The sequence below is a fragment of the Arvicola amphibius genome, chromosome 14 (genome assembly GCF_903992535.2).
Source record: "Arvicola amphibius chromosome 14, mArvAmp1.2, whole genome shotgun sequence".
Taxonomy (NCBI): domain Eukaryota; kingdom Metazoa; phylum Chordata; class Mammalia; order Rodentia; family Cricetidae; genus Arvicola; species Arvicola amphibius.
Genome location: NC_052060.1, coordinates 30,737,377 through 30,809,465, shown reverse-complemented (window position 1 = coordinate 30,809,465; position 72,089 = coordinate 30,737,377). Strand labels below are relative to the sequence as shown.

Below are 72,089 nucleotides of genomic sequence, written 5' to 3'. Positions count from 1 at the left end.
CCGGTCACACCATCCACCCTCACCCCCTGACCGCTGTGTCGTCAGCAAGGATCAGCCACAACTGCCATCTACACGTGACTCTCGCAGGCTCTCGTCCTTGGCCTTACGCCTCCTCCCTCTTTCTATAATTAGTTCCTCACAGGAATAATACAATATTTTGGGGGATTACTTCGTATTTTTGGAAGGAGTTTATACAAATTCTTTAAGACTGTTAAGTCGTATGACTATAACACTGCCCGGTTCTATCTCTGGAAGGAAAACAAAGATAACAACCTACTTGGTGCTGATGCTGCTCTTTTTCCCCCTCTGGTTTTGGGGGCCTACATATGAGTGAAGTTTTCCCAGCCTAGAATGACATGTCTTTTGAGGTTCTTCCAGAGATTGGAGCATTAAGCTAACTGACAAAATAGCAACTTCTAATCTCACATGATTTGCAAGCTATGTTCCCAGGCTTTGTTGATCCTGAGATGGCGGCACAAGGCCAACGTCCCACGAATAAAGGGCACAATGGCCTCTATTTCTCTGTATTGTAATTTTTTCAGGTGTGTGTGTGTGTGTGTGTGTGTGTGTGTGTGTGTGTGTGCTAGTTTCTTACTTGGCTTCTGGATCCGAAGATAAGGCTCTTGGCCAGACATATTATTTTATTGGGACACTGAAGGCATTTGATTTTAGTTGTCTCTCCTGTTATTATTCATTTGAGACAGTCTTACTCCATAGCCCTGCTGGCATGGAACTTGTCATATAGACCAGGATGACCACAGACTCCTTGCCTCTGCCTCCCAAACACTGGAACTGCAGGAGTGTGCCACCCCGCCCAGCTTACTGAAGCCATTTTAAAACATCTTGCTATCGAGATTTTGAAACTCTTTTTTACATATGCAGACAAATTATAGAGACACTACAGAGAATTCTTGCATCTCTTTCACCTGGCTTCTGAAGATGTGACAATTGCACCAGATGTACTTGGGTTTATTAAACCCGGGAGGTTGACAGAGGCATCGTTGGGTGTCAGTGATACAAAACAACAATATTTAACTATCAAATTATTGTTGGAAATGCATCTCTTTATTCTATCTCTCTTTCTTTTTCTCTGTGTGTGTGTGTGCGTGTGTGTGTGTGTGTGTGTGTGTGTGTGTGTGCATGTAGCCTTCAAGCTCCACCTGCCTCTGACTCCCCAGCTCCAGGATTAAAGGCGTGTACCACCACACCCCTCTTGGAAAAGCCAATCTTGATCACTTGGTTAAAGCACTGTCTGCTAGATTCCTCAACTGTGAAATGACTACACGTTCTTCTTTTTTGTACTTTGTATTAGAAATGAGTTACTAAGGTTATTTAACATTCATGGTCTGGGTTGTGTGTTTTAGATGTGAAAGTGTCACAGAAAAAGCTTCATGTTGACCACCTGGTCCCTAGGTGGTGGTGTCTTTAAAAGGTGATTAGGTTATAAGGGTGGTAATTTCATTGGTGGGTTAATCCATAGATGAATTCACAGTGAATGGACTGTAGAAAAAACAGCCTGGTCAGAGGAAGTGAATCACCAGGCCTATACCTCCAAAGGTTATATTTTTGTCCCTGGACCCTTTCTCTTTAGCTACTTCTTTGTTTCCATAAAGCAAGCAACTTTCCCACCATGCCCTTAGGCCATGATATTTTTTTCTTGGAGCCAGATAACCATGGACTGTAACCTTTAAAACTGTAAGCCCAAATAAATCTTTCTTCTCATGTTGTTTTTGAAAGTATTCTTTCACGGTGACAAAAGGTGACAAACATGAACTGTTTTACCTTCTGATGGGAGGGTGTCAAAGAATGTGTAGACCTGGGTTAAAATCAGCAAACCTTTATAAAATTTTATTTATTTTTATTTTATGTGCATTGGTGTTTTGCCATGGGTGTCAGGTCCCCTGGAACTAGAGTTACAGACAGTTGTGAGCTGCCATGTGGAGGCTAGGAATTGAACCCAGGTCATCTGGAAGAGCAGTCAGTGCTCTTAACCACTGAGCCACCTCTCCAGCCCCCAAAACTTTTAATATAGACTTTGATGCTATGCAACTGTTTTATTCCGTGATAAAGTTTGACTCAATAATTTTAGCATTTATTCTTCTTTTTTAAGATTTTCTGGCTGGACAGTGATGGCGCACTCCTTTAATACCAGCACTTGGGAGGCAGAGGCAGGCAGATCTCTGTGAGTTTGAGGCCAGCCTGGTCTAGAAGAGCTAGTTCCAGGACAACTAGGGATGTTACACAGAGAAACCTGTCAAAAAAAGATTTGTTTGTTTGTTTATTATTAATAGTGTTCTGCCTGTATGAGAGAAGAGGGCATCAGATCTCATTACAGATGGTTGTGAACCACCATGTGGTTTCTGGGAATTGAACTCAGGACCTCTGGGAGAACAGTCAGTGCTCTTAACCTCTGACCCATCTCTCCAGTCCTAACATTTATTCTTAAGTCTTGTCCTTTATAGTGATTACCAATATGCTTAAATGCTGGTTTTTCTATTGCCCTAGTTAATTCTGCATTTATCAACTGGTGCTTTTTAAATTTCCTGTGACAAAGAAACTTGCGTTGTCTCTATTTATTTGTTCAATTGTTACATCATTACTTATGTGTACATCCATAACAATATGGATTGGTGGGTGTTTAGTTTATTCTTTATGTTTAATTCCATTTATGCTTGCTAATTTTGTTCCAGGCTTGGCTAATAAAGGCCCTTTAAGCTTCTGTATCTTCTAGCCAGCTCTCACTCCACCTGAATTCATGCAGATAGATATCTTTGACTCGTTTCCAGCCCTACAAGGCTCCTCCTGCCTTCTTATTTATTATAATTTATTTTCTCTGACAGTAAGAAGCCTGACTTCATGACTGACGGTTTTCCCTCACCTGTTTGTTTATATGTTCCGTCCTAGCACATTTGTAGTGAGGTATGGATGTTTAATTTTGAACTATATTTGTGTGTGATCACCTGTTTGTTTATATGTTCCGTCCTAGCACATTTGTAGCGAGGTATGGATGTTTAATTTTGAACTATATTTGTGTGCGAAACATGAGTAGAATGCAAATATTTTTTTGTCTTTAATCCTACAATTGAAAAAACAAAACAAAACAATCCACTGAACACTGTTTTCCAAAATTGCTTGTCAGCTCTTCCCTCACCCCATGCAGTCTGTGCAGTTAAGATGAAGCTGAAGAGTCTACATTCCCTCCTGAGGGTCCCAACAGCCTGGTTTAGTTTTGAAGTTGGCCTATGGTAAACGTTCCTGCTTGGAGTGCAACCATCAGCACATTGTACCAAAGCCGCGGTCCTTCTCTCCACCACTGGCATCAAACAGAGCCATCCCATCTTCCTAACGCCCCTAGTCGTCGTGGTCACTGTCCTATTGCTGTGAAGGGACACCATAACCATGGCAACTCCTATGAGAGAAAACAGTTCACTGGAGCTGGCTTACAGTTTCAGAGGCTAAGTCCATTATCAGCATGGAGACATGCAGACAGACACGGTGCTGGAGAAGGAGCTGAGAGTTCTCCATCAGGATCGGCAGGCAGCAGGAAAGAGAAAGAGAAACACTGGGCCTGGGTTGGGCCTTTGGACAGAAGCATTCTGACATTCGAGGTAGAGTTTCCACACAATTAGGCAGGATACCTGCCAGGGCCTGTCAGTTTTCAGCTTTTACAGCCTCTAGAGGAAGGCCTACTGTTTTCTATCAAGCTAGCCTACGGGAGATGGCCAAGGGTATTTGAAATATAGCACAGTTGATTTTTTTTAAATGATTGTGAGCCACCAGGTGGATACTGGGAACTGAATCTGGGTCCTCTAAAAGACCACCAGACCAGTTAACTTCGAAATCACCTCTCAAGCCCTGATAACACAGGTTTTAAACACACTGCCACTTATACAGTCTTGTTTCTCTGTATTAATCCTCCTATTGTTTGAGTAAAATAAACTCCTTTCTGTACTGTTAAGGAGCCATACTTGAATGGAGTGGAACTTGCTAATATATATAATCACAGCCCTGATGCCCAGCGTGGGTTGGCCCAGACAACACACCCAGCACACAATGGTGCCCAGACAGGCCCCAGCTCTAGGGAGAACTGCCACTCACTCCTTCTGTATAAAGCAATATCCCTGATTGTAGGCATCTCTTTGGATTAGAAAGTGTTTTGACATTACCTTTACTTCCCACGGGGCATTCTTAACTATTCTAAAGGTTGCTTCAAGGATATTTGAGCTAGATTGCTTTTGCTTCTCATTATTTCTCTTCCACAGACTTAAGTACTTCAGGTGTTTCACAGAGCACGAATGTATCAGCAAATGGTTTTTAACACATCTATTTTGGTTTACCCTAAGCTTTTTCCTTTTGAAAACCTGATTAGTGATCTCAGGTATGGTTTCCTTGGTAGAGCACTTGTCTAGCATGCTTGAGGCCCTGGCTTCAGTCCCCAACATCTTGACAGACATATAGTTAGTTATGAGTTATAAACAATTAGCAAAAAGAATGGCATGGGGGAAGCATAGTCAACTTGTGGCCGATGATGGAGGCTGACTGAGAAGCCAAGGACGAAGGCGCTGGGCTTTGATTCTTCTGCATGGACGGGCTCTGTGGGAGCCTTCTCAGCTTGGTTGATCACCTTCCTGGACCTGGGGGGAGTTGGGAGGACCTTGGTCTTAACATAGATTAGGGAACCCCGATGGCTCCTTGGCCTGGAGAGGGAGGGAGGGAGGGGGGGGTATGGGTGGAGGGGAGGGGAGGGAAGGGGGAGGAGAAGGGGAGGAGATGGAAATTTTTAAATATAAAAAAATAAACCATAAAAAAAGAAATTGCCAATTTTAGTAAATTTAGTATTGATGTAATAAGTCTCTGATCTATTAGTAGTATTTCAATTTTGTTTGTTATCAGCTCATTAATGTCCCCATGCTCATTTCAAATCAGGCTTTGATTTAGAGTCAATTATTACTTTTAGCTGTCACCTCTCTTTAGCCTTAATCTGAGACATTTCCACTCTTTGCCTTTTCTGACATTGGCAGTTTTGACAAGTATAGCATGGGCTTCCCTTATCAACAACATGTTCCCCATTTAAGTTCTGATAGTTTTTCACAAATAATTCCCAGTTTGTTTTCTAGCCTGGAACCCTGTATAGAAGCTCCAATCTCCAACTCCCCCACGCGATGCACTTAGAGGTCTGAGACAGCCACCTGCCCTACAGCGGTGACACTAACTTGAGTTGTATTTGCCTATGGATTGCCCACTTTCCTTTATTTTTCTTTCCATCCGTACCAACAATGTTTGAGAGGCATGCTAATAAGCTTTAGAATGTTTGCCAATGTTGTGGGTGCAAGATGAACCGTATTATGGGTGACTTTATTTTTTTTTACATATTTTACAAAGCTTACAAGTCTTTTTCATGAGTGAGGTTGAATATATTTCAACACGTGTAAAGACCATTTTAATATCCTTTTTGTAAATCGTCCTTGTCATTTGATCATTTTTTTCTGTAGACATTTTTGTCTTTTTACTTAAGTAAGTTCTTTTAAAATTAGGGATGCTAACCCTTTATCTGCACTCTGCGTTGGAAAAAGTTCCTTCCAGATAGTTGTTTGCTACATGGCATTGCTGAAGATAACTTTTCACAAAATAGAACACTGAGGTATTATATTTATCAGTTTTTATTGTATATAAGTTTATTCTGTTCTTGTTCTTTTTCGTTTTTCAGGCGGGATCTTGCTGTACAACTGTGGTTGGCCTGAACTGGCTCTGGAGACCAGGCTGGCCTTGAACATGTGGAGCTCTTCTTGCCTCCTGAGTGCTGAGATTACAGGCACGGCCAGCATGACTGGCTTGAGTTTTTAGTCATGATCTGAAAGTCATGGCTCACTGGACTTCTTCTAAAATTGCTTTAACTTTATAAATCAGTAAAATAGCACCTGAATCAAAATGTAACAAGACCATGAGCTGCTACCAGCTCTGCCACCACACTCATCCTCAGGTGTTCCTTGCCCTCTGATTCTGCTGTGGAGTTCTGTCTTTTCTCCCTCAAGACAGTAACCACTAATAGGTCTTTAACACATTTTATAACCTAGATAAAGCAGATAGTTTGGTATGAATTAATGTATATACATATTGCAATGTAAGACAATTTATATGTTTCTTATCTCATACATATTGCTATAACACATAATTATATTGGTAAAACTATAGTTTTACACTTTCAAAAAATTATAAAAGTGGAAATAATAAAGAGTGCTCTGGATTTTGTATGAACTTTACTTTAAAACTACCTTGCGTCATTATTTCTTTTTTCTAGGCTGGGGATGTAGCTAAGTGTTTTCTTAACATTCAAAAAGCCCTGATTAATCCTCAGCACTGCAATGAGCATGGTGTGCAAGCCTGTATTTCCAGTATTTAGAAGCAGGAGGGTCAGAGGTTCAAGGTCATCCCCAGCTACACAGTGAGTTAAAGGCCAGCCTAAACTATAATACGACTCTGTCTCCAATTATGCAGTTTTCCATCCTGGTGAGTAGTGGTGGAGAACGTGGCATCAGATGGTAGGCCCATGTCTAATGAAGACGGCAGAGCAGGATTTCAGCCTGTGGAGGGTACTGTGCCAGGTTCTGTTTCTAGGAAGAGACCTGACATAGCTCAGGGAAGAATTCAACCATAGGTGGGTTCACTCTAGCAATCTGGGCCTTCAGAAGAGGATGGCGGTGTTGAACTGAAGAGTTAGTCAAGCTGAGTGTTATCTGTCTATAAGGAGTGTTTGCTTGGGTCATACAGACAGGTGTCTGGACACTGGGTTGCTGGATTGAACACAAAGACTAACTTCAGCTTGCTCTGTGCTCGACCTAGATCACAAATAAAAGAAACTGAACGCAAGGGCAGGCAGGCATGGTGAAGAGAAAGTAAGGCAAAGATTACAGCGAACATCTGGCAGCGTGCACTTGTCTCTTTGCAAGTCCCTAGCCCGGATTAGTTTCTTCCTCTTGCAGATTCAGGTACAGTCTGACCCAGCACAGCTTTGGTTACATTTCCTTTGTAATTGTCGTTTTGTTCACATTGCTAATCACAATAGGGCAGGGCTGTTTTATTGACTTTTAGGTGTGTTCTCAATGCATGACTCACAAGATAACTTCTTGAGATATCAATTAAACATTTTCTTCTTCCCGTTCTCCTATTTGGAGAACAGGCTCTAGGCATCCTCATCTTCGTTGGTGGAGGGCTTCATGGCTTTTTGTCAAAACTTGAAATTGAAGCTTGGGATGACTGAAAGGATCCCACTGGAAGCTGGAAAAGGGCCCTTCATCTTGTGGGATGAACTGAGTTGGAAATAGGGATATCAGGGGAGGAAGTATCTGGTATCTAAGGCAGAGAGGATAGTGCGGTCCAGGACTCAAGGAGGAAGCAACTGGGGTGTCCTCTTACTTCCTGCAGTGGTGGGAGGTTGGGAAAAGTAGGCAGAGCTTCTCTTGCAACTGGTTTCATGTGGGTGTTGAGGATCCTGGAGTTTATCCTGGTGATGAGAAAACAGTAAGGGGTTTGCTCCTTTGCATCTCATTCTCCTGCATAACAAGTGTGCACCACTTCTGTGCCTAAGAGTAAATATTATCCTGTCAACCAGGAGATAGCACAGCCGATTAAAAAGCTTTCTTCCTTGCTAATTAATGGTATCACCTACCCCCAGACCAAAGAAAATACACAGAATCCTTCTCTTGCTATTTGCTTGGTGCTGCCTTGACTCAGTTCTCATTCCTTACCTTTTTACCTCGATGTGTTCAGCTAAGGGTGTAAACTGGTCTCTCAGCTTGTATGTCCTCCTTCAGTCTACCCTTCACACTCCATAAACATGTTCTTTACCCTAAAGCAAAGCCAAGGCACTACTCTTTCCCTAAATTTCCACATGAGGTACACAACACTCATCCTTGCATGCAGACTAAATCACACCTTTGAACTGGGCACTTATGTCTTCCACCAATCTATATTAACATTTCAACATTTCTCCTTGGTCCACACCCCTCCTTCAACTTAGCCTTCACAGTCTTTCCCGATCTGCTTTATTCTTGTTTCTGTGACTTTGATCCCATTATCTCTTCTAAATGTCCCAGTTTTTTTTTTTTCAAAAAAGGGTCGACCCAAATCAATCAGTTGCAAAAAGATCACACTCCAAATTTAGCGTCTTAAACACAGTAAGCATGAATAATTTCCCACAGCTTCTGTGAGTCAGGAGTTTAGGAGCATCTTAGTTGAGTTGTAGGATGAAATCATTCACGAGGTTGTAGTTTTCTGAAGGTTTGACTGCAGGGAGAGGTCTGTTTCTCAAGTGACTGTCACGCTGGTGCTGGCTTCTCTGGGGTTCCCAGAGAATTCTCCATGGCAGTTGGCTTCCGCTAGAACAGTGGTTTCAACCTTCCTAATGTTGCAACCCTTTAATACAGTTCCTCATGTTGTGGCAACCCCCAACCATAAAATTATTTCGTTTCTACTTCATAACTGTAATTTTACTACTGTTATGAATCATAATGTAAATATCTGATGTGGGACCCCGAGGGGTCACAACCCACAGGCTGAGAACCACTGCTCTATGGAAACCAGGATATCAAGGCAAAAGTCATAATGCTCACTGGGATCTCAGTCGAGAGTCACATACCATCAGGCTAGCCTTTGGACCAGCTCTGATGTAAAGGAGAGACAAAGGTGAGGACAGCACGAGGCAAAGCTCAGGAAACACTCGTGAGAGTTGGCTGCTGCATGTTTTTCAGGAGGCTTTCTTGATTCTCCAACTCTGTACGTCCCCTCTCTCCCATTTGCAGTAGCCCAAATTCTTTAAAGCTCAGGTCTCCGGGAGACTGCTTAATAAACTTCTATTTTCTCTTTCTTTTATTTATGGCCTAGTGAAATGTGAATCCGAAAAAGCATACCAAATGACATAGAGCTGAAGAATATTTCCCCTCTAAAGTCATAAACGTTGGGTTCTGAGATCGCATCACTAAGAGGAGAGAAACGCCTTCTTGCCTGGAAGATTTAAACGACCTGAGATTGACTTAGAGAAGTGGCCTTGTGCTGGATAATCTTATGTCAGTTTGACACAAGCTAAAGTCATTGAGGTGGGTAGCTTAATTGTCAAAATGCTTCCATAAGAACCATAAGGGCAGTCCTGTAGGGCATTTTTTAAATTAATGATTGACGGCAGAGGACCCAGCCCTTCACGGGTGGCGCCATCCCTGAACTGGTTTCCAGGGTTCTATAACGAAGTGGACTGAACAAACCAGGAGTGAGCAAGCCAGTAAGAAGCATTCCTCCATGGCCTCTACATCAGCTCCTGCTCCAGGTTCTTGCCTGTTTCAGGTCCTAGCCTGACTTCCTTCAATGAAGGATTACCGTGCAAACATAAAAGTCAAATAAACCCTTTCCTCAACTTGCTTTTCGGTCATGGTGTTTCATTGAAGCGATTGAAACCCAAACTAAAACTGTAGCATTTAGAGACAAGGGGTTGACTCTGTGCTGATGGGAAATGTACGCTTCCAAAGAAATGGGTGCTGCAGTCTACTTTTCAACCCAGGTTTTATACTGGAAGTAGATCTGGTTTGCTTCGAGCCTCTCAAGCATTACTTCATTTAGATTTTATACTAAGGGTAGAAATTGCTTCACCCTTTTTTGGGGGCATCAGGACCACAGTCCTCGGCTGTGCAGCGTTCCTTTTTTGCATCAGCTTGGTAAAGCTAACTTTGTTGGACTATCCCTCAGTGGTTTTTATCAGATGGGCACATCAACAACTAGAAAACAATGCAGCTTGTATAATTTTCCTGCTTCCGTCCCTTTCTCTCCCTCTTCCCCTCCCTCTCTCCTCTCCCTTCCTCCCTGCCTCCCTGCCTCCCTCCCTCCCCTCCCTCTTTGCCCCTTAAGACTCTTCTATGTTTCTTGAGCAAGGGTATTTTGTAGACTATCTTGTTTGTGGATTCTTATCTTTTTTGTTCTTTTTTTTTTTTTTTTTTTTTGGTTTTTTCGAGACAGGGTTTCTCTGTAGCTTTGGAGCCTGTCCTGGAACTAGCTCTTGTAGACCAGGCTGGTCTCGAACTCACAGAGATCCGCCTGCCTCTGCCTCCCGAGTGCTGGGATTAAAGGCGTGCGCCACCTCTGCCCGGCTTTTGTTCTTTTTTTAAAAAAAAAATGTTCTGAAATCTATTTTCTCATAGATGATGTTTTCAATTAGTTTTGGAAACACTTCTTTCATTATTACAAACTCATTTTTCTCCCAAGTTCCCCAAGTATATGCTTTCACACTATACTGCGCTTCGCTAGTGAACCAGCATGCCCCCTTCCCATCGGCTAGGAGGCTTCTCTGGCCTTAGGGCGTAACTTTGGAATCTTTTTTTTTTTTTTTTTTTTTTTTTTTTTTTGTCAAACCTTAATTAAAAGTTCTAGAGAAATTCTGAGTTTTCTTATTGGTATTCTCATAGCATCGAGTTCACTTTCCCAACGTGACCTTTAACTCATTCATATTTTCCTTCATGTTTTTCTTCTGTGCCAGCCTCTGGAGAATAAGGGATTGATTGTTCATACACGCTTTCTCTGCGCCGGGCATACCTAATTACTTAAATAATTCCCAAGGTAATGGGAAATACACGATGGCATAGGGAGGGTTTGGTAGAGGCTCTACTTTCGCGTAATTTAGATTTTGACTGATTGAGCACCTGTACACAGCACACGCCACGGTCTCTGGTCTTTGCCATTCTCATAACCTTTTAAACAACCACCCACTCACACAGAGAAAATACCTAGGGCACCACTGTTTCATTGGTTACTTTAACGTGTAGGCAACTTTTAAACGTGTATGTACTGTGTCAGGCTTTATAAGCTTCCTTTGTGGCCGACACTTGTTTCCTGGATTGAAAACAGCCATTCATTAAGTTATTGTGCATGGGATAGACTGAAGGCTAGGGATAACAATTCCTGCAAGATAGGGTTGGGGCAGGAGAAGAATGCTGTAGTCAGTGAAGCCCTTCTGCTTCTGGGAGTAAGGCCAGCATTAAGACAACGCACGATTGTTATTTCTGAATGTCCCTTCGCAAAGAACAGCGTTTCTTAAAACTTTCTTTGACCAGAACTAAGATAAATATACATTTTTTAATCGTCATTCCCTGACCATATCAACAAAAAATAATTTTTTTTCCTTAAAACTCCTTTTTGTCTTGAATGCTGAGATTTTTCTACTACATATTCTTTTTTTAAAAAAAAAAAAAGAACGATAGGCCCGTTCTCCTAAACTGATCTTATAGAACTCCGGGGATCATAACCCACGAAGGCTTGGAATAAGGTAGTTGATCTGTATAGTCTTTCTTCCCGGGTCTCCCCTCACTCGCTAAGTGGCAAATGATGACCACGCCTCCAGCCTTGCTAGTGCTCCGTGATGGTGCCGGTCCCCTCTTTCCCCGGCTTCTTTAAGAGGGTGGCACCGACTCATCTAGGGGATGGCGGAGGGGCCGGGCTCGCTGAGTCGGCGGCGCAGGCCTGGCCCGCTCTCCCAGGTCTTGTGAAAGGCAGGGTGTGTGCACGCGGAGCTCACAAGACCGAGGCGGTGGGAGCCCGGGACCAGTGCCGAGGACACTCAGCCGCTGCCCGCCGCGTTTCCGGCGAGTCCGCGGGGGTCCGCGCGTGCGCAGAGCGTGCCCCGGGGGCCGACCTCCCCGCGCCCGCCCGCCCGCGCGCGCGCGCCCGCCGGCGAAGGCAAAGTCCGCGGGGGGCTCGGCGCGGCGGCGCGCGCCAGGGGGCGTTCCCGCGCGGCCGGCCCCGCCCTCGCTCGGCGCCGAGCTAGCCTCCCAGTCTCCCCCGCGCTTCCTGCACTGAGGCAGTCGCCGGCGCGTCCCATATCCCGCGGCTCGCTCGCCCTGCCGGTGCCATGGCGGCCTTCAGCAAGTACTTGACGGCGCGGAACTCCTCGCTGGCGGGGGCCGCCTTCCTGCTGCTCTGCCTGCTCCACAAGCGGCGCCGCGCGCTCGGCCAGCACGGGTGAGGCTCGCGGCCGCGCCGCCTTCCCGGGCCCGAGCGGGGGCTCCGGGCGCGCGCCTTGCCCTTTCCTCCCGGTCCCGAGCGGCGCGGGTGTCCGCGGAGCGAGGCCAGCGGTTCCCGAGCCCTGCGGCCCTCGGCCCGGTGGCAACCGCGCTGTCGTCGGACTGTGGGAGGGAGGAGGGCGCGCCGTGTCCCCGCGCCCCCTCGCCGCCTCCCTCCTGTATGCCAACTTTCTGGGTGCGTCCTGGTTTTGCCATCTCATCGCCGCCGAGAGCGCTAAGGATTTGTTCGGTGGACGCTCTTGGCTATGTCCCTGGGACCAGTTTTGGCTGAACTCCGGAGTAGTGGAGGTGCAGAGTCGCCAGGGCGTTCCTAGGGGGTGTTCTGGGGCCACTTGGCACGATTTTCTTCCGAAGAGGTGCTCTGCTCTCCGAACTGGTCAGCGAACTCCCTGACATTTCTTTGGGAAAAGCTGAATTGGCTGCGGGGTGTGTGGAGGAGACAAAGTTTCCTCCCAAGGCTTTATAGGTGAAAGGTGAAAGTGTGTTTTAGGTGAAGATCACTTGTTAGTACCATACTGCTTCCTGCCTGCAGAGGACGTTCAGGTTTACTTTGAACTTTTGGGAGATGAGGAAAGAAGAAGAGAATTGGGTTCTGGCGGTGGGATTACAGGCACGATTTTATTTCTTGTCGCCCAAATGGATTTCAGCGAGTGATTGAGAAAAGGCGACTTCCTAAGCGTACTTGCTAGTCTTTGGATATTTAATATCCAATCTTAGAATAATGCTTCCATGCGTTTTATCTCATCAGCCCTCTGGGCAGGTACTATTATTGTCACCTGCTTTGGATTTGCTTGAACTATTTAGAATTTGGCCCAGAATACTAGAGCGGAGTTCCTAGTACCCTTTCCATAAAGTAGTTTTTGTCATTCTGTTTTGACTTGCCTGTTGCCTGCAGCATTGTGCTTCTTCTTTATAAATCAGCTTTACAAAATAATGACACACATCACTGTCATTCACTAATTATTCGCCTTTTAAAATTTTTGGAGGGGGGGGGAGAGGAGGAAAGGATTAAGTATTTTTTCCGCTAGATTGTGTCCTTTCTGAACTCCCATTTGCAATTAGAAGTTAGTGGCTATTTGGGGATATGGCGATAGAAAATATTAAATGCTTTAAAGTACTCTCTTTTTTGCAGAGAAGAGTTTCAGTGCATAGAACAGACAGATAGTAGGAAGGGAATTTGACTGCTAACCTCTCTATTTCAACACAGTTCTCTTTACTAGATAACATACAGGATAAGTGTCAGGCTTGTAAGACTTGTGCAAGTAGAACACACCTGTGTAACCAGTGCCCAGATCAAAAAGCAGTGTATTATCAGCACCCTCGAAACCCCTTCATGGCCCTTTCCAGTCACAGTCCCAGCCAATGCTCCGCTGATGTATAATGCTGTAGATTATTGAGTACAGGAAGTTTTAAACATAATCTAATGGGCAATAGTAGCAGTAGTGGTGACATAGTGTAGTACAATTTCTTTTACTAAATAATAGAAACTATGCATCTGCCATTTCCAAAAATCTTTTTGAGTAATTTTTTGTGAACTTTCTGATGATGGAATTATGCAACTGGTAATTTAATGAACAAAATGGAGTTGCCAATCTTTCATATTGGGGTGAGCAGTGAAATCTTTGTTTTAGGCATTAATGTTTTGACGGATGAGAATGCATATTATGAGCAGATAAATGTGAGACATAAACTGAGATAAAATGATTGAACTTAACAAAAACCACTAAGAATGACATATATACACCATTCACACACATATCATTCTTAGTGATATGTATATGTATCTGATCATATATATTAATATATAAATTAGATAATTGTGTGCTTCCATGATTTTATGTTTGTCTTTCAGTCTCTACTTTTGGCTTCACAGTTTGGAGGTCAGAATATTCTGTCCTTCTATTATACTGGCCTTTGGATGTGTTTGGTAACAGCTAATAATTTTAATATCTGGTGCTTAACTAAGGGATAAGTGGTTTCTAGTCCTTATTTTATCCATCTTGTGAATAGTAGGTTTCTCTTAGAATATATATTCTTTTGGATTTGGATAGGTAATAGAGCTAGTAAAACCACTTCAGGAGTTATATTGCAACATTATTCTGAATATTATAGTGGATAAAATTCTGTTAATGTAATTTTATCATCTTATTAAGTCACACATGCACACTCTTTTATTATGGAAATTTTTACATAATATACAGAGTAAGTAGAATAATGATCCCCTATTAACTTTACCCATATTGTTTCATCCATATCTATTTTCTCCCTGCCCTTTTTACAGATTTTAAGGTAAAACTTAAGTTCATTAAAACGTGCAATTCTTAGTTACACTTTTTCCAACCAAGTAGACACATTTGTGTTATATTCCTATCTTACAAATTAGAACATCTTCATCTCCCCAGAAAGTTCCTTTGTATTTCTTTCTAATTATTTCCTACCACTATTTGCTAACTTTCCCCTACTTTACTCTTCCTTAAACAATTTGCCAAACAATTGGCAAAGGTCACTTAATCATCAAAAAGGAATTGCTTGTTTAGAATGTTGTATTTCTGTGCTACATGCTATAGGAGACAGATATGTGTAACATTTAAAAAATGTCAGCCGTCTTAAGAAGCTTATATTCTTGTTGGGGAAAATAGACTTCACATAAAGTGTTAGAAGTGTCAGGTGACACACTGGCGTGTACGGCCACTGTACTATCCTGGCTTACCTGTGTTAGTGATTTGGTCCTTGCTTTCGTTTTGTACTTATTCAGCCATGTACAGTTAACTTGTAGTCTGATTATGATCTATGCTGTCTCAACCACTTCTCCCACTGTGTTAGATATTTTTCTTCAGAAGTTGGCTCAGTAAAAAAAATTTTCTGCTAGGTGTTTTCCGGCTTTCCTAATCCCAGGTAATAGAGCTGTCCTTCGCTTCTCTGACACTGTCCTGTTTCTCTTTGCTAGCACTCACTGCTTAGGTTTTGTTCTGGTCTCTTTTCTTGGCTTCTGCATAAGCAGAAACCAAGACTCTGAATTTCTTGAGACTTTGGACTGAGTCATGCTTGTTTTTCCAATTTACTTAACTCTTGTTTTCTGCTGTACTGGGGAGCATACCCAGGCCTTGCATGGTAGGCAATTGAGCTAGGGAGACTTTGAGTCATATTTAAATCCCTCATTTGAATACGTCCCAGGATAGACACTCAAGAAGTGTTATGGAGGGAATAAGTGATGCAGAACTGGGGAAGAACTTTTCAGAACAGTTGACAGGCGTTGGAGAAGGAAATAGAGGTCTTATCGTCATAGAAGTCATGAGTGTACCCAAAAGTCTGTAACATGGTCTGAACAGTGGGAAATAGGTAGGCTAGTTCCAGTGCAGGGAATGGGACCAGTCTACGTTGTCACAGTATTTTACTGTGCTAAATAATTAAACCATTAAAGCAAAAGAAAGCAATTTCCCTTCCCATCAGTGCTTGTGAAGTCAAGTTCAGATTTCTCATCCAAGGTTTCAGAGCTTTCCTCCGTCCAGTCTCATCTTACCTGGCTAATCTTGTTGTGGTCTCGCCTGCCAGTTGGTACTCTGGTCCAAATAGGCCAGTTTCTGCACTGTTCTGAGCAGGCTACCCTCATTCCTGCCTTTGGACCTTATCCCTGTGACCAGTCTTATTTGTGAGTTCTCTGTCTCTTTGTGCTGTAGTTCTTTAACACACTTAAAGAGCTAGAGAAGGGGCACCCTGACGTGAAGTATTTAGCTGCTCTTGATGAACTCAGTGCTGATCACCCTGCTTTTAACCTTGATTCAAGTGCCTTGCCCTGTGTACTCTGCTTCACTGGCTGTTACCTAGCTGGGTGTGTCAAGTACACCTTCATCTTTTGTCCCTTTAAAGTCTTAGTCTAGAAGTGGTGGGGCACAGCTTCCTCCCCAGGTATTTCTGCAGAGTTCTAGGCAATGTGTATTCCTCTTACTCCCATCTTCCTTGCTTCCACTCTTTTTTACACCCCACTCACTTGTCTTTTGAGGCTGTCTCATATCTATGTTGCTTTCTCTACACTAAGCAGGTCCCCACAGTGCTATTTATAGAAGAGTTCTGTTAGAAAATTGGAATTAGTAGCAACAAAGGTTGTATCTGAGCTTAGTTAACATCTTAAGATTCTTTTCCTTAAATTATTTCTTGTGTTTTCCCACTGCTAGAAATTTCTTTGCTGTTTTCCCAGTCTGAGTCTTAGGGCCCTGTTGCCAGGCCTTGGCTTTAGCACGAATGCACAGGATCCTGTCTCTAAGTCCTGGTAACTTTCCTGCAAACTTAATTTGTCCTTTCCTTATATCTGTCTGTCCTTCTCAAATCAAGCTAAGGGCTGCCTTCATGTTTCTTCGTTTCATAAGTTCTCTGAGGGTTTTGCATAAGCATGAGCCATGTGAGGAACTGGATCTAAACGACATCCTTAGAATTAACCCTGTTTGGCTTTCTGAACTAAAAGGAGGTACTTAAGGAAACTCATTAAGAAAAGGGTATGTCAGCAACAGCAGCAGCTGTGTACTGAACCCAGTTGGTGCAGTTCAGGCCAGAGCAGAGTTGTGAGAGGTGTGTCTGTGATCTTCTGGGGCCATTGGGTAAGGGTTGTCCAGTTCATTACAGCTCTCAGGCCTTGGTACCTTAGCTTATTCACTTGCTCTTCTCCCTGCCTGGGATGTTGTTTCCAACGATGTGACATTGTTTATATCTTCCCCTGTTTCAGTCATTGATCGTTTAGATGATAGACCTGTTGCCATGTGATTTAAATAACATCCTTTGTGTGTACATGTTCTGTGTCCCTTCCTAGCTGTACTTTCCTCCTTAGCACTTAACTCTTATCAAATGTGTGTATCTGTGCTGCTGGGATGTATGTAGTTAAGCTCCACAGAGGAAGAAGTTTTCGTCTGATTTGTTCGTTGGTATAGCCCTGGCAGGTAGAACTGTGCCTGACATGGTGTACTTGGAAAATATTGTTCAGTGGTTCTTACCTGTGAGATGCTGATTTCTTAGGGCATGGCTACTGCTAATTTAAATAACACTTTTCTTGTTATAAATGTGTATGTTGTCTTAAGCATGTTATCTCTTTTGGAACTAGACCTCTTATGCCTTCTATTTGTAGGTTCAGAAACAATATAAATGATAGCATTAATTTACGATTTTTAAAAACCAACTTTTGACAGTTAAAAAGTGGAAATGTTAAAGATAAACTAAAAATTACTCATATGACCATAAATATAATAAACATTTGTTTTATTTTTGCCTACTATGTACTTACATGCCTTTTTGCAGTTATAATGTTTTGCAGTTTCATTTAAGGCATAAATCCTGTTTTTTGTTATGGCCCTTTTGACTGTAGTTTACGTGACTTTATCCTATTTATTTTGACTGCCTGTGAAACATTTTTTTTTCTTGTAGTGCTGGAGATGGAATCTAGAGCCTTGCTTGTACTAACAGGGGTCCTATCACTGATCCATGCCTGTGGATTTTTATGGATAGTGTATATTTTTAGTGAATATTTATATCTCTGCTGAATAATTTCTTTGGGACTAAATTGCAGAAATTGGATTAATAAATGAAAGTCTATGGATGTCTTTATCATGATGGAAGGGCTGTGAACATTCTGAACTATGCAAATTGACATGACTTTTTAAAATGATTCATGCAAATGTAATGCTTTGAATTCATGTAATGCTATGAATGAGTGTTAGTTTAATTTATCATTATTGGGGGATATTTTTTTCTTCTAGAGGTTCAGAACAATGTTGAAAAGTTAGTTTACATGTGTTTTATAGATTGGCAAGAATGAGGTTTTGTTTATTTTCATTTAGCAGCAGCATCTTGATTGTGAAGTAGCTTGATGTAGTTAAAGGACATGGTCTTTGAGGTCAGGTAAGGGTTTGGAGGTTAGTTAGCCATGCCTTAGATCTATGGCTTCTTGTCAATTTCCCTACCCTTTCTGAGTCTTAGAAGAATAGGATAATAGTATTTATTTAAGCCATCAGTTATGTGAATCTTGAATAAGAAAACATCATAATCCAGTGCTCAACTCAAAAGCCATCATTATGCCTGCCAAAAGAAAATTAAAGGACAACAAACTGTTCTTTGTTAGCTTCTCAGAAACTATTGAGGCTTCCTGAAAATGCTGTAGATGTGTCAATGAAAATGTTCTTAAATAGCTTTTAAGTTGGTAGATCTATTTACTTTTAGAGTATTACATTGGTTTCAGAGTCATAGTTTCAGTCTTACATGTTTCCAGTTGCCATCTAAGTGGGATACTCTGTATTTCTCCACCTGATAAAGAGGTGGTTTAGACTCACAGTATTCAAGTGTGGTCTCAGGGGTGCACAATAGAGCTATGACCTACTTTGTAGACTATGAGCTTTTGTTGAAATAGCATGAAGTTGCATTCATTTTTATTACAGCCACATGTTCTTTGCTGACTTACTCTCTTCATGTTGTTCCTTTGCTCTTACTGTTATTTTTTGAACCTTGGGTATTGGTTGTTGCTGGTTCTTGTGTGTCTCTCTTCTAAAACTGTTTCTTTATTCTTAATTGGTATTCTTTCTTCATATTTTCCTAGTAAATTAAAAGAATCAGATTAGAGTAAGTATTTTGTTAATAGATACCCTTTGAGAATTGTTCTGGTTCTTACCTGTAACTTACTAGCACCTTCTGGTAACAGACCTGCCATTGTCTGTCTCATCCGCACTGAGTAGAGTTCTCTTTTAGCATATTTCTATTGGAGCCATAGGGAAGGGTCTTTCTGTTTTGGTCATGGAGCTGTCAGGACGATGCCATAGAGCCAGTGGTTCTTTTACATAGAAGAGGGAGAGAACCCCTGATCTAGTCTAACACTAAGCGCTATGTAGCATAGTGAACAGGTTAGAGTTGCCTTCAGTCACCAGATTGGTCTTAATCTAGCAGGTGAGCTCATGCTTAACCCTAGAATTTGCTACACCCTTCTAAATTCTCAGGCCATACTGTACCTTTAGAGAAATACATTGTAATGCTTTCTCAGGATCCACTCATCTAGGACCTGATGCTTTTCCTCCACCTCTAATCTTTTGGAGAAGAATACACAATGGAATCATGTAGAAGAAAAGATTACATTTTCTTTGGAGTTATATGTACACATATCAGATTAAATTCAATTTTATTCAAAATGTTATTTCTTTTGAAGAGTTTTAAGAATCGTTAGTGTTTGGTCAGAAGCATCCCCCAGCTCCCTCACTACACCCCTTTATACAAAGACTCTGGAATATTACAGTCAGGAGCCTTATCCCAGTCCCTCGACATGCATCTTTGGAATACTGGGCAGGAACTCCATTTCAAGCCCCCTCCCCTAGGAGTTGCCTCAGTCCAAACTCCAACTCCAAGAAAGCCGGCCAAACAGTGACCCCCTACCCGGGGAGGGTCAAGAAGGCCCACCAAATGGTAACCCCTCCCCACGGGCTTGGGGAAGGCCAAGACCACTCCTACAGGCTACTTAAACTGCCCCCAGAGGATGAACACGTGGTCTCCCCTTCTTTTTCCCTCTTCATGCTTTCCTGGTGCCATCCGGGAGCATTGCATTAAACATGGGCATCTTTTATTCAGTCTGATTTGGTCTGATTGAAATTATTTGCGTCGGTGGAGAGGCTCGTCCTAAGAAATATTCCTAATAGTTATTTAAAATGTGTAGGGCATTAGGTTCTTGTTTATAAAAATCAGGACTTTCTTTTTTTTTTTTTTAAGATTTTATTTATTAAGTATACAGTGTTCTGCCAGAAGAGGCACCAGATCCCATTATAGATGGTTGTGAACCACCATGTGGTTGCTGGGAATTGAACTCAGGACCTCTGGAAGAGCAGCCAGTGCTCTTAACCTCTGAGCCATCTCTCCAGCACCAGGACATTCTTATTAAAGTCCCTTTTGTTGTAGACATATGTGTCAAGAGGTAAACATAAGGACACAATACGTAGGCTATGTTCGCTTTGTTCATCAGTGGAAACTGTAGCACACATTAGGGCATTTTTACCAGTCTTGTTAGGAATAACTATTAATGTTTTGTTTGTCTTGTTAATGCTATAATATTTTGAGACAGGGTCTTGTGTAGTCCAGGCTAGCCTTGAACTTTATGTAGCTGAGGATGACTTTGAGCTCCTGAGCCTCTTGTCTTTATCTCCTAAATTTTGGGATTACTGACATGTGCTACTATGTCTTTGTATTTTTTTTTTAAAAAAATAACGTTTTTTTATCCTTTTACCAGTGTACCTGAGTGAATGCAACCAAATAAAATATACTTTGAAAATGAAGCTCATCAGAGCCTCCCCAGCTAGCATGATGCCTATAAATAGGTGTAGACCTCTCAGCATCGTACTGTTGCATAAGGCAGACATTAGAGTGGACAGTATGATTTACTCCATGTGTAAATAATCTCGATGACTTCTTTTTATTTTTAAGCAATGCATAATAGTGGTTTTTTTCAGACCACAATTTAATATGCTTATTATTTATTCACATATTTTTGAGACAAGATCTTATGTAACCCAAGCTGGCTTTGAACTCAGCTATGTAACCAAGGATGACCTTAATTTTTGAGTTTCCTGCCTCCCTATTTCTCAGGCATGTGCTAACAGGTCTTTCTTAATATTTCTTAATATTTCAGGTCGTTGGCATTAACAAATTATGCACTATATAGAACAGATTGGCATCATAGGTATATAATAGTTTAGATAGTGTATTGTGTTTATATGCTGCTCACTTTATGTTCTCATTTTTAAAATATTTATGAAACTTAGCCAGCCATGTGAACTAAGCAACATGGTATCGCTAAAGAAAGAGTGATTCTTTATTTTAATGTAGTGAATAGCACTAGACCCAAGAAATAGTTTTAAAATTACTCTTTTATTGCTTCATTATTTCAAATATTAAACATTTTTGAACAACAAAAAACTAATGCACCTTAAATTTGAGTACTAAAAAAGAAAATAAAACGTGTCATTTATCACAGTTACATTGTTTTATTGATTCTTAAATCTACCTTTTTCATATTATAGCATCCATTTTCACATTTTAACTTCTGAAATTAAGTTACAAAAGACAACTGATGTATCTTAGTTTTGACTAGAACAGTATTTAGGTTGTTGCATTTCCTCTTTATTATGCATTTTTTTTCTTGTTTGTAAAACTACTGTCTGTCTGTCTGTGTGGAGGACTCTAAATTCAGTGTTCTTGCTGTTCTTCAGTATATCATACGCGTAGGAAAATAAGAAATTGTAATAGAATCATCTGTTTTCCTCATTACAGACCAAAATTTGGAGGAAGCAGGCTGACCTGAGATTAGCAGGTCGATATAAATCAGCTTCTCAAAGGATGCTGAGGTTTTAGCTTGTTACTAGATGACCAAGGGGTCCTCTTGAGAATGGAGGGGTATGAGCCAACTCTGGACCTTTACATATAAGAAATAGTGGTCAAGGAAGACACCAACACTAATCTCGGGTTCTCACATGCATGAGCATACTCACTGCACCCACACACAAACACATGCATGTGTATAACACATGCAGAAAGAATAAACTAGACCAGTGAAAGAGAACCATGCAATATAACATTTCAGTACTACTTCTCTAGTTCAGTCTCAGTGCCCTATGAGCATCTCTCCTGAAATAAACCTCTAGTAATAATATATTTAGACTCTGTTTTCCTGTGAATACAATTGTCTTGCATTAAGAAATAGATTTAAGGTATTTTCAACTGTAGGGTTCCTTTAAGTTTTTCTATTAGTAATGCCCAAGATAGGCTGATTAGTAGAGAGATGGAGGTGGGGGAAGCCAATGTAGGATAAACAATAGCATTCAGTTTTGTGGTTAACATGGGTTCAACAGTAGCTAGCTCCCGCTTGGAGAAAGTAGGATCAGTATGGCAAGAAATACAGTTTATTGAATGTTTGTTGTTTCTCAGTATGTTAGTGAGATTAGCACATTCACTGTGGAACTACAAATAATAAAGAAAATCCATACAGCCTAAGAATTTCTAGACCTGTGTTAGGAATGTAGTCTTTTAGGGAAGAACATGAAATTAGAAAGATTTAACTAATATGTTTATTACATGGATAGATTTTGCCTTTGAGCTCAGTCTTAATCTCTCAGGGGTCAGAGGTATTTCAAGTAGGGAGAACAGCTTGAGCAAAGACATTGAGAAAGGTCAGCGGGAACATGAAATTGGAGATAGTATCATAAAGTGTCTTTATTGATGTTTGTTGAGTATGTATCATATTTTAGACATAATTTGTATTTATTGTTTATACCAGTTGTTTCAGATAATCTTATATTTTCACTTTGCTACTGAAGAATCAAAGAGCTTTAAAAGCATATGTATGCCAGAGGTGGTTCAAGTGGATAAGAGCATTTACTGTTCTTGCAGAGGACCCAGGTTTGATTCTCAGAATCCACATAGTAGTTCACAACCATCTGTAGCTCCAGCTCCAGGGGAATCTGCTGCCTTCTGACCTTGTTGGGCACCAGCCACTCATGTACATATATAAGTGTGGGCAAAACACTCATACACATTAAAAACATAAATCTACAAACAGTTAAGATTGAATTAATCATGTGTATTGTAAAGAATAAAGCTTTTTTATTCAAATTCTTTTAAAATGGATTTTGATTCAAAAAATGGTCAAGACTTATTCATGGGCTGAAAAAGATATATTAAATATAAAACAAAGTTAATTATTAAATTTATTATACTGTTAAAATATAATGTTGAATTACTTAATTTTCTCTTATGTATATGTGTGTCTGGTGTGTGTATGTGAATGTGTCTGTGTGTGTGTGGGAGAGAGAGAGAGAGAGAGAGAGAGAGCGAGAGAGAATGTTACATAGGAATGAGTGTGTGTGTTGTGTGTGGTCTGAAGTTGATGTTAGGGATCTTCCTCCACCACTCCTTGAGTCATGGTCTCTCAATCAGAGAGAGGGAGGGAGGGAATGATCATCCCCCATCACTCTTTGACCCTGCTCTTTGAGTCACAGTCTCTCAAATCAAACCCAGAACTCACTGATGTGGCTTCTCTCTCTAATCTTGCTAGCCAGCTTGCTCCAGATATCTTCTGTCTCTGCCCCACCCAATGGGCATTTATTTGGGTTCTGGGGATCTAAATACCAGTTCTCTTGCTTGTCTTTGATCCACTGGAATCAGAATCATGTTCTTCAAACGGTCAGGGTGAAAGGAGGGAGAAGAAAGGACGGCAGCAGATTACTGAATAGAGTGGCAACAAGAAGGGTCAGCTATTGATAGACATGTGCCGAAAGAGGTCTTTATACTTTAATAAGGTAGAGTAAAAATTTTAATTAAAGAACTACTAATTTAGGGACAGCGAGATAGCTTAGTGGGTAAAAGTACTTGAGTTCAGTCCTCAGAACCCATACTGGAAGGAGAGGACCAACTCTAAAGTTGTTCTCTGACCTCCACACATGGCATGAGTGTACCTACAATAGACATAAAGTTATTTTTAAAAAGAAGTACTAATTTAAAATTAAGGAAATATATATATATGTATATATATATATATATATATGAAGATAAAAATTGAGAACCGACATTTCATAAGCTTTAAGAAAGGCCTTACACTATACTACAGGCTTATAGGGTAGCAGGAATAGTACTTACCTTGAAAGAAATTGCAGTCTAGCTGGAGTAAAATACTGATAGAACTGTAAAATCAGACACATGTTAGACCCAAGCAGAGTGCTCTGAAATACAGAGCCTTTATTCCAGAAACATGTAAAATCTAAAGGGAGGCTGAAAATTGAACAGGGCTTAGTGTGAAGGTGACTTAAAGGGGGTTGGAGGTGAGTAATAACCATGAGCACCATGAACAAAATAATTTATTTCATAAGAAGGTAGAGTACAATGAGGGAAAAAACAGCTTTTCCTAGTGTGATAGCAAAAAAAGATTTCATTTTAGAGACACAAGTTCAGATTCTAGCTATAAGCAGTTACAGCTTTGGAGGGAATTCCTGGGTCAGAATCCCAGTGACACCATGTGTTAGCTCTGTGACTTTGGGTAACTTATATAATTGCTTTGTACCTTGTTTTTCTGCCTAAAAAAATGGAAATAATGCCACCGTCATGAGCTAAAATACATATAGTGCTTATAACAGACGCAAACACGTGAAGGTGCAGAGGTTAGTGGCTGTGTGAGGAAGAACTGGTAGTTGTGTTCAGGAGTGGGGGCAATACTTGAGAAAATCTCACCCTCAGTGAGAATGTACTGTAGTATATAAAGTGATTATCCTAAGTCAGACATAATAAAAGCCTAACAAAGGCAGGAACTATGTAAATAGGAAGAAAATCCAGGAAAATTATTAGAAATGACAGCAGAAACAGTTTAGAGTTGAGAATTAACTCAGCATGGAAATGAGAGGGAGAAAGGGGCACAAACTCAGAGAAATATTTAAGGAAGGGAAGTATTAGAAACTATTAGCTCCCAACTCATGCCCAGCAAAATGAAACCTTTTTTGTTCTCAGAGTCAATGTGTCCCTGAGAAGGGTGGAGGGAGCGATTCCTTAACCATAATAAAGAATAACAGTAAGCATTATTAAGATTCTATAAAAATGCTTCTTCACAATGAGATAAAATAGCTTAATTACTCGGGTAAATGCTAGGCGGTGGGGGGGAAGGGAATGTGGAGGTTACAGTGGTTTGTCGAGCTTTATTCTGAAACAGTGCTTTTTAAAAACAGTCATGCCCTGCGTGTCTCAAGAAAAGCTGATGTCTTGTTGAAGGAAGCTACTCACTCATTCACCTGCTCCCACCAACTTGCTACCTTGGCTCTGGCATGTTTCCTGAAGTTTTCCCAGGGTTTGCCACTTCCACATCTGGTCACTTCGATTCTTTTTCTTTTCCTCTTAGGCAGGTTCCAAAAGTCTTAGTCTGAAATTAAATTTAAAGGAGAAAACAAAATATGTTTCACAAGTATCTACCATGTGTTGGGCCTCAGTGGTTTGGAGATGAGCAAGACAGCCTTGTTCTTGTGCTGTTGAGCGGCAAATGCACCGTACCGATTGTGAATGGGGGCAGCAGATGCCTGACATTCTCTGTTGGAGGGGAGGAAAATGGACGAAGACTTCTAAGACAGAAATGCTGGACAGTTTGTTATCCTGATTGGTGCAGTTTAAGACTGAAGGGAGGTATAATTAATCACTTTGTCGTCAGCACAGTAGGCGAGGAAGGACCAGTCTGACCTTCATTTCAAGAAGTCAAGTCACAGATGGTCATGAGTGGGCGTGTGGGCACCAGGGTCTCCCCGAGACCGGCAAGGTTTCTTAACAGCTGAGCCTTGTTTCCGGCCCTGATTGGTTTTTTTTGAAATAGGTTCTCATTGCATACCCCAGGTTGGCCTGGAACTCCTAATGTTTTGCCTCAGCCTGGGATTATAGGTGTGTGCTGACTCTTGACTCCTTTTCAGCAGCAGCAGTCACGTGGAAAGACACAGTGTGAGAGCAGGTGAAGTTAACATTATTGAGTTGGAGATGGTCAGATCCTTATAATTTCACAATACTGATGTTAGAGTACCTTCAGCATGTAGAGTCTGTGCTTAGTGGCTGATGAGCCTGACTGGGCGGGAGCCGAGCCCTGAGCTGCTATAGAATTTGGACTTTGTTCTGAAAACTCTGTTTAAAGTTTTAAATACAAGCTATACATTCTTATGATGTGAAGCAAAAAAAAAAAAAAAAAAAAAACAACTACTGATAGCAGCGAGAACAGCCTGGTTTTGTTAGGTTTTAGTAGTGACACTTTACATGCAGCAAATAGTGCTTTATAGTGAGTGCGTGCTTCCTGCTCAGATACTTAAAACATGAGCCTATCCGTTCTTTCGGAGTTGCCTTAAAAGTGTTTTGGATAAAGTCCTTTTTCTTGGAATGAGTAGGAGATAGTGTCTGACAAGAGTTTCCCAGCTTTTCAATCCATTTAATTTTTCCTTTCTTCATTCTCCTCCTGATTAGGCAGTGGATTTTGGAAGACTATGTTTTTCTAGGAAGTTACTCATTGACAGTAGAACGTTAAGTATATGTGGCCCTTGCAAGAGACTTGATGTGCAACAAAGAATCCCCTTAAAGTGTGACTTACTGACTACCTCTGAGGAATGTATAAGCCAGGCAGCCCTCTCCCTGCCTATGCTTTAGACTCTACTTCAAGCTCACAGACCTCCAGGTCATGACTTAACAAGAGCAGCATACATTTGGGTAAGCCTGAGCAAAGCCGAGGTATAAAGACATTTCAGTTCATCACAGCTTACTGCGAGTATGACAGTACTTATTGAGAGCATGTCTTAGTGCGTTCTCTACTGCTGTGATAAAACATTATGACCAAGAGAACTTATAGAAGAATATATTTGGGCTTACTGTTCTAGAGGTGAATATGGCAGCAAGTGCCAGGTATGGTGGCACAAGCAGGGAACTGAGAGCTTACACTTAGAATGACAAGCATGAAACAGAATGAATTGCTGGCAGGGTGAGGCCTTAAGTTCTCAAAGCCTGCCCCCAGTGACATACTTCCTCCAACAAGGTTACCTTTTCAAATAGTGCCACAGTTGGGGATCAAGTGTGCAAATGCCCTTAACTATAGGGGACATTTCTCATTCAAACCACCACAGAACATCTCCTGAACTGGTTGAAATTTTGCTGGGTCTGTTTGAGTTCTCCCTAAACTTGCTTTCCCCCTTCTGTTCACTGATACAGATTTCATATTCCAAATATGCTATATCCTCAACTTCAGGAAGCCAGTCTGTGTTAACTTCTCTTCTCCTCAGACTACTGTTTACACAGCAAACAGGATTTAAAACGTGCTCCGTGTTTCATTGAAGAAGCAGAAGGATAGGTGTTACAACAGGTTGTAAGCCAGGTTAATGATACTGTGTAAACACAGATTAGTGATCAGATCATGAACATGGACTACTCTTTCCAGGTCACTCTCCTCACTTGTAAAATGAGTATGGCAGATTCTTTCCCTGAGATGTTTAGTATAGATTTGGTTATTCATGTGATTGAGGGTGTGGATTTGGAGCAGCGTGTGGGAGGACATAGGCGGAAAGGTTTTTCTAGTATGATGACTAATCTCAATTGTCAGCATGACTGGGAGAGAAACTGCATAGAATACAGAGTCCAGAGCTATCTATGAGAGCGTGTCTAGAGGAGATTCACTAGTAAGTGGACCAGTCCTGGGTGTAAGAAGCACCATCTAATAGCCTGGGAGCTTCGATGGGGTACAGGGATAAAAGGAAGCTCAGTCACAGGCCCTCTCCGGCCCAGCTTTGATTCAAGAATGGGGCGGTAAACTGTCACCGTTCTGTGGGAAGATTTATAGGGAAAAGTATGCATGATGTGTGGGAGTTTACACACATAAGCACACAGACACAGCATTTGTTCATAATACTAGTAAGCTAGCATTCAATGATTACTTTCTCTAACCAATACTTAATGCAGATTAAACATGTCTGCCCTGAAATTATCTGAAATAATGAAACTTTTTGAGTAGCCTGGGTTATTGCATCTAGTAAATTTTATGTAACAAATATTCCAAATTTTGAAAAACTATGAAATCTGAAACACTTCTGGGCCCAAGCATTTCATGCAGCAGACATTCAACCTATAAAGAGGCAACTGAACTATTATTAATGAATTTCACCTCTCTAGGTTATGAATAAAAAGAAAACAACCGTCTGGAGAATTTGATATATTTTTTGACATCTTAGAATAATTTTAATTATGGAAGCATATACCAAATAAAGTAAAGCTCTTTTATTTTTCCTTTGCAGTAAGAAAAGTGGAAAACCACCATTACGAAACAATGAGGTAAGGATTTTAAGTCTACTTTTGGGAATGGTTTGTATTATTTAGTTAATTTTGTTGCATAGTTTTGAATTAGGATGAAGTCAGAATTTTAGAATGAAGTTTTAAAAATCATCACTTCCAACCTTCAGGATATAAGAACTATAGGACTTCACTTTAAAGAGTCCCACCTAGTGTCTTCTAGAATTGCTCCAAGTATCGGTTCATGGAAAGCACTCTTGTAAGGAGGCAGTTATGACTATTATTAGATTTATTTTGACTATTATTTCTATTATGACTATTATTAGATGATGAGATTCACTGCCCATGTAGCTTTGTTTTTTGTTTTTTTTTATTGAGACAGGATCTCACTATCTTCTTGGATAGCCTTAAACCCTTTATTCTCCTACGTCAGCCTCCTTAGTGTAGTATTTAGCATATGTGTAACACTATGATGAGAAGCTTCTTCAAATTTTTATTAACATCATTTTTATCTTTTTAAAATTCTGGATACACGCTTCTGGACTTATCGTAGAATTTCCTTAGACATGCTTAAAATAGAATATAGTTACCCAAAGGAGGCTTAACTAGCATTAAATACATCAACACTGTTAAATTACTTTATGCAAATATCATATTGCTAATATTAAGCCTAACATTAATATTATTTATTTATGACCTTTTCACATTAAGTTATTGGCAAATTAAAATTTTTAGGTATCTTTTGATGATCTCTCTGATAACAGATCCTCTATTTCTGTATTTACCAACTGAATTTCTTTTATAATTTTTTTGTTTGTATGTTTTTCAAGACAGAATTTCTTTATAACTTTGGAGCCTGTCCTGCAACTCTCTCTGTAGACCAGGCTGGCCTCGACCTCACGGATCCGACTGTCTCTGCCTCCTGAGTACTGAGATTAAAGATGTGTGCCACCATTGCCTGGCAACCAATTGATTTTTTAAATAGTAGCTTTATACTCCTTATTTTAATAGTCATCATTTAAGTGTGCAAGTCAGTTATTAGTATATTCATCACAGAGTTGAATGGTTGTTACCACTCTCTTAAAATTATTGGTGGTACCAAGTGGGCCCTGAGGTCGTGTCTTTCCCATATGGGTCTCTACAGTCCCCATTTCCTGTCTGAGTGGTTCTGCCACATCTTCCTGCTGCCCACACCATGTTCCTCAGCTCCAACTCAGTGGTGCCAGTTGATTGCGGCCACTAAATTTGCTGTGGGGACAGCTATCCTTGGTTACCTGGCTTCAAAAGTTTTATAAAAACTATCACACCAAAGCTATGGTATACCTTCAGGCCCAGAAAGACAGCCCCAGGACCGTGCATGCCTTGTAGATAAGCCATTTATTGATGCCACTGGAAGTCCAAAAAGTTCCTTTCTGTCATGGGGCTCACAGAAAACATAATGAAGAGACTGGAGACAACATGGGACCTCTGATCATCAAGAAAACAGAAACTTAATGGAGTCTTGATGCTGCATCGCACTGTGTTGTGATGTCACCTGATCATATAATTATACTGGCACCTATTCTGTCTGATTGGCCTCCCCAGGTTCTAGATGTAGTACCGTGCAAATAGCAGCTTTCATATTCATGGCATCAGCCTTGCTATTGAAACATCATGGTAGAACATTTGTTGAAAGAAGAAGAAGAAAAAAAAAAAGAGAACTAAACTAACCTCATAGTATATGAGTTATTTTGGTCTTGTAAGGATCCATTCCTTTAAAATAGTTCTCTTGGAATATAGTTGTATCTCGAGGTTAATGTAGTAAATTATTTTCAAAATCATGTCCATGTCCATTGTACTTGTAAGTTTAAAAAAAATCACCTTTTCATATTGCTTAGTTAACCTGCAAAGTAAAAAGAGTGTGATGACGTTTCTGTGATTCATTATAGCAAAGGAGAAACATGCCATGACCTTGACTGTCCTTGTGGTGGGGTGATGACATAAGTTCAGCTAGTATATTTTAATGTTTGCAATCAGAATGAACTGAATGCTATTCTCCTTAAAGCCAGGCAAATCAGCATAACAGTAAGAACAATTTAAAAATAATTCTTCTTGTTAACTTCCACCTGTAAGTCTCATGCTTAGTAGCGTTCACTCCTTGTTCCCATCTCCCCCAACCCTTAGCAACCACTGATCTTCTGTTTGCCTGTTAGTCTGCCTGCTGTGTGGGTGTTTCATATTAATAGAGTCATGCAGTATGTGTGGTCCTTTAGGCCTTTCACTAGCATGATGTTTTCAAGGTTTCTTCCTGTTGTTACTGTATCCATATTTCATTCCTTTTTATGCTGAATAGTATTCTGTTGTATAGGTGTACCACCAGGTGAGGGATTTTTACATTGTTAACATAAGCATAAACGCTCAAGAGTAATGCAGCTGTGAACATGCATGTACTAGTTTTGAGGTGGATATATGTTTTTACTTCTCTTGCATGGTCTGTAACTTAGTGTGGAATTTAGGATTATATAGTAACTCAGTCGACACTTTTTTTTCAAATAAATGGTATTTATCCCCGCATCAGTTTATTGGCTTTAACTGTCTGTACTATTAGTATAGTTTTGAATGTAATTCTGATACCTAGTATGTTAGTACAGGCTATTGCATACAAGTTTAATATGCCTTCTTTTTCTTGCTTAAAATTATTGCTAGAATTGACTAAGCACCAACGTGATTATTATTACACTCTTACATCTCCACCCTTTCTCTCATCTCAGTTTGTCTCTGTTCACTGTGATGGTATCTAATTGTAGCAAAACTTGTAATTCTCCATTAAGGTCACTCTTCACCCCTATGCCTCCACACCCCCACCACCCTTTTCCTTCTTTTGAGACAGTCTTACTTCATAGCCTTGGCTGGCCTTGAACTTGCTATGTAGACCAGGCTGGCCTTGAATTTGTAGAGCTCTGTCTGCCTCTGCCTCCTGAGTATTGGGATTGGAGGCAGGTGCCACTCTGCCTGACTTTCTACAGATGTTCTAAGAGAAGGATGAAGGTAGGACGACAGCTTGAGGGGAATGGTTCTTTTTCCACATATGGGTCCTGCTGAGGCTGTCCCTAAACTCGGGATCCTCCTCCTTGGCCTTCAGAGTGTCGGGATTACAGGTGTGCCTCATCATGCTCAGTGTAAGGTCTACTCGATTTAGCTGTTTGTCTGCTAGGTCTTTGTCCTGTGAGGGTACTGCTGTAGCTTTGTGTTCTGTTGTAGGAGTGTGAGCTGCTTCTCCTTACAGTAAAGTCACTATAACTTGCGTAGTAGTGATGTACATTTAGATTGTTCTTAATTTTATAGTATTTTTAAATTATGCTGAATGTATGTATAGGGATATCTGGAAGTTAAATTTATACGAGTCTTTCTCTGTCCTGCCAGCCAGCTCCCACACAACCACGTGGAGACTTCTTATTAGTTATGAAAGCTTGGCCAGTAGCTTAGGCTTGTTTCTAACTAGCTCTTATAACCTAAATTAACCCATATTTTTATTAATCTACATTTTGCCATGTGGCTTTCACCTTACTCCATTTTGTGTGTCTGACTCATTCCAAATCTGACTAGCTTCTCCTTGTCTCTGTCCTTTTTCCCAAAGTCCTCTCTGCCCCGAAAATCCTGCCTAGCTATTGGCCATGTAATGTTGCCACCCACAGTTAGAGTGGGTCCCTCCACCCCAGTTAACCTGATCTGGAGACTGCTTCACAGATAGACCCAGAGACTTGTGTCCTAGGAGATTCTAGATCTTGTCACAGCGACAGTATTAAGGATCACAACAACTTCCTCTGAAAGACAAAAATCTGAATCTGAAATCTCTAGTTCTGTTTAACTCTTTAAACACATTGCCTCCAGACTTCCTTTTTTTTTTTTAATATTTATTTATTATGTATACAATAGTCTGTCTGCATGTATGTCTGCAGTCCAGAAGAGGGCACCAGACCTCATTACAGATGGTTGTGAGCCACCATGTGGTTGCTGGGAATTGACCTCAGGACCTTTGGAAGAGCAGGCAATGCTCTTAACCACTGAGCCATCTCTCCAGCCCCAGACTTCCTTTTAAAAGTAACTATTGGAGAGGAAGAGAGAGGGAGGAGACACACACACACAGAGACAGAGACACAGACAGAGACACAGAGAGAGAGAGACACACACACAGAGAGGTGAATGCTTTTAGCACAGTATGAGACCTGGGAAGTAGTTTATGTTTTTTAAATAATTTTAATTTATTTACCTATTTTATGTGTGTGTTTTGCCTTCATTTTATATGTTTGTATCACATGCATGTTCCATGCCCACAGAAATCAAAATAGAACTTTGTCAGCTACCATGTGCATTCTAGGAATCCAACCCAGATCCTCTACTAGAACAGCAAGTGCTCTTAACTTCTGAGTGCTGTCTCCAGCCCCAGTTTATTGTTTTAATTCAGTATTAAAACTTTTTGCCAGGCGGTGCTGCACACCTTTAATCCCAGCACTCGGGGAGGCAGAGGCAGGTGAGTTCAAGATCATCCTGGTCTACAAAACTAGTTCCAGGACAGCCAGGGCTGTCACACAGAGAAACCCAATTTCAACCCCCCACTCTCCCAAATCAAAACAAAAGCCAAAAAAAAAAAAACCATCAAACAAACAAAAAACCCAAAACTATTCATTTAACAGTCATTTAGGTATTAATTAAATTAAAACATATTTATACAAATACTGTGTAGTCATAGTTACTCTGTCATGGGCATTTGTTTGTTGAGAACATAGTAGTTAAACAAGTGAACTGTTGCCTGTGGGATTTTAAAGGGATGGGTGGCATGTGTTCTGGAGTAGCTTGTAGTTTTCAGGGTCTCTTTCTTTTTCTCTCCCTTTAAGGGCAGTAAAGTAAATACTCCCTACCAAAAGCTGTAGAGGCCCCTTTCTCCTTAGCTTTGCAAATGATTTGTATTTCTGTTTTTTTGCATGGTTGAAAACAAATCTCTAAGGGAAAAGCCATTATCTTATCTTAAATCTCTGTCCTGACAACAGATTCTTATCCCTCTACGTCCTTTACACTCTGTTCTTTGTAGGCATTCCTAACTTTTGTCCTTTGTGTTATCTCTATTCCAGCATCTTGCTAATCGTGCCCACCAGTGGACTTCCCAGCACCGTGTGTGTGTGTGTGTGTGTGTGTGTGTGTGTGTGTGTGTGTGTGTGTGTGTGTGTGTGTGTGGTGTGTGTGTGTGTGTGTGTGTGTGTGTGTGTGTACAAAAGCTTACTGTTTCTTGTGCTTTAATCCCTTCTTTCTCCACTTTATAGTTTAAATGTTGAGATCTGTCGGTGTCTCCCTGCCCAAATTATTCTTTTTCTCTTGATTCTGACTAATTGATCGGTAGTTATTTACTTCTTAATTTACTTTTGTCTGCATTCCCTCTAATAGACATGGATTGCATGTCTATTAGACATTTAGTTAAGTGATAAATCTAGTAACCCAGACTCTTTTTTTTTTCTTTTTTTGGGGGGCGGGGGTTGGTTGGTTGTTGATTGGTTGGTTGAGTTTGTTTTTGTTTTGTTTTTCTAGGCTAGGTTTCTCTGTGTAGCCCTGGCTGTCCTGGAATTCTATTTGTAGATTAGGCTGGCCTTGAACTACTTCCACGGTGTTGGGACTAAAGGCCTGGAGAAGTTTCTTTAAATTAGAAAAGATCATGTTCAGGATTTTAAAAAAGTTTCTATTTATTGAGAAGTGTAGGCTGGGGCTATAGGGCAGTGGTAGTGAAGTACATGCCTACCATAAGGGCCTGGTTTCAATACCAGTCACTGCAAATATAAGTCAGTAAATACTTGACGACTTTATTGTGCACTTAGAGTGTCATCCACACTGGTCACTTTATTGTCCCTGTTTATTCCTACTGATTTTTATTCGATTATGTTCTTCTCTCAGAGCACACCTCATGTCTCTTTTCACCTTTTAGGTAATTCTGTTTTCTTGGGCTCTGTTTGAATCTGCAGAGCTGCTCAAGTGTGCACTCCAAATTCGTCTGTCCATCTTAACACTTGTCTATGCAACTATTTTTAATGTGGCCCTGTAGTCACTGCATTTGTTTCAGCTATCTTAAATATGCTCTGTAATCACTATGCACTACTGCAGCTAATTTAAATGCGGTTCTGTAATCACTGCATTTGTTGCAGCTATCTTAAGTGTGGCTCTGTAATCACTGTGCATATGTTGTTGCTATCATCTTAAAATGGTCCCTTTCCTCTCTAAATGTAGAAAGAAGGAAAGAAAGAGCGAGCTGTGGTGGACAGAGTGTTTTTATCAAGGCTCTCACGGATCCTGAAAATCATGGTACCTAGAACATTTTGTAAAGAGGTAAGTCTTCTGAAATTATAATACTATATGTATAACTTACCATACTCAGAACAATAAGTCATAGCAATTCAGGTAAGATGTTTTCTGTGTAGGTAAAGAAGACTATTAAATTTGTCTCTAAGTTAGCACCTGTATTGCTGATGTAACCATTCCCTGCTTGTCACTTTTTAACACCTGTTTTACCTAGTAGACGCTTGTGATAATTTATGTTATCTGGATCTGCTGGGTCAGCACACCTTCATGCTCCATGTGGTTTTAATCTTTTCCTGCCCTTAGCCTTCATCCTCTTTGTTCCCTTAGTCTGTTTAATGATTCTCATGCCACAGTACTTTTGCTGTTCTAGATTTTCCTGTCCTCTCACTTCCACAAAATCACACAACTTCGTTTGACTAACTTTGTTGCTTTTTATGTTTAACTCTTGCCTTAAGTTCTCAAGTTGAAAGCCCTGGGGAACCCGGAGAGTGTTAGAGACTTTTTATTTAACAATCTAAATCTCATTTATTATACTTGTACAAAACTTTAAGCTTCGGTATTTGTTAATTGTTTAGTTAACACAGTAACTATTATTAGTTTTCTTTATTAAAGTGATATATTAAAAATAAATTAGAAATCATAAATTACCAAGCCAGGTAATCTTAAATTACTTGTCTAGTTTCCACCTAGACTTTTTTGACTTTTTTGTGTGGTATAATTTTAAGTTCCTTTAATCTTTATTTAAAATTTATTATAGATAAAATATACATAAAATATAAACAAATATTGTTAGACTAAAACTCAGAAATTTGAAACCAAAAACTTCACCAAGTTATTGTTTATTTTAACATTCTGAAGTACATTTAGTTTACTCTATATGGTTTATTTTAGACAGGCTACTTAATACTTATTGCTGTTATGCTGGTCTCTCGAACATACTGTGATGTTTGGATGATTCAAAATGGGACTCTCATTGAAAGGTACTTGCTCATTCACCTTTTTCTTTTACGTGTGAGATATTAGTTTTCCTGTATTTAAGCATTGCTATTATAAGCAAAAAAATAGGGTAAATATATTGAAGTCTACTCATGTGTTTGTTCATTTACATAAACAGTTTTTGGAATATTTCCTGTGTATCAGGTACAAGATGGCAGGGATGTGTACCAGTGAACAGGAGAAATTCTGTCCCAAGCCTTGCGGAGCTGACAGTGTGTAAAGGAGTACAGACAAGCCAGAAGTTAAAGTGCAGTGTAACAGGTGCTATTATTGAAACTTAAAAGAGCAGGCAAGTAGCCAGTGTCTAAAATTAATAAGGTAATTTGGAAGAACGTGCCAAATTAGTGAGGCATATAGAGTTTGCCTTTTTGTTTTTAATAGGAAAAAAGGCAGACTTTTCTGATTCTAAACTTAATTTTTTCATGGTTTTTATTATATTTCTGACAAATCTTAACTACAATTGAAAATTTTGGATTTAATACTGAAAATGGCAGTTGGGATCTCTCAAGTTGTTGTAATACTCATTAATTGTTAAAGAAACTACTATTAGAATATGAATGACAAAGTGAAGATTTTTATGGGAATTCTTTTTTGTAGTATAGAATGTTTATTGGCTATGTATTAAAACACATAATCTAGGGTAACTTTTTGGATAATGTACCCAAACTTTTGAAATCTCTTAAAATGCTGTTTTTTATTTAGATCCTTGATCTGTAGGAAATGTGCTTTATGCCCTTATTTTTGACTCATTTCTGAAGGAAAGTGAAGAAGTGTGATTGCCTAGGATAAAAGCCCTTTGTAACATGTGTATGTAAATTACATCTTGAGGCTTTCAGACTCAACAGGGATCTCCCTGATGTATGTGCATTTCTTGTAGGCCACGTGGATTTAGAGTGTTCGTCCTTTGCTCTCCTCAGTGTCCTTCTGTGTTGTTTGGTTGTCAGTATTTACTGGTTATGGGATACTGTGTATTGCAGGAGCTAAGAGGCAGGCTGTGCTTTGGTAGTTGCTCTTCTGAAAGCATCTTGTTTGTCCTGCCATTTATTAATTACAGGTTTTTGTTTGCCCACTGTTCTGACTCAGCTCGAGGTTTTTCACAGTACTGTAAGATCTCCACAGCACACATAATGTAATTATTGCCAAGCACACCAGGCAATCTAATTTTCTATCCCTGTTTTCACCCCACCCCATGCCTCTGTAGTTTTTCTGTGTGTCTGAATCTTTTATTGTTATTTTCCCTGTTTACTTTTTCATTTTGGTAGACACAGTCTTTTTCTAAGAACAGGCCAAGGAAAGTGAAGTTTTGAGACCTTGTGGTTCTGAAATGTCTTCTATGTTCGCACTCAGCCAGTAGTTGAGCTGTGTTTATGCATTCCAGTTTAAAAATCGCTTGTCATTAGCTTTTGAAGATCCCACTCTGTGGCTTCTAGTTCTCAACTTGACTGTAGATGTAGAGGCATCAGTACGACATGACTTAAGAATTGCCGATGCCTAGGTCTCACACTGCCTGAGATAGCCCAGGTGATTCTAATTTCAGGAAGTTTTCACTGCCTGTCATGTCTGACACTTTAATTCTATTACTAGAAAAATTCTCCACACTTATTTTCTAGAGAGCTTTTGATACAACTTTATTCCCAAGAACCATTTTTTGTAGGATTCTTCATTTTTATAGTAGTCATACTTTCAATTTTTTTTATTTCTAAAGCTATTACCTTTTCTTTATTTTGTTTGTTTTGTCATTTAGTTCCCAGTATTATTTCTGTGTCCTTACTGGTCCCTGTTTATGTTAGAGGATTTTCTCAAGCAGCTTTTGGCTCTTGACTGGGAATTCACAGTTAGGAGTGATTGCTTTAGAAAACAGTGTTGGTCATCTGATTTCCGTTGGAGGATGCCTGTAGGAGTCTTAAGTGTGCGCATGATCTGTTTATATAAGTTGTAAGCCCAAGTAACTTGAGGTCTTCGTGTGATACACAGAAGACATTTCTAACCTTCCGTATGGTTTGTAAAATTTCATGTTTTTCTCTGATAATTTTATCTTTAATTTTAAGTGTCTCTCTAATTGTTACAGTTTTTACAAATGATATTGCATTTGTGTGTGGTGAAAGTATACAATTTATGCCTACTATAAATATTATGTTAAGCATCTGGATAGAATTGCATAAAATGATGCAGTATTGAATATTACTTTATCTCTTAAAGAATAAAATGGAAAATTGTGTTTTTAAAGTTTTTTCCTTTTCGATATTATAAATTCATTCCTCTATAGTCCAAAATAGTTATTTTTATGTACTAGACATTTCTATTTTTATTGGTTTTCTTACATACTTAGTAACATGGAAAATGAGTTGCTGAGAGTAGGTAGTACATAATTCAGTTGATGATGATGGACGTGAGCCAGTTTATAATTCTGCTAGTCAGCCTACTGGGTGTCTAGTTTTGCATCTAATTGTGAAGCTAAAAATTCTTTTCTACAAGTTTTCTTGAAGTTTTGTTTTATTTAAAACAATTATTTAGGAGTTGAATGTGATGGCATACACCTGTAATCCCAGCTCTAAGGAGACTATGCAAGAGGATTGTACATTTGGGGCCAGCCTGTACTCTATTGCAAGACCCTACCTAAAATAAAATAAAAATTTTAATCATTTTTCACTGAGCATGGGCTTTGAGGTTTCAGTAGTAGCCCTGTGCGCTCTCTCTCTCTGGTCATGGCATTTCTCACAGAGAAAGTAACTGAGACGGCTTCCTCTGCAGTACTCTTCTTGAGCTTCAGTAATGTGCGGGACTTTGACAGTTGGTTAAATACAAATATTTATGAGTTGTTTAGTTTAAATATTGCAAGACAATTTTATTTAAAAAAAATAACACATTTTTGTCTTTATTAAAGTTACATTTTTCTTTTTGACTCTTCTGAGTAGGTTTAGGGTTTCCAGGAGCTTTGTTAGTGTCTTTAACGCGCTGCGTTTTATCCTCTTTCACATGCAGGGCTTATTTGTTAGTAATGCCCAAAACGTGTGTAGAGTGAGCAAATGGTAACAGGCCAGGCGCTGTAAGGTAGAAGCTAGTGATGCCACAGTGTGGAGGAGGACCCTCTTAGCTGTGGCTGCTTTATCCAGCCTTAAAGATGCATTTACTTTTCATCTGTTTGCCATAGGCATTATTTCTAAAGTACCAAACAGTCTTTCATAAATGTCCTCATGTCTTGGGGAGTAATAGTGACTAGATTACTCATTGCTAATTATTTTTCTTTTGCAGTGGAATAATAAGCAGAAGTGTGGCTTTATTTAAGGAGCCATTTTTTAAATTTATAGCAGCTACTCCATTGGTAAACACTGCACAAGGATGGATGGCATGTGCTGTACCAAATGTTATGCATAGTTTCTAGTGCCTCACAGCTTGAGCAACGCGAAAGCACTTCGGTTTTCTGTAGTTTGATTCAGTTTTAACTGAAACTTAGAAGCTTTTTTGCACTGTCCTAATTGCTTCATATTTCAAGTAGAATTATTGCTATAAACAGTATATAGTACTATTTCATTTTTTCCTTCTACTTCAGCTTTTTAAAAAGACCACTATTTCTTTATAGAAAATTGCCTATTTTATTTTTCCATTAGTATAAGGTAACATTTCCTAAATATTTTGTTAAGAAATAGAGCATGCTGTAAAACACTTTAAGATTTTTATATATTAAAGTCTTTGAGAAGATCTTTGGTAAAGATGTTTGATAACTTTGTTTAATCCAGATTTCTCCAAATTTATTTACCTACTCCCTCATAAAAAATAAATTATTTCCTTATCACATACTAGTCAGGTAGTTGGGAGATCTAGGCAAATTGTTTGCTGCCATGTTTCTCAAAAAAAGAGAATGTGTGTGTGTGTATATACATACATGCGTACATGCATACATACATACGTGTATGCATACATACTTCTCTGAAAAGAAAGTTCTGTGATCACACATTTTACCTCTTTAAAAAATACACATGCATAGTATACTACCATCATAATGGCTTTCAAACTCTTGTTAGGATTTATTTTTATTTTATGTTTATGGGTTTCCTGCATGAATGTGTGTGCACCATATACTGCCTAGTACCCGCAGACTGGAAGAGAGCTACAGACAGTTGTTAGCTGCCATGTGGTTGCTGGGATCCAAACCCAGGTCCTAAACAAGAAGAGCAAGTGCTCTTTACTGCCGAGGAATCTCTCCACTCCTGGCTTTCAAACTCTTAAATAAAGTAGTCGAGCCCTTTTTAGATTCTTTTGAAGTATGTATTTTAAAAGCAGATAAATACATAAAACAGACCAAAAGCAGATAAAAGAGGAGCTGATTTCGCTGAACTGAGTTAGGGACCTAAAGCTTTTATAGACTGATTCTGATGCTTCTCTAGTGTGTCAGCCAGTCCCAGGATTAGCCAGCCAGAACCTACAAGTGAAGTCTCATTATCCCCCTTTCAAAAAAAAAAAAAAAAAAAAAAGACAGGGTCTCAGTATGTAGCCCTGACTGGCCTGAATCTCTTTATAGACCAGACTGGCCTCAAATTCACAGAAATCTGCCTGCTTCTGATTGCTGAGATCAAAGGTGTGCACCACCACACTCAGCCTCATTTTTTTGGGGGGGGGGGGGAACTTTACTAGAGTCTAGCCAGGCTGTCTTAGATTACTTATACTCCATCAGTGACAGTATTGAGTAGTTGCAACAAGAACTTGAGGACCACAAAACCTACACTACTTACCTCCCCCTATCAAGCTGGCTAAGGAGCCTTCTTACTCTTTCTGCTGCCGTTAGTTCATTCCAGTGAGAATCAAGGATCAAATAGTTAAAGCAAATACTGCTCTGGTTTATCTGTAATATCCCAGAATTCTGGGGTGCTGTAACCCAGAACCTTGTATATGCTAACTACGCACAGGTTCAACAGTTCTCCCCTGGAGTACACCTGTAGCCCTTGGTTGCTGTTTTTGCTTCATCTTATCATCTTCAGAGTCAAGGTCAAGCTAGCCGTTAAAAGGTTTCAAAACTTGTGAACATTTTTCTAAGATTTTTTTTCTTATTAATGATTCAGTAGAAATTCCCAAGAATGATTTTAGAGCTCTAGGCTTTCTAATGTTACATTTAACTTCTTTTGCAACTAATGCATTGCATGTGGTGGTTTGCAGTGGCATCATTGGTCGTAACAGTAACGATTTCAAGAGATACTTATTCAACTTCATCGCTGCCATGCCTCTTGTAAGTGCATTTCTTTAGAACTCTTATTTGTGAGAACTTTGCACCTCATTAAATCTTGAATTTGTTCTTACTAACTTTAAAGTTTTGTGGTATTAAATTCTAATTTTGTGTTAAATTTTGTATAGTTTATGTCCTAATTTTTCAGTGTAAACCTTTACACTTAATTGAAAATTTAAAAAAATGTTATTTAGTTTGATTTTATTTATGTTAGTGTGTGTGTAATATAGCACACACACACACATATATACACACGTGTATGTTGTTTTTCTTTCTCCTTTTTCTAGTTGTTGTCCTTCCCCTCCACACTTTCCTCCCCTTTCTCTCTCTCCTTTTGTTTCTCTCTCCCTCTTTTCCTTTCAACTCTCTCCTGACCAGTTTTCTCCAGTGTTTAACCACACTCTGGTAAATGGCGATAGCAACTCTCCCACTGGGGCGTTTCCAGGCTGTGAGACTGGGAGTAAGACGGGCAGACTGCCCAGGGTATTGATTGAAAACACAGTTGCAACTTGAACCACTGTTAGACTGGTCTATTTGAGTTTACTTAGAAATTAGTTTAGGCTAAAACTCAAATGATTTTCTTGCCTTGGTTTTTATTTTTATTTTCTCGGCCCTATAAGACTTTTAATGTCCATATTTGGAAGGAGAAAAGAGAAATTTGCTTGTGAAATCTAATTCATCTATAGTTTAGTACTTGAGGATGGGTACACATAATTTTTAGATCTTTTCAGTTAAAAACTTAAGATAGGTTAATGTGGAAACCTTTTTAATAAAGTGAGTTTAAACAAGTGTGGAAGGATTGGTTTAATGGTGGGATAGATTAGTAAAGTGGTTCTAGAATAATCTGGGAAGTAACATAAAACTCACACTTTGAAAACAAAGACACATGGCTTGTGACTAACACTTGCCCTCTAGGCCGTAGTGTTGATAAAGGAGCAAATGTAGAAATACAAGTTTATGGACTTATAAACTGCCTTTCAGGTAGAAATTGGAAAGATTTGCATTTTTGATTACCCTGAAGGGATTTCATAATATTTTAAAAATTAAGCTCCAAGTTATAGGGTAATTAAATATACACAGCTTAGCTTATTACTTTTGCATTTTATAAAACCTAAACAAAACAGAACTGAATTACAGTATGGCCTATGAGTTAAGATAATCAGACCTTGTAGATACAGAAACTGATAGAGAAGTAAATTGCAAATTAGTAAGTAGAAATTGAAGCAAAACCGGTAATGCTTGTTTGTTTATTTTAGATCTCTCTGGTTAATAACTTCTTGAAGTATGGGTTGAATGAACTCAAGTTGTGCTTCCGAGTAAGGCTCACTAGATACCTCTACGAGGAGTATCTCCAGTAAGTGAGACTCTTAATACTTCAATTGGACAGCAATGTTTATGGTAGAGGATGGTTTCTTGTTTACTGGATTGTTTTTAAAGAAAATGCCTTAGACTAGGAGCATATGGGGAGGAGTGACCTGTCAGTGATGGGGCTCCAGTCCTAGCTCTCCTATCAGCCACCGAATCCCCCTCTCTGGGCTTGCTTCCCCATGGCTGACATAAGTTTGGACAGTCCTTAGAGTGTCTAGACTGGTGTGTTTGTTTACGCAGAGGGTGGTGTGATATGAATGCCTGGCTTCCGTAATTGCTTGTTCTGAAGTAACTTTAATTGCCCTTTCAGAGCATTCACCTATTATAAAATGGGCAACCTGGATAACAGAATAGCAAATCCAGACCAGCTGCTTACACAAGATGTAGAGAAATTTTGTAACAGTGTAGTTGATCTGTATTCAAATCTTAGTAAGGTAAGTTTACTTACTTAAACATTTTTGGTTAAATTTGTTGAATTTTGAATCTGAGCAAATTTATATAGAATTGATTGGGGTAAAAGGGAGTAGTAGTGTATGGATAATTCTTTTAAAAGAAAATTGGGATAACTATAATTGTTTTAATTATATAATTTAAAAATCTTATTTCTGTGAAGAATTTGGCTTAGAATTGAAATTAGTGTCTCACAAAAGTTCTGTAAGAATTTTGTGGACTGATTTCAGCCAAAGGATCTCCTTGCCTCTTTTCTTCTAGACTTATTACAGTTTTGACTTTTCAGCTTGTATTTCCAATTACACATCTATAAAATGAGATGAGACTTCCTGTTTCTCTTCTTCAGTATCATCCTATGTGAAGAAAGTAACTGTGTGTGTGCACGTGCATGTGTTGAATGTATTCATGTATGCAGGTGCCACAGCATGCAAGTGGAGGGCCAGAGGACAGATCTTGCTTTCCACCTGTATTGGAGATAGCACCTCTCTTGATGTTCACGGTTGTGTTTAAGCTAGCTAGCCCACAAGCTTCTGGTGATTCTCCTGTCTCCATTTCTTTCTTTTTTTTTTTTTTTCTTTTTCTGGTTTTTCGAGACAGGGTTTCTCTGCAGCTTTTTTAGAGCCTGTCCTGGAACTAGCTCTTGTAGACCAGGCTGGCCTCGAACTCACAGAGATCCGCCTGCCTCTGCCTCCTGAGTGCTGGGATTAAAGGCGTGCGCCACCACCGCCCGGCTCTGTCTCCATGTCTTATCTCCAGAGAGGGGCATGCTGGGATTACAGATGCTTGTGCTGCCGTGTTCTGGAGATCATGACTTAGATGGTCAGGCTTTCATGGCAAACAATTTATCCATTGAGCCACTTCCCTAGCACCTCTCTCTTCAGTATATTAACAGAAGCTAATACATATTCTTTCCTCTGAGCACTCGAGCAAATCTGCAGTTCATAAAGTGTCACAGTTGTAATAGAGAAATGTTCTGAAATTAATTATACTGTTTCTATGCACTATAGTGCATTCTCTGTTTTAAACATCAATTTAATTCCTGATGTAAATTATTAACATTATTTTTGGCCAGTAACCTTTACATATATTTGAATTGAATTTTAAAAGTAGTTTAAGCTCTTAATAATATGCAGGACAAAGAGAAAGGGTAAGGTACATCTTTGTATGAGCCAGTTTATAAAGCAAGCCATTTGTATTAGTACTCATGTTTTAGACTTCAAATAAATGAACACATTTTGGGTTCCTTGAAAAGGTTAAAGTACATGTTACTGTCAGAACACTGGTTGACTTTGTTCTCAGTGAGTAGCAGTACTTTAATGTGTTGAAACTTTAGAATTGTATCACCAAATAAGTTCATAGGTTCATAAGACTGTGTCATATGACTCACTTGATTATTTCATTTATGTAATTGTTATAATAAAGTAATAGGCTCAAACTGTATTACAGAAGAAGGACCCTCTCACTTTATAGATGAAGTTATATCAAAATCAGAAAAATACATAACAGATTTGGAATTATAACTCAAGTAATTTTGTTTAATGTCTTTATATTACTGTGTTATTAATGGGTGATTCTCCCACTTGATGCTCAGTAGTCATTGTTTGGGATATCTCCATTTCAAGAGATTTAATTCCGTATATTTTAATGTTTATTTTACAGCCATTTTTAGACATAGTTTTATATATTTTCAAGTTAACAAGTGCAATTGGAGCTCAGGTGAGTCCACTTTTATTCTTTTATGTTTGGATGCATTCTTTTGCACATGTACACACACACAACATACACTCACACATGGAGGTCACAGGACTACTTGTAGGAGTTTTATATTCTCCTTCCACTATGTAGGGTTCCAGGGATTAAGCTCAGCCTTGGCAGAAAGTGTCTTTACCCACTGAGACATATTGCTACTCCTGCTCTACATTTTAAAATCTACAGTACTGTGTTGTGATCATTGTGAAGGTCTAAGAAAAAAAATGTAAGCTTGAGGACATCTTCACATTATACCTACTATGACCTGGCTATAAAATAATACTATAAGGGAGGCTTTAAAAAGTATCCTAATTTGTCTTTTTAATGTCTGTTAAATTACTTAAATCGTTTTTTGGCAGTAGTAAGTAGAAATACTTAAACACACACTACATACATTGAACACACATGTACTTATTGTTCTAAAGTAATGTCTAAAGAGAGATTTGGCAACAAATAATTTTAATAAAAAGTTAGATTAAAATCAGCAATATGCTCAGAATGAAATATTCATTTCAGGAGTGTTTCATAATGATAAATTATTGACTAGTCCATGAGCCTTATCCTCTTGTCTCTGATATTTGTGATGACAAGAATCTTTCTTTCTGAGTTTCATTGATGTCTAACTTGAATAATTATTAATATTTATTATATATTTATAGCAAACCATATGACTGTGTTGATTTTATGTCCCTATGTATATGTGTCTTTACATTCATTTTGTGGCTGATTAATAATTTACCTGGTTGTTTTTATTGCTTTCCTGTTATTTGAATTTTCTGTTTTTCTCTTTACTACCCTGTGATTCTTTAGATGACTGCATCATAAGAGTGAACAGTCCTAATGTTTCTAATATCTATACTGCAATTTATATTTCTTGTATTTTTTTATACCAGTATGTACAAATCTGCATCAGCATTTTAAAAATACAGTTAAGATCTCTGCTCATGTGCTGTTTTTATTGAAATGTGTTGAATCAGTCATGTACAATTTTGAAAACTCTTTGTGCATATGTTCATATACATTGTACTAGCCATAAAAGGCGAGTCAGTTCCTGCAGAAGGGAAATTAGCAATGGCTAAGGAAGTAGTTATTCAGGCGATTATAATGCATTGAGAAATATCCACTAATGAGACTTTCAGGGAAGTATTTAGTGCCTGGAAGATTTGGAGCTGACATTTAACTGTTTTGATACTTAGATGTTAAGCTTATCAAATGTAAAAATAGCCCCACTGGGTGGCATGTTCAGGAAAACAGTTTTGATTGGGGCAAACTTGATCTGAATGTGAGAGATATATAGGAATTAAGGGTGGTTTGGGAACTGGTTGCAGCGTCCTATGATGGTCAGTGGACTGTGAGGTCATTTACAGAGTTGTAACTTAGCGCATGAAACCCAATATGGACAAGTCTGCAGAACTTATATACGGGCTGCTCATGCATGTTTCAGCATTGCCAGGGCATAAATTTCAAAATTCATTCAAAGTATAGAAGGTGAAAACTTAGTGTACAAGCAGGGAGAGGCTGTTTAAGGAATTGTACTTGAGGCCCCTGTAGCTGTTGGGGTTGGCACATATTTGGCAATAATATCTTCTATCCTAAAAGTGATGGGCCTAGCTATAAATCTAGGATGAGACGAGAGCTGAGGAAGGAACCTAGGGAATAGTAACATTCAGGTAGACCATGAAAACGAGCTCCTAGAATTCCTGTAGACTTGAGAGCGTTAAGATGGTTGCAGTGGAAGAGTGCTAGATGAGAAAGTCTCGTGAGAGGATTTATGTGAACAGTTGTTGGGGAGGGGAGCTACAGGAGTTGTGGTGGATGATAGTAATAGGAAGATCGAGACTAGCATTCCGTTTCCCAGAAAGAAAAATAAAGGCTCAGGTTCTCTCAGAGTCTGTTACTTATAGGCGTTCTACATGTGGATTTTATTACCATGCTCTTGAGCTTTGTACATCATTCTCTTTCATTAACCATAGGGACCAGCAAGCATGATGGCCTACTTGCTTGTTTCTGGGCTATTCCTAACTCGACTCAGAAGGCCCATTGGCAAGATGACGATAACAGAGCAGAAGTATGAAGGAGAATATAGATACGTTAATTCTCGACTTATCACAAATAGGTAAGGAAAAACTATAATGGAAATTTCTTCTTGTGGATATTAATGTCATTTATATTGACTTGAAAGTCTAAAAATAGTTACTAAAACAGTGTAGTTTTTACTTATTTTTAAAAACAAGCATTATGAAGAATATTAGTCATAAAGTAGAATCCTGCATGTTTCAAGCACTCTTTCTATTAGCTGTGTAGTTTCCTTGATTTCTCTTCATATCTTCTGTTGACTGATTTTCTATGAATTCACCTTAAAATTTAGTCATGATATAGTTCAAGTTTGTTTGTATTTATTCAAAGAAACTTTTGTTTTAACTTATCCATAGACATTTTAAAGTTGTGACTGTTTTGCAGTACTTGGTGATTGTGTTTTTAGATGTGATTTGTGGGGAGAAGGGCTGCTGGGAATTGAGCTGCAGGGTCTCTTGAATGCAGGCAGGTACCCTTACATTGAGGTAATGCCCTTAGACCTCTGGACAGTTTTGAGATCTAAAGTAGGAAGAAGGAAAAAAAAGTAGGCATTGAAGCCATCCATAATAGTTTCAAGATCTACCCTTTCTACTTACCAGCTCTTTCTATATTACATGATTTTAGCAAGTTATTTATAGCTTCACTTTCTTGTAGATAGATAATGAAGACAATCCTCCTTGTTAGGAGGATTAACTCTACATATATGTTTTTGGCTTAGGTTTTGATCAGGAGCTAGGATGCTCTATAAATTTTCTTGTATCCATCTGCCAACTTGAAGTCAGTTTTGAAGGTCCTAGTATTTATGTAATACTATGTAGGTTACTGTACAAGAAATTACAGAATTACTTAGATTTCTTTCTTAATAGTTCCTCTTCCAGCCAGATGGTGGTGTTGCACACCTTTAATCCCAGCACTGAGGAGGCAGAGGCAGGTGGTTCCCTATGAGTTGGAGGCCAGTTTAGTCTACAGAGCAAGTTCTAGGACAGCCAGAGCTGTTACACAGAGAAACCCTGTCTCAAAAACAAAACAAAACAAAACAAACAGAAAAATCAAACACTCAAAAAAATGCTGTCCTCTTCCCTTGCTTCCTTGTTAAAATCATATTAATTTTATATGGTGGAGTTTCATGCTCTAGGGAGGCAGGGGAATAATGGGTATAATTAGTAAAAGGCTGTTTACAGAATCCTTTTACTAGAAAAAAAACATGCTCCCATAGTAGAGACATTGTCTATGTTCTTAGGACAGAGCAGTCAAGGGTACGTATAGTAGGATTGGAGTTAGGACTCTTGTTGGTTATTCTCTTTCTTTGTCCTGCCTTGCATACCACCCTGACTTAGGTAGGGTTTCTATTGATGTGAAGAGATACCATGATCATGGCAGCTCTTATAAAGGAAAAGCATTTAATTGGGGCTGGATTATAGAAATTTAATTAATTATTGTCATGGCAGAAAGCATGGTGGCATGCAGGCATACGTGGTGCTGGAGGGGTAGCTGAGAGTTCTACATCTGGATCCGCAGGCAGCAAGAAGCAACTGACTGAGTCACTCGGCCTGGTTTGAGCTTCTGAGACCTCAAAGTCCACCCCCTAGTGATGCTCTTTTTCATACAAAGCCACACCTACTCCAATAAGGTCAAACCTCCTAATTGTCCCACTCCCTATGGACCTCTCGGGACTTCAAACCACCACATACCCCTTTCCAATAGTTTAACTCATGTGGTCACAGATTAGCAAAAGCAGCCCCAGGCTTCACTGCCAGAAATGAAAAGGAGAAACTGCTTCTTATTTCTTTAGAAGATTCTTCTCTCTTCCTTCCCTTCCTCTTCCCTCTTTTGTTTTTCCATCATCTTATTTTTTCATTGATCTTACTTTCTCTTTTTTTATTATGATGTAACCCAGGCTGGCTTTGAACTTCCAATTCTCCTGCCTTAGTGTCCTGAACACTGAGGTTTTAGATGTGCACCTTGATTAGACCGTGTACATAAGACCGCGTAAGCAGGTGCATAACTGTGTGGAGATCTCAGATCTCTTGCCACCCTGAGTTCAGAGATGGCAGTCAGGTTGTCAGCCCGCATGCAAGTGCTGCCTAGCTATCTCACCAGCCTGCACACACATTCTCTGTGTGATATTTGAGCTTCCAGGTAGATAGTTACTTTCTGGTGCTGTAAGAAGTACCTTGTGGGGGCCTGGAGAGATGGCTCTGAAATTAAGAGCACTTGTTACTTTTGCAGAGAATCTGGGTTTGATTCCCAGTACCCACATCCTGGCTCACAACCATCTGTAACTCCAGAAGTACTTTGCTTGGGCAGTTTACATCATATTTATGGGATAGAAAAACTATAAGCTTTAGTTTAGATAAGAGTGATAATTTTAGCTGCTGAACTCTACTGATTCCGTGACTTTAAAGAATGTGCCTAATTACATTGAGCCTTTCTTCACCTCTAAGGTGCTAGCTTCTAAAGACTTTATCTAATTATACTGAGCCTTTCTTCCTCTGTATGGAACTGGTTTTTCCTGCTGAAGATCTTCGTGGCCCTTGTGGACCTATTCACACTCTCGGGAACAGCTTTGGTGCACTAGCCCTGAGGGCACTGCAGCACCTCAGGACTTTGCTCCTCTGTTTTTCCCAGGCAGCAAATCAAAATACCACTACTTGTATTTTTCTGTTATTTTTGTCCTTTCTCTGGTTTAGGTTTGCAATTTAACTTGTGGTCTGTAATATCTGTCCCAGTATAATCTTTCTTTATATCAAAGTGTCTTCCTCTTCTGCCTCAGTTACAGTTAGTGAGCATTTGCTCACTGCATCTTTAATGTCAGGTTACACACAGGTTACAGTTCAGTCTGTGATCCAGTCAGGTGTGTGCTCATATATTCCTAAAGCTTTGCTAGGAACTGATTTCAAGAACAGGCCTTGGCTTTGGCTTGGCTTATGCCAGATATTCTCTTAGTGATAAGATGTCCATTTATCTTTATTTTTACTTGGTTTATTATGATTGAGCAGGGGGCCTGCTACAGAGTTCTCTTGGAGGTCAGAGGATAGTTTTGTGGAGCTTGTTCTCTCCTTCTGCCTTTCTGTAGGTTTGGGGGATTAAACTCATGTTGGCGGACTTGTAAAGCAAGCATTTTACCTCCTGGGCCATCACACTTTACCAAGATGTCCATACAACTATAAATGGCCACTCATTGAACACTGCATATCAGTTACATTTCAGGGTGAGAGAACATTGACACTGATTGCTTATTATTTTCTTTAATAGTGAAGAAATTGCCTTTTACAATGGGAATAAACAAGAAAAGCGGACAATCCACTCAGTCTTCCAAAAACTGGTAAGAGAAACACTTGAGGGTCACCAGATAGTGGTGGCTCACACCTTTAATCCAGCACTTGGGAGGCAGAGCCAGGCAAGTCTCTGAGTTTGAGACCAGCCTGGTCTATAGATTGAGATCCAGGACAGTCAGGACTATACAGAGAAATCCCTTCTTGAAAAACCAGAGGAAACAAAACAAAACACTTGAGGCTCACATGGCTTTTTCTATGCATTTACATATGTATGAATACATAGTTAAAGATGTATTTCAAGTAACAAGTCTTTATGCTGTGTTTTAAACTAAAAATGAGTTTTAAAACAGTTATATTAACAATTAAATTCTCCATTTATAAAATGGGTTGATTTACTAAAATAGTCTTGTGCAATTTTGCAGTAGTTGCTAAAGAAGTCTCATGCATAATTAAGTTAATGACTCCCACAGATTAGTAGAGAATATTTGATAGAGCAGGGGTCAGCAACCTTTTTCTGTGAAGGACAGAATAGTGTGTATATATAGTTTATGTTTCCTTCCCATATAGGCTCTCTTGGGACTGTAATACATGTGTGAGTGGCTCTGGCTGTGCTAATAAAACGTGGTTTAAACACAAGTGACCTTTGATTTGGAATAGAAGACTTTTTAAAAACAGCTTTTCTTTATTTGCTGCTTGGAAATTTTGAATTCGAATAGTTTTACTCAGTCAAAAGATACTAAGTACCAAGTAGGGTGTTTGGTGGGTGCCATCATTAGGTGCTAATGACAATTATGTGGTAAGCATGACAGATGAAATCCTGCCTCCAGTGGGCTATATTTCAATGGAAAATTGTGATATTAAGTACGTAATTTACAAATACTAAAAAGTTGTCTTAGGTTCTTTCAAAAATTGGATTTTTGCCATTTAACATAACTTGAGTCTTTAGAGCGCTCACCAGTAAGAGTGTCTGCCTATAAGACTTGTCCACACACCAACTTTTCACATCGCTTCTCTCAGCCTGGGGGTTTTCAGCCCAAACACTAACACCGTATTACAGCTTTACCTTCTCCGACAATTTTAAATGGCTTCTCAGCCCTCCTCCTTGCTTTGGTGACTGACAAGTTTGGGTATATATGTGTCTAGCAGTGTGGCAAACAGTGTTGTACTGTTACGTGTGGTACATTTGTTGTTAAGTAGTCATTGTTGTTCCGTTTGATGGGCTGTGTGTGGAACCTGCTTTCTTCTCAGTGTGTGCTCATTGTGGGGTGTATAACAGTGAGGAATCCTCCATACTCACTGCCTGTTTGTAAATTAATTGTGCTTTATCTTTAGGAAAAAATAGTTTTTTGTAAAAGAAAAAAATTTTCTTTTGTTTTCTGTCAGGTGGAACACCTACATAATTTCATTTTCTTTCGGTTTTCTATGGGTTTCATTGATAGCATCATTGCCAAATGTAAGTATGTTTTTAAAAGAGATGGTGTGGCATGATTTGTGCGAAATAATGATACTTAAGATCTTAACTGGTTTGTTCCAGATATCGCCACTGTCGTCGGGTACCTGGTTGTCAGCCGTCCTTTCCTGGATCTGTCACACCCTCGGCATCTCCACAGCACACATTCAGAGCTCCTAGAGGTAAGGTAGTGTTCTAATGAAGTGAAATTCAGAATTGAGGCTGTGTTTTTAATTTAGAAACATGAGCAAAACCTATATTGTTTCTTTTTAAGGATTACTACCAAAGTGGAAGAATGCTTTTGAGAATGTCTCAAGCTCTGGGTCGTATAGTTTTGGCCGGGCGTGAAATGACTAGATTGGCTGGGTAAGATCTGTAATAATAAGCAATTGCATACAATAAATTTTAAATATATATTGTTCTTATAGCTCTGGTACCCAATTGAGATTAAGATGAGGGAGCGACTGACCTTTCCGACTCTAGGAAATTGGTTTTGGTAGAAAATTAAGGAGGGCCTCTCTCTCAGTGAACTTCTCACGCTTCTTGACGACAGCTGTTTTGAGTCTTAACTAGGATAGTGCTGTGTTTGCTGTGCTTCACAGACACTTGTCTTGGGTGAGTTGGGAAATGATAAGTTGCTAGCCCTTTCCTATGGAAATTTAAGCTGGAGCAGAAGTTTTACATTTGAGCAGTTTTTTCCTCGACTATAGATTTTTACCCCTAAGGTTTATATCAACCATTTAGCTAAATAAATGAATAGAGGTTGCTTTTAATGGAATTAACCAATTACCATGTAGCTATATTACCCAATACAAAACTGTCTTAGATCATGGGAGCTGAAATAGGAGGCAGAAACCTCAAACAATACCATGGTGTGAAAAGTGCCACAGACTTTGGATTGCCTAAGGAAATTTGCTGCCCTGGGGTCTTTCATAGGCCTGTGTCTGTTACTGTGTCCTCTCTGCTGTCAGAGCTGCTACGGTCTTCATAACAAGACACAGCCAGCACTGTGAAGACCATTCTTGAGAAGCTGCCGTGGGTTGCACTCATTAGCGACTTCCTCAGACTTTGTATAAGTTTGTGCGGGCCAGCTTTCCTTGTGGGGGCCTTTTTTCCTCCTCCCCATAAAAACATTAAGAGTGATTGGCATATTAAAAACATCGTATTTAATGCACACAAAATTCATGAATATAAGAATAAGTATGCTTATGTGAAACTATCAACACCAAGAATGCCTGTCACCTCCCAAGGTTTCCTTTAGGGACGTTTTTTTTTTTTTTTTGCTTGTTGTTTACACGAAATAAATACTTCCCTTTGCTTCTCTGATAAGAAAACTTCTCTTTGACCTTCATGACCTTCTTATCTTTCCCAACTTCTTTCCACTGGATTGATTTCTAGTGTCCCATGATTTCAATCATATATTAAGCATTCTTCATCTTTTCCCTTCTTCAGAATATGAGAGCAGAAGTAGCCTCAGTTTCCCCATTTATAGAGGAGCAGTATGCATCTGGTGTATCCTTCTTATTGGAGAAAGTATTGTATGTGACAGCAAGTCAGTGCAGCAACTCTGGACATAGCCTTCCTGTGGCTACAGAGAGTATTGACAGGAATGCTTGATAAAGGGATGCTGTGAAACCTCTCCCCTGACTTCCCTGTTCTTTCTCTTTTACTGAAGCAAAATAGGGTGCGCGTGTTTATCTTCAGTATTTTATGTTCTTTAACCTAAGTTATAATTTTAGACACTTCAGTTCAGTTTATATAAAAAATGTAGTAATAGCCTGGATTTTTGATTATGGTTTCTGTTAAATTTTAGTTTTACGGCTCGGATTACAGAATTAATGCAAGTACTAAAGGATTTAAATCGTGGCAAATATGAACGCACAATGGTGTCACAACAGGAAAAGGGTAAATATAAACATCATAGTTTGCAGTCACAGTTTTATGGTTTTCCTAATATATGATGTTGTAATAATTTTCCATTTAAGGTACTGAAGGAGCACAAGTTAGTCCCTTGATACCTGGTGCTGGAGAAATCATCAATGCAGACAACATTATAAAGTATGTACAGAAAAGGCTGTGCTGTGCTGTATGCCTTTGTTACACTTCATGGCAGCCTTTCTCTTCAGCTCGTAGTTACAGGTGTCATTTAAAATGGACTCTTTAAAAATTTTATATAGCTGTGGGATACCACTGTCATAAATATATATATATATATATATATATGTTAAATATATATATATTTAAGGTATATAATTTGATGTTTTGATACTACATACACACTGTAAAATAATGTCCATATTCCAACAAATTATTGTATCTCTTGTCTCATCATCCGAATGTGTGTATGTATGCCATTTCATGTGTGTAGAGCATATTTTTAACTGTTGTCCCTTTGCTGCTGGGTAGACCTCTAGAACTTACTCATCTTCCTTCATGGCCTAAGCTTTTATACTTTTTGAATGACACCACTTCCATTTTTCCTTCCCTCAGCCCCTAGCAATGACTGCTTCATTCTCTTCTATGAATTTATGATTTAGATTCTGCATATAAGCTATATATGAACTACACTTCTTTTCCCGTCTTACTTTGCTTACCATGATGCTCTCTACCATCAAAAATGACTGATTCAGTTTTTTAAAAATACGTTGTGGTTTTGAGTAGTGCCAAATGAATTTTTCCTTGTCCGTCTGTGTACCATGTTTGTGCAGGCACATGTGAAGCAGAAAAAGGCACTGAATCCCCTGGAACTGGAGTTACAAGTGGTTGTGAGCCACCTGATATGGTTGCTGGGAACCAAACTAGGGCCGTCTGCAAGAAAAGCAAGTGCTCTTGGTTAAGAGCCATCTCTTCAGCTCCCTAGACTTAGTTTGTTTTTTACTGATAATACTCCTTTGTGTGAGTGTGTGCTTACACATATGATCTATTCTTTATCCTTTTATCACTTGAAAAACATTAAGGGAGTTTCCCCTGTTGGTTTATTGAATAAATACTGCAGGGCGTATGGGAGCACAAGATGCCACTCTGTGACAAGTATTTCATTTCCTCTGGAGTAGGATTCTCTCTCTGAAGCAGAGAACTTATAGCAGCTGAATCTTTAATTTTTTTGAGGACCCCCATAGTATTTTCCTCCCGTTGCTGTTTAATTAGATTCTTACCAGCAGTGGCTAAGGATTCCTTTCCTCTGCACCTTGCCAGCACTCATGTTGTCCTTGGTGATAACTGTCCTCCCTGGCAGGGTGATAGTCGCTGCAGCTTTGATTTACATTTCTCTGGTGGATAGAGAGCTTGAGAAACTTTCAGTTGCATTTTGTCTTCTGAGTGTATTCTTTTCTGAAGCGTCTGAGTGGTCTTTTGTTGTGTTGGGTTATTTCTATTTAGGTTATTGAGTCCCTTACTAGTTTTTAATTCCCTTTTTATTAATGTCCTTTTCAGGTTTGATCATGTACCTTTAGCAACACCAAATGGAGACATCTTGATCCGAGATCTTAGTTTTGAAGTAAGTTTTTAAATGTTCATGTGAGGGTTAAAATTGTCTTCAAAATATAAACTGAAAGTTTGAATATTGAAATTAACATTTAAGGTTTTAGTTGTCTCTGTCTAAACCCATACAATTACATTTGAAACCAACTCTTTGAACCATCATAGAAAGGCCGGTTTTCCTAAAATTCACTGGATTTTAAAACCTCAGGGATTATTACCACATCAAATTTGTTTGGTTGGAGAGATGGCCAGCGGTTAGAACTTAAGCTCTCACAGGGGAGCCAGCTTTTGTTCCCAGCACCCACGCGTCAGTGGGCAGCTGACTCTAGCTCCAGATCTAGACCTGAATCCTCTGCTGGTCTCTGCAGGCTCCTGCACACACATGGTACACATGAACTTATGCAGGCACGCACCTACGCAAGTAAAAATGATCTTTAAAATTTTTTGTAAATAAAGCCCATGCCAAAAATATGCATCTAATTATGCAGATGCAGGTGATGACTAAGCTATAGCTTGTATTTAATTTTAACTGGCTTGATTTAAATAGCCATGTGTGACACTATTGGACAGGCTTGCTCTAGAACACGCCTCTGTGTCTACCCATTGTGCTTATGTATCTAGATGTGTTTAATGTAAAGATTGTTTTTTAGCTGCTTTCACTGAAATGTTTTCCAGTAGCTTATAAAATAGGAATATTGTTAGGTTTGTTTTTAAACTCTATGTTATAGGTAATTCTTTAGTTTTCTGCTCTTACTAATTTATATTTGCTAAATATATCTACTGTCCTAAGTAACTAAGAGAACTAGAGAATGTTAGTTATACAAAGTGAGTATTGTATTGTTATCGTACTTTAAAGCCAGGAACTATAGCAGGAGGTAGAAACTGGAGTGTGGTTGGTAAATACTGACAGGCCCAGGGTGGAGAGCACTTCTCTCGGTCAGCTGTCCTCCTTCCTGCCAGCCCTGAGCTCCAGTCACAGTCTGTGCTCACTGCTGCTTGCTTTTCTTTCAGTTTCATTGGCCAAGTCTTTCTGAGTCCCTAGTTTTCCCGGATTTGCCACAGGAAATCTTTTTTCCCCTCTCTAGACCTGCTCCTGACTCACCTGGTATCTGCCTTTGGCCCCTGCATGCATGGGAAACTGTCTGACTTCCTGTCCTCTTGGTCTGCTGTTAAGAATACCCTCTCTGTCTCTTTCTGACTTACCTCTAGGTTAGATTTGGCATCCTTCAGTTCTTTTTAATTTCCAGTTAGTAGTGCCCATGTGACTCACTTGAAACTCGGGATTCCTTTCTTTTAGAAAGTCCTCGTAAGGCAGACTCGGCCATCAGAAAGCACACATTTCCTACTTGCTTGCATGTTGTGTTACACTATATCTAAACAAATGGGCCTTCTGTAGGCTAAGATTTTACCCTCATCCTTTCTGAGCTCTCAGTATAGGCAATCTATTTCTTTTTAAGCTGAATGGTGTTCACTGTGTGCACACACTGCATTCTCTTTGCCCCTTCATCCACTTGGGCCCTTTCCACCTTTTGCCTACTTTGAATAACGCTGGTGACTGTCTGTTTTATCGCAGTAGGGGGCTTCAGTTGGCCTGTGCTATGTTTCAGGATTTGCTGACTAGACCCACTCTTCCTACCTCTTACCTCTCTGAGTGAGTTCTGCTGTTCTCTTTGCTGTCTTCCCCACAGAACCAGTCTTTGTCCTGTGAGGCGAGGCTCATTCCTGTCCTCGCGCCTGCTTGCTGTGAGTGGACAGGAGTGCTTTTCTCATGATAAGCCTCCTAACACATCTCTGGAAGTTTTCCCAGTTGTCACTTGCAGTGAGGTGTACTTTGACCTCCGTGGCTTTTCTCCACAGCACTTAGTCTGTAGGATACAATTTAACTTATTTATTATATATATTCTTGCTGACACAGAAGTTATGCGTAGTGTTATCTAAAAGAGCAAAAGAAAAGATAACCTAGATATCTAACTATTGGGGAATTTCTAATAAATTATAGTACATTCTTAGTATGTACTTTAGACATTAAAAGAATGGGCAAAAGTGTCATAAATACAGTGACCTGGAAGAATATTTGTGACATACTGTTAAGTAATTTTAGACCTCTAAGTAAAAGAATCTGCAGTGCAGTTGAAAATGTTAATAAACATGAATATACAAAATGATTATTTTCAAGAATCCTCAGATTTTTTTTAAGCTTTTAAATTTTGCATTCTGAGACTACATTGGACAGTCTAAATCAATAATGGTTTTTAAGTGAGGAAAAAGAAACTTAGTAAAAACTGAAAGTAAGCAGAAGTAAAAGGATTTTCCCTGCATCACTCCATAGTTGTGCTGACACCACACTTACAGGTGGAATTATTTGATAATAACTAGCAAAGGCCTCTTCAACTCTAAGGAAATATACATGCTTCCTTTAGTTAATTAGTTAATTCAAAGTCTTAATTGTCTTTCAGGTTAGATCTGGAGCCAATGTTCTCATTTGTGGTCCAAATGGATGTGGAAAGAGTTCCCTCTTCCGTGTTCTTGGTGAAGTATGTACAAACTGGTCTCCAGAGCTTGTGTCTTACTTTGTAGTGCTCTTAGGTAACGAATTTCACGGGCACTTCTGTCTTCTCTTTGCGTTTATAGTTATGGCCTCTTTTTGGAGGGCGTCTTACTAAACCTGAGAGAGGAAAGTTATTTTATGTTCCTCAGGTAAGACTTTGAGCTATTTTGTAACCTTTAAGATCTTTTGGTTTAATATTTTAAAATGTACGTTTAATGACTCTTGCTGTGTCATTATGACTACTAACTAGCGACCCTATATGACCCTGGGAACACTGAGAGACCAAGTGATCTATCCAGATGGAAAAGAGGATCAGAAGAAGAAGGGGATATCTGACCAGGTAAGGGGGGATTACATCCTACATTCACCGAGCATGCCCCACTCAGATTCTTTGTCATTTTAAACATCAGATAGTGTGGCCTAATCTGAAGCCTTCCAAACCATTGTCACAACTTTCCAGGCGGTGGCAAGAAGATAGCTGCTTTGCTTAAGTATTATATATGGCTGTGTGATATTGTTATGTCTTTAAGCTATCAGACATTGTCTCAAGAGCAGTATGGCTAGAGACTGACAGCTCAGGTCAGCTTTGTGCCATTTTTTTCTGAAGAGACCTAGCTTTCTAAGTGGTTGGCCATGGAGTTTCTGAGCTAGTCTAAAAAATAAGGACAGCTTCTAATAATCAACTTCTGGTTTTTTTTTTTTTTTTTGGTCTTTTATCTTTGTATAAAGGTGCTGAAGGAGTACTTGGATAATGTGCAGTTAGGTCATATTCTTGAACGTGAAGGAGGCTGGGACAGTGTTCAGGACTGGATGGATGTACTCAGCGGAGGAGAGAAACAAAGGATGGCGGTCAGTATTCTCTGGACTGATAGCAAATGCTTGCTTAGAGTCACTGTTAGAACCCGAAGTTTGACTAAGCTTAGCACAGGTTTTGTCTTGCTCAGCAGCTATTAAAGTACTAGTTTAAATTGTAAATAAAAGCTCTAGGAAATGTTTAACTTCATATAAATTGGGGATCTGAAAACGTGTTGTTCTGTGAAAGGGGAAGCTATAGATCTGTTTATGTCCCATCAGTTCATGTCTGTAGAAGTCCGGAGGACACTTCCTGGACGTTGACCCTGTGAGGACGATTAGATGGCGCCTTCATCTCCTCCCTGGTCTCGCTGAAAAGCTGGAAGGGAGCTCTAGAAACATTAGTTCTTCACTCTGCCCTTTGTCCTTTCCTCCCTTCACTTTATGTACAACTTAGTGTCCCGCTCACTAACCTACTCTCAAGTTAACTTTCCTAGTACAAAGAAGAACTGGAAAGATACGGTTTAAAATGTTATCTTGGAACAGACAGATTTTCCCCCTACTTCCCAGCACTTATCTTCCAGTATACCATCCCCCCCTCCTTATTTTCCAAGCCCGCAAAGAACAGCCCATTAAGCTTTGAGCAACAAATGGCTTTTCTAGCTCCAAGTTCCAAATATTTCCACTGCCCTTCCAAAAGACAACATGATCAGTTCCACTGTAGCAAAACCCTACTGTACTATTTCTGCCCCAGTTTGCTTTTGGTTATTATAAACACATGACTGAAACCAATCTGGAAAAAAACCTTTATTTTAGCTTACATGTTACACTTCATTGTGTAGTGAAATCAGGGTAGGGACTCATGGTAGGAGCTTGAAGTAGAAACCACAAAGGCATGCTGCTTACTGCTTGCTCAAGGATGGTACAGCCCCAGTGTAGGGTCTACCTACATCAGTTAGTAATCGAGAAAATAGGCTATAGAGTGGCTTAGTAGTTAAGAGTAGGTTTGATGCCTAGTACTCACATGATAGCTCACAACTCTAGGTGACTCTAGAGGTCTACATCGGATGTCTTGCACATTTACTTTTTCAGACGGTCTTTCATTGAATTTGGAGTTCTTCAGTTGGCTAGGCTGACTAGCCAGTAGAGCCACAGGATCTGTTTTTCTGCCTTCCAGTACTGGATTACAGGTGGATGGCACCACACCCAGCTTTTTTTTTTTTAACGTGGGTGCTGGGGATTTGATCTCAGGTCCTCGTGCTTGCATAACTTACTTTACCCACTGAGCCACCTTCCCAGTCCCAATCTTTAGTTTTCTTACATACTACTTTACCTCTCAGAAAAAGAACTCATTTTATACTAGGAAAAGAGAGGCTATTATTCAGCTAATTTTTTATTGCTTAGTAGATGATAGTCAATATGCCAAGCAGATTACAAAGGCTAACACATTATATTTTTAAAACAGCCCTATGAAGTAAATAATCACTGAATATCCCAGTCACCTAGGAAACTGCACTTCAGTGGTTTAGGGCTTGCCAGGCAGACAGTTGGTGTTAGAACTGGTGAAAGATGGCTTATCACGCTCAGCTCAGGCAGTATGATGGTTTGAATATTTGCTTTACAATTTCCTTGTTTTGTGGTGACATATAGCCGACAGCAGCATGGATGGAGATAGACATACGCACACGTGCGTGCGCATGATGAGAAAAGAGAACGGCACTTGTAAAAGGCAATTAATGAACTATATCTCTGTGATTGTGTCTGTTTGCTGCTTCCTGTTCCTCACTTTATGCTCATGGGTATAGACCCCCCAAAAAGCACTTTGCCTTAGTCATCTCCTTGATATGTATTTGAATGGAGCAGCAGTGTAAATGTTGGGTATATTGTAGTGGTTTAATCATGATTTCTACTTCAGTGTTTCTTACAGCTCAGGCAAACACACAAAGAAAGGAAAAGTCAAGTGTGCCATATATAGACTGTTGCAATTCCATAAAGCATCCACTTGGACTGAGAGAGTGACGTTGAGCAGACACTTGAAAGATGCCTGGACGAGAGTCAGGCATTGGTACTTAAGAAAGACTAAGCTTGATGTGACAGCACAGGCATGGTCCCAGCAGAGGCAGGAAGATTACCATGAAGTTAGGCCAGCCTGGACTACATAGTGAGTTCTCACCCACCAGGGGCACAGAATGAGAGCCTCTGTCAAACAGAAACAACACAGCAATAAAAATGGAAGGAAAGAAAGGAAAGAGTGACATGCAGAGTCCAAGGCTTAGGACACCATACTTAGGAGGAAAGAAGAGAAAGGATAGTGACATGCGAAGCTATGGACTAGGACCCCTAACTCCTAGTGGTTGAACAGTTGGGAAAGACAGCCCTGGCTGGGATGTCCAGATCAGAGCAGGCAGGAGGAAAACTCTGCAGGACCATGGAGATGAGAGAGGGGAAGCCATGGAGAAGGTTTAGTCAGTGGGTTCTTTGGTTTACATGTGATAGGTTCTCCCTAGTTTCACAGAGAGGGAGCTGGAGGTTGTGTAATCCGGCAGAAGTGAGTGTTCTCTGGGATAAGGGCATGGCAGAGACAGGAACAGCGAGTGGACTTTAAACTCTGAAAAGGAGAGTGCCTGAGAGAGGGAGGGTTAAGACAGGGTCAGGAAGATTCAGCTTCTAGCTCTGAGGGAGAAGAAAGAGGATCTGGGATTTAATTCTGTGGACCCCAGATACACATGCTTAGTGGCCAAGTGGGAAAGCACTGGGAGGAATGAGACAGCAGCAGAAGGGGAGGACTCCCAGTGGCTTCACTCCTACTCTCAAGAAGGGAGTGGTTTGAGTAGCATGCTTCACAGGAGATGATTAATTAGGCTTAGGAACATGCTGCTTGGTTTTGCAACATGGTGATCTCTGTTGGGGACAAGTGACAAATTAGAATAACTGTCCAAGACGGGGATAGACCATTTCCAGAAATATATTTGGAATGTAATTAAGGAAAAATATTTCACATTCCTGCTAATGGAATAAATATCAGGATTAGTGCTCCTGAGTCCATTTACAAGATCAGCAGAAGCTTTCAAAACCTGCACACCCGGGACCAACAGCAGAGCCTTGGCAGGTGCTAGAAGATGATTGGTGGAGCTCTAACAGGTGCCATTGCTTAAGTAACATCTACATCATCTACAATCTGAACTTTAAGGTTTTGTTAAAACACAAAACTTACTTGTCTAGTGAACTTTTATTATTTTAAAACTCAATCTCATCTCACACCAGTTTTTGTTTTTCTCTTAGCAGTAAATATTTCCCACACACTGTATTTCTCCCTTTGTTTAAGATGACAGTGAAAACAATTTGTCTTATTTATATTATTTTTATCTCTAGGAGCAGTGGTGCTTTTTTAGTTAGAATAATTTTCACATTTTAGTTTTTTAAGACTCCAAAAAGTATATTAACTGAAGTAAATTTATTTTTCCTTATTAGTTTCATTTTTAGGCCTGCCTCTGTTTACACAGACTGTTTCCTTTTCTGCTTTAGATGGCAAGATTGTTTTATCATAAACCCCAGTTTGCCATTCTGGATGAATGCACAAGCGCAGTTAGTGTTGATGTGGAAGACTACATCTACAGCCACTGTCGGAAGGTAAGTGTCACGCCACAGGTGCTTCACTGCGCACCTGTGTTCCTGTCCAACCAAGCAACGAGATCGTTGCCAGAAGGTAATGCCTTGTATTGCCTTTAAACTGAGTACAAGGAATTATCAATGTATTCTAAATACAACTATAGATATGAACATAGTATAAGGAATTATCCATGCATTCTAAATATCTCTCTTTAGCAATTTCTTAGACATGGAGAGTGTTCAAGTATATCTATATTCACCTTTGACTTATTTCTTACACTCAGACTTAACAAAAGAATTCGTGTCTTTCCTCTGTCCCATCACTTTACGTATAAATCACTTTTAAATCAAGAAAAATCAGTAGTAACCTTTTGGCAGTCTAAAAGCTTTTCATTTCGTGTCTTTATGTGTTGGTGGCATACGTACCTGTGCTTGGGTGTGTTTGCATGTGTGGTGGTGTGCATGCATAGGGTGCACGTGGAGGAGACAGGCTGATTTTGGGTTTCTTGCTGTACAGAGTGTGTGGATTAGTTAGTTTAGCCAGCTGGCTTGCCCTGTCCCTGCATCCTGAACACTGGGATTCCAGGTGGCCCACCACACCTGCCCAGCTTTTACACGGGAGCTGCAGAGTCAAAATCTAGTCCTCGTGCTTGCATAGCGACCGCTGTATCCACTGAGTCCTCGCCCAGCTCTTCTTAGAGTAGCTTAATTCATCTGGTTTATTTTAACTGGACAGTATTTTTACCAGATTTCTTTTGCTTGGCAAATATGAGGCTGGCTATGCTGCCATTATTTAAGCTTGTTCACTAGTCCTGGTGAGTTTTTGTTTTTAGGAACTGCTGCAACCATCTGTACTCTTGTTATGTTGGAAAGATAATAATACATTCTGTTTTAGAGGTCCTGTGTACGTAAATGAGTTACAGGAGTATTTTAACATTTTAAAATCTGTATTTGGGGCATTTACAACAAATAAAAATAATCATATTGAACAAACACACACACACACACGCACACACATTCCGGCCATTTGGAAGGTAGCCGTGGACCAGCAGCATTAGCACCCCTGGCTAAGAGTTAGTGAGAAGTCAGAATCTCTAGCTTTGCCAAGTAGAGCAGCACATCAACACAGTTCCCATGCGAATGCACGTGAAAGGCTGTCGCCGTGGTGACAGTGAAAGGATCCGCAGTAGTCTTCTCCATAGGAAGGCTGGGGCAGCTCTTGTTTTTTGTTTTTGAATCCCCTTTAGTAATTCTTATGTGGTTTTCTGTTTTCTAGGTATTAGAGATCTTTGTAGTATTTTCATGCTTAAGACCAGATAAACTGTTTTTTTAAAAAGGCATTTTCCTGTCGTTTATGTTGCTGCCTCCTATGTTTTAAGGTTGTCTAAATCTATAAAACACATTGCATTTGAGGGAAGAAAAGTCACTTGGGTTCAATGATAATTTAACATGGCCACAGTAGCACTGAATACAAAGAAGCAGAAAACAAGGGAATGAATCCTTAAGTTTAGAGCCTTTAAACCATTTGTTTGTGGATCTAGTATACGTGTGCGTGCCATGCTGCTCATGGTATAGGTCAGAGGACAGTTGTGGGAGTCCGTTCTCCTCCACCATGTCAACCTAGGAATTAAACTCAGCATTAGTGCAAGTGTCTTTACCCACTAAGGCGTCTTGCCCGCCTGAGAATTTTTTTCTAACTACAAAACCAGTGTTAATTTACAAAGGGAATAAAGCATCACTTAATCTCAATTTAGAATGTTTAACATTAAAGAGAACTGTGATGCTGCTTAGCCAAAACTAAGCCATGAGCATGGATTTAATTATGGAAATGTAGCATCTGGTGTTCGGATCTCAGCAATCAACATTGCTTTTGTGTTTTGGCTTAAGTAATTCTAATATACAGTATGCTTACTCTAATTAAGGTCTAATCCAATTACAAAATCAGGGACAGAAAAATATGTCTAAATGGACTTTTGATGCAGTTGAAATGTATGTTTAACAAAGATGATAATGTTCTTATCTTCTTATGCAGGTCCTCATGAATTTGCACATGGCAGCCAAACTTAGGACACAGTTTAAGTGATACCACTTGGTGCCAGCAGAATAATTTAGTCCTAAAGTTTCATGGTAGAAATTATCAGGAATTTACTTAGGTTAATCTTAAAATTATTACAAAATAAAAGTAAAGTTAGGGTGTGGAGAAATGACTTAGTGGTTAAGTGGATTCAGTTCCCAGCATCCACATGTGGCTTACAACCACCTGTAACTCCAGTTCCAGGTCTCCCAAGCATGAGAGGTGTGTGTTGAGGCTCTGATCTAATGTAGTGCTTCTCACCCTCAGATAGATTGGCTGGATAACTCCTAGGCTGTCTGTGCAGGGCCTGTCCTAGGCATTATACTGTTTAGCAACAATTCTGGTGTGTGTCCACCAGATGGCAGTATTGTTCTCAGTATACCAAGAAGAAAGCCTTCAGTCATAACCAAAATGTTCACCAAAGAGAGAAGTCGCCTCTCAGCTAAGACCCATTGATCTCACGGATCTAGGACAACTGTATCTGTTGATGCTTCTCTGAAAACCTGGAGTGCAGTTGGAATCCTGAAAGCTGTGTCAAGACTGAACATTTTTATAATTTTATAGCAAGCTTATTGGATAGCAATACCTGATTCAAACTTACAAAAGATATTTAAACGTTTTGTTTCAATTTTTTCAGTATTTGTACATGTTACTGTAGACACATGCAGAATTCTGTCTTAGAACCTTGTAGAAGAAAGGAATAATCAAAACTTCAGAATGTGTATGAACTTTAAGACACATTCCAAAATAAGACTCTACAATAGGGAATTATGATCCTGCATTTGAAAGCAATTTGGCTGTAGACCATTTATGCTATTTTGTCCCAATTTTAACCTTTTGCCTTTTTGGGGGATGGGGGGTTAAGACAGGGGTTTTTATGTGTGGTGTGTGTGTGTGTGTGTGTGTGTGTGTGTGTGTGTGTAGCCCTGCCTGTGCTAGAACTCACTCTGTAGACCAGGCTGGCCTTGAACTCAGAGAGATCCTCCTACCTCTGCCTCCCAAGTGCTGGGATTAAAGTCGTGTACCACCACCACCTGGCTACCTTTTGTTATTTTTATGTTACTGTTTTTCATAATAAATCAAATGTAGGGGGATGTATTTTGACATTAATTCTTAACTGTAGCCACTGTACATGGCATTCTAGCAACTTAAATGTGTGTGTGATTTGTGGCTTACTGTTACTGATGTAAATGTAAACCTTTTCTTTGAATTAGGTTGGCATTACCCTCTTTACTGTTTCACACAGAAAATCCCTTTGGAAACACCACGAGGTTTGTATTTCTTTTCTTTTGTGGGATGATGAATGTTTATCTCACATAAAATGTGAGTTTTGGTGACTGGTTTTGGATTTCATGGTGAATGTCACCACATAGGCGTACACCTTAAGACAAAAGGTGATTGAGTTTTATAGTGTGCAATAGGACTGTGCTCAGTGTTACTGTCATCAGTCTTGAAAGCTGTAATGTAAATACACTCCAGCTCTACTGAGGCCAGAGAGCAGTTCTCTAGTGCTGTAAGTGCCTGGTGTGTAATAGCTGTGGGTGAATGAGCTGTGTCATTATAACGCAGGCTTGACACAGAAGAGAAGGTCTTTAAAGTTAGATGGCTGGGGCTAGAGAGATTGGTCAAGGGTTAAATGCACTGACTGCTCTTCCAGAGAACCCAAGTTTAATTCCCAGCACCTACATGGCAGCTCACACATTTCTGTGGCTACAGTTTCAGGGAACCCGATGCCCATGGCAAAAACACCAGTGCACATAAAAGTAAATAAATTAGTTAATTTAAAAAGTTAGATGCCAAAATTTTAGGAGCATTTTCAGTAAAGATCAGGACTATGTGGGGGAGATGGCATAATGCCAACTGTGTTTGAGATGTAATAAAACAGGATCTATATACAGTCACGGCAGTTTACAAAGGTACTGTGCTGAGGTTTGCATTGGTACAAAATTGCTGCATATTCTTGGGAGTGTCCATAAGGTTGGTGGGATGGTGTTGAGAACAGAGTTCTCTCCCTGCCCTCCACTTCTCTAATCTGTCCTCTCCTTTCTCTTTCCCTCCCTGTGCTGGGATCTAGCCCTAGGCCTTGTATTTGTTAGGCAAGAGCAGTGATCATGTGAAGGAGAGGAGCACAAAGAGCAGCTAAGAAATAGCAATACAGAAAAATAAACAGAAAAAAACTAACCTTTATGAATAAAAGTTCACTACCTGAAAATAGGAGGCTTTGTTCTGTGTCTCAGAAGGCACATGAATAGTTCTTAAAGACTTTGAAGTGGAGATTGGTGAGCTGCAGTCCTGAGCTGTGCCTGTGTGGTGACTAAGAAGGGTGCAAGCTTTGCCGTTCTTAGTTACTGACGCTCCCGTCTCTCCACAGTACTACCTGCATATGGACGGTAGAGGCAATTATGAATTCAAGAAGATCACAGAAGACACAGTTGAGTTCGGATCCTAGAGACCATCTCAAGAACTTCCCCTGCTTCCATGAAACAAGAATGCATTTGTTAATGCACAGTGCATTGTAAAATAAGGTTAAGCTTGTTTTTTTTTTCAAAAAAACAAAGCAACAAATTGACTAGATACGGGATAATTGAAATGTTAAAACACTTAATATTGTATAGGATATTGCTAATTGTGTATATGTTGGTTTAATTATTAATTATGTACTAAGAATGTCCTTATTCTTGTGGTTAAAAAACCTGCCTGAATTAAATTGGGCTTAAATCAGTGTAACCTGATTCATCCTGGGATGTAAACCATTTAAAGTCAACTAATTTGACTTTTATGGCTCTCTTTTCTTTTAATGAAGAACCCTATTTAAAACTGGGGTCATTAGCTGTTCTAACAAAGTAGTCTTGAGTTTCATTTCTATATGCCCCATGGTAATGGGAACCAGCCAATCACAATGTATTATTAAAATGTCTCCCATTGGTACAGGACAGCATCTATTACACAGTGGCAGATTTCTTTAGCTGCTGCATTTATTCCTCATACATGCCTTGAGGTGCATTTGACTCCAAGAGAGCCATTTGGGTTTTCTTTAGCTAAATAATAAATGTACACCTCTCAGTGTCTTGAACTGAGTTGTTCTGAAGGTTCTCTGTGGTGGTGTGCAACAGTGTGTGCAGCTGTGCTTACAGCTTGTGGTTACTACACACTACACCCAGTCTTTTCAGTGTGTGGGACGTCCCGGCATGATCGTCCTGTGTCGAGCTCAAGGTCTTACAAGGATCTTAGATATTTGTACAGAGGATCGGACAGGTTCATGAAAAATGTGGTTGTGTAATGGTGACTGCCGTGTGGCTGTAGAGGCACCACAGGAAGTAAGCACACTGAGCACGCAGTGCTATTGCTGTCCTTGTCTGTGATTTTATGTTCCTAAAAATGCTAAACATTATCATGCACATGGGTGAATGACATTTCCTAGGAACTGTCTGGCTCCTGAACAACTGTGTTTGCATCTGGGTTACTGTGTTGAGAAATCATCTCTGGCTCCAAGCACCAAAACTACATGTGTTGTTTGCTTGAAGGAGAGCCAAGACTGAACGGGATCAATAAGTGGTTGTGAAATTAGTTTTATCAAATGGGTTCAGAGAAGGGCAGTTGATAGTCTTGTTTCTGCATAACTCAGAATCACTGGCTACCAAAATAACCTTGATGTGTTGATTCCCTCAATACATCACATTCAGTTTCACCATGTCTCCTCAGCAAACTTGTATACTTATTTTCTGTTCAGATTAAAAAAAAAAACAATTGGATAACCTACACAACTTTTGCTTGTCCTTTTTTATTCTAGTGCTTGAATGCTGACATTCAGAAAGTGTTTTTAGCACCCAGATGGCCTTTTTACAAAACTTTATTAAAGGAGCTTTAAAATTTTTTGTTTTATAGTTTTAGACAGAAAAAAGAAAAAAAAAAACAGGCAACTTAACTGTTTGCAAGGAAAACTAATAAGAAATGAAGACACATCCTCCCAAACCCATATCCAAACCCCATTTGAGCATGACTAATCAGTCTTAATAGACATATACATCTAGAAAATACAGAATTTTTGCAGTCCTGAAGCACATGTAAAGTCCTTTTACTTAGGACTTTCCTTTCTGCCCAGCAGTGTTCGGTGGCTTTCTGTGTTGGTGTTTTCCACCTCTGTAATTAGTCTTATTCCTAAGCATTTGATACTTATTGATTATAAAATCAATTGTATATAACATTTATTTTTATTGATTTTTTTAGCGTGCAAAATAATGGGTTTCATTATGACATTTTCACACAGTCATGTCATTGTGCTTTGGTCATCTTTGCCCTCATTACTCTCCTCCCAGCTCCTCTCTCGGTGGTGTTCCTTCTCCCAAATATCCCCTTCTGTCTGCCTCCCTTCCTCCCTTCCTCCCTTTCTGCTTCCCTCTCTCTCTCTCCCTCCTTCCCTTGCTTCCTGTCCATTCTCGATTACATGTATGAAAATATAATTGTCTTTCTGAGTCTGACATTCACTAATCATGGCGATTTCTAATTCCATCTATTTTCCTGAGAATGACATAATTTCATTCCTTATTGCTGAATAGGACTCCATTGCATATATAAACCACATTTTCTACATTCGTCTGTTGATTAGCATCTCGACTTAGGTATCTTGGCTATTAACATTTCATTTTTTCATTTTTGCCATGATAAAAAGCACAGCTGATTTTTATACATTGACCTTACTGTTGAGTTACATTTTTCTATCCCATCTGCTGTTTGTAACAGTGTGGTGTCAGCATCATCCATGGAAAGGTGAGTCCATGGTACCTCTTGAACTTGTAGAGCTTATTGTGATAAATTTGGAGATTTGGGTGTTGATACAGAAAGAGACTAGGTCAGAAGGGGCTTGACATACAAGTTTTACCTTGATAGTGTGTAGATAGGTTTGCACAAGAGGATGGTACTATGTTGGAGATATGAGAATTTGGATTTGATCCAGCAAGCTAGTCCGCTAGCCCACTGTGGAGGAATAGACAAAGTAGGGCCATCCCTGGGCCGCTCATTCACTTGACTGCAGTAGAAGTTCTCCTGGAGTGGGTAAACCCTTTACTGGTCTTTAAACAACCCTGCACAATCCTGGCCAGGCATGCAGGGTCAAATAGAGCATGTTGTATCTTGCTGACCTCCCTCTGGAATCTGATTCCACCATTATTGTTAGCCTTGTCAGCCATCATTACAACAGGTAATAAATCTTTATTACTGTGCCAGCTGTATTTACATCAAGTTGGCACAAGCTAGAGTCACCTCAGCTGAGAAAATACCTCCTTAAGATCAGGCTGCAGGCAAGCCTATAGGGCATTTTCTTGATTAGTGATTGATGTTGGAGGGCCCAGTCCGTTGTGGGAGGGGGCTGGTGGTTCTGGGTTCTATATGAAAACAGGCCAAAAAACAGTACCCCTCTATGCCCCCTCATCAACTCCTGCCTCCAGGTTCCTGCCCTGTTTGAGTTCCTACTGCCTTCAAGGACTATGATGTAAAAATATAAACTACTTTCCTCCCCAACTTGCTTTTGGTCATGGTGTTTCATCACAACAACAGTAACCGTAACTAAGAACCAGTTGTCAGCTGGCCCGGGGGTGGCGCACGCCTTTAATCCTAGTAAAACAGAAGCAGGCGGATCTCTGAGTTTGAGGGCAGCCTGGTCTACAAGAGCTAGCTCCAGGACGTGCTCCAAAAACTACAGAGAAACCCTGTCCTGAAAAACAACAAAACGAAAGAAAAAGGAACTAACCAGTTGTCTGACATATCTGTGGCCTGTGGCCCTCTGGGAATAATGCTCATTCAGGCTGCCCAGACTCCTGTACTCCAGACTGCTGGTGCTGTGAGCCAAGCTCATAAAGTTCCATATCCTCTGTGTTCCTCTCTTTTTGGTTTATTCTCTCACTTAGCAGAACATGCCCCTATCCACAGTGGCTTCTGGGAAGGGTGCAGGGAGGGAGAGGTTTCATATGTCTGAAAATATCTATTCCATTATACTTGTGAAAAGTCCAGCTTGGATAAATTCAGTAAGGATTTATTTTAAACTGGGCGGTTGGTGGCACACACCTTTAATCCCAGCTCTCGGGAAGCAGAGGCAGGTGGATCTCTGTGAGTTCAAGGCCAGCCTGGTCTACAGAGTGAGTTCCAGGACAGCCAAGGCTACACAGAGAAGAGAAACCCTGTCTCAAAAATTAAAAAAAAAAATTAGTATGTTTGTGCACGTGCACACGCGCATGCTAGATCAACCTTGGATATCATTCCTCAAGAGCTGTTCACATTACTTTTTAAATTTGTAATGCATTTATGTGTGTGCCCTTTTGTGTGTACATGTGTGTTGTGAGGCAGAAGACAGCCTTGGGTCATCCTCATTCAAGCCGTTCACCTCCTTTGAGACAGGATCTCATTGGCTTGAAGACCACCCATTAAGCTAGGTTGATTGGCAAACTACAGAAATCCTGTCTCTGCCTCCGCAGTGTGCACACTGTCCTGCCAGTTTTTTAATGTGAGTTTTAGGGATTCAACTCAATTCCCTGTTCTTGCAAGGCAAGCACTTCACTGACTGAGCCATACACCCATCCCCTCACCTGGTTATGTATTCCTGTGGGGCTTTTAGTTTTTGTTACCGCTTTTCAGACCAGGTCTCTCACTGGAACCTGAAGCTCATCAATTGGGCTAGACTGTCTAGTCTGGCCAGTGATTCCCCAGGTATCCTCCTCCATCAGCCCTCCTGGTGCTGGGATTGACAGGTATATGTCACTATACCCAGCAGGTTACTTTTAATGTGAATATCAAACTTGGGTCCTCATGCTTGTATAGGAAGCACTTTACCCATGGAGTCTTTTCCCCCGGTCCCCTTCACTTAAACCTGCGTGTGCATGTTCCACCTTTGTGCCGGTGCCTGTGGAGGCCAGTCAAGGACATTGGATGCCTTAGGACTGAAGTCAGCAGGTGGTTGTGAGCCACCTGATGTATAGCAAGTACTCTTAACTGCTGAACCATGTCTTACAGTGTGATACTTTACTTTTGGGGGGGGGGAGCTACCACCCAAGCTCCCAAATAAATCACACACAGAGGCTTATTATTACTTATAAATGCCCAGCCTTAGCCTGACTTGTCTCTTGCCAGCTTTTCTTAATGTATCCTGACTACCTTTTGCTTCTGGGCTGTTTCCTTTCCTTCTGTATTTCTTTCACTTACTCCGTGGCTGGCTAGGTGCCTGGCTGGCTGGCTCCTCCTCTTACTCCTTTTCTCCTGTTTATCCTCTCTGCCTGCCAGCCCCGCCTATCCTTGCTCCTGCCTTGCTCTTGGTGGTTCAGCGCTTTTTTAGACCATCAGGTGTTTCAGACAAAGTAACACAGCTTCACAGAATTAAGCAAATGCAGCGTAAACAAAAGCAACACACCTTAAAATAATATTTCCCAATAATCTCTCCAGCCTGTCCTTTAAATTTTGTGGTCATTGTTGTCCTGAGTTTGCTGTTGAGAAGAGCCAGTGTTCTGATTTGTTTGAATGTGGCATTACTACTGCTTTTTATCATCCTTTCTCTGTCTCCACTTCTGTGCTTCCCCTCCTCACTCCAAGAATGTTCTCTTCTCCGTCTGGCAAGTCTTGGTGTCTTAACCTCTTGTTAGCGCTACGGTGGAAAATTGTTCTCTCTTTTCTTACATGTATGCTATGGATAAATATTCCCTCTCCCTCCCTGTTTGCCCTGTAGATTCAATCCTTTTTAATACTGCTTTGAATCCTTTTTGTAGGGCCTTGGAGGGAAGAAAAGCACTTTTAGCTGGAAGTATTTGTCAGTTCCTATATTCATAATTTTTATAAATTGGTGCTTATAGCTTTAGGACTTAGTATATTTAAGAAAAGTCAAAATATTGGGCCATGATTCTGGCTTTCCTTTAGGGCAACATAGACTTGGGATGCTCATAGAGTTTCTTAAACTGGAACTACCTGCTCTGGGGTCTCATGTGGTCATTGTGGTCCTCTTCCTAAAAAAATCAACGGTCATCCTAAATTTTAAAAATTATTATCAATACTTAAATTTTCCCCAATTTTGTTACTTGTTTGCCATTTTTTGACTTATTAGTTGGCCGCACTCGGTTTTTAGCTGGAGCCACTTAGGTAGTGTCTGACTAGGAATGTGTGAAGTAACAGAGAAGCCTAGATTTGATGAGACATGTTTACATCTGTGTTGTCTGTGCCCGCAGGGCTGTTTGGATGCTTCAGGTCAGGCGATCCCGCTTCCCTTTCTCCTGGTGGACTCTGTCCTCAAAACAAGATATTATAACACTCAAAGTTCAAGCTGAATAGTTCTTGTGAACTCCTTCACTCTCTCCATCATAACATTCACACACAATATTATAAGGCCTTGACATTACCCTACACTTATGCAAGTTCTTCAGATCTGAGATGATACCTGCCCTAGTTCCATAAAATCTGTAATGTCTGGCAGCACAAAGGTGAGTCTGAGAGGAATGAAGGAGTGAGTCCAAATGCATAAGCAAGGCTCTTGCCAAGGGGATTACGGTGTATAAAAGGGTTGTAACAGCTGAATGGCTGCAGCTGAACAGCTGTCTTCACAGCATGCAAGTACAATGAGGATGCAGGAGGTGGAGATAGGCGTGCAGCAGGGAAAAGCACTCAGTGTAACAGGCAGGCAGAAGCAGGGCACCCACCACTGGGACTGGGGCAGGGAAGCCTGCTGTTCACACAGCTGTGGGTTAGGGGTCTTGGGTGTGTCTCTGGGAAAGGAGTTGGTGATAGGGTCACAGCTCTCCTGTGAGCATGCATGAACAATGTGCTTGGAGTGTAATAAATGGCTCCTCCCATCAAGTCTGTAGC

At 39.9% G+C, this 72,089-nt stretch overlaps 1 protein-coding gene across 1 annotated transcript; it reads left to right on the top strand.

Moving 5' to 3' along the window:
- Window positions 1–11,793: 11,793 nt before the first annotated feature.
- On the top strand, window positions 11,794–67,013 carry Abcd3 (ATP binding cassette subfamily D member 3). Its single transcript, XM_038310792.1, has 23 exons — window positions 11,794–11,994; window positions 27,851–27,887; window positions 34,095–34,193; window positions 35,058–35,146; window positions 40,314–40,383; window positions 41,637–41,734; window positions 42,059–42,182; window positions 43,858–43,914; window positions 45,921–46,063; window positions 49,279–49,348; window positions 50,685–50,754; window positions 50,836–50,933; window positions 51,026–51,117; window positions 52,565–52,656; window positions 52,737–52,809; window positions 54,184–54,247; window positions 56,688–56,765; window positions 56,863–56,928; window positions 57,030–57,119; window positions 57,509–57,628; window positions 61,097–61,201; window positions 64,469–64,525; window positions 65,626–67,013. Exons 1-23 carry the CDS (start codon window positions 11,885–11,887, stop codon window positions 65,701–65,703), a joined length of 1,980 nt encoding a protein of 659 aa, XP_038166720.1. The 5' UTR covers window positions 11,794–11,884; the 3' UTR covers window positions 65,704–67,013.
- The last annotated feature ends 5,076 nt before the right edge of the window (window positions 67,014–72,089 follow it).

Bases quoted from the DNA above. Each gene is read 5' to 3' on its own strand.
- Abcd3 (XM_038310792.1), top strand. From the start codon at position 11,885: ATGGCGGCCTTCAGCAAGTACTTGACGGCGCGGAACTCCTCGCTGGCG. The intron at 27,888-34,094 runs GTAAGGATTTTA...CTCTAAATGTAG, and splicing joins CACCATTACGAAACAATGAG to AAAGAAGGAAAGAAAGAGCG. The intron at 50,934-51,025 runs GTAAGGTAGTGT...TTTCTTTTTAAG, and splicing joins CACATTCAGAGCTCCTAGAG to GATTACTACCAAAGTGGAAG.